Genomic DNA, 69,706 nt, shown 5'->3' with positions numbered 1-69,706 from the left:
GTTTGGCTCCAGCAGATGAAGGGAAACCTTGTGGAACTGGCACATACCCTCAGATGATGCATGAGCTGCCTCTGGTTTTTGCAAAACTGAGCCAAAAATTTTTGTTCAGCCCTCAAATTTCACCTGATTGAGCTGTCTGTAGATGCACAGCAGCACAAGATACATCCCAAAGAGTCTTCAAGCATGAGCTGGTTTTATTGCCTATTGACAGGTATAATTGCAGATCTTGGGTGATACAGGGGGTTGAGATTTGTTTTTGCAAAGCAGGAGAGTGGTGGCTCACAATGAAGAAAATACCTTGTGTCAAATTGAGTGTATTTTTAGTGTTTTACATAAGTTTACATTTTCTGGTAGTATGGAAATGTTCTTAGTATTGACTTCATAGGGGGTTTTGTCCTGAAGATGCTTCTTAGAAAAGTCTTAGTGGATCAGAAGACAAAAGAGTCTCTGGGAAGGGGTAAACTCTGAGTATTGCTCAAGGCTACTTTAAAGCAAAGAACATGAAATTCCAAACTCAGCAGAAATGTTTGCATGCCCTAAATTTATCTCTCCTTCATAGTTTAGCCACAGCTACTCAGAAGTGAAGAATAGAACAGTATCTCCATAACAGGCTGTCCACATTTAGAGATTAATACAGGAACTGGACAATCAGGAAGTGGACTCCTGGCACCAGTTGTCTGCTTCAGTTTATGTTTATTTACTTAATTTACTTAATTTACTTTATTTATTTACTTAAAATTTAGGATTATTGAATTGCAACTTAATGTCTTAGTTTGGAAAGACAGATGTCTGCCAGGGAAAAGCTGGAGCCTCCCTTGGAATGGAGAATGTAAACCCTCCTGCCCCCTGAATTATTATAATTTTGAAATTGAGGGGCTTTCAGGCAAAGATAGGGGAATAGGAATAACAGTCCTTTACTAGGAATATTAAAAATAAAAATGTAGCAGAACAAAAAAGCAAACGAACAAAAACCAAAAACACTGACAGTCAGAATACGACCTGACACCCTGTTGGTCAGGGTGTTGGGAGCAGTCCAATTAAGTCCTCCTGGAGTGACCGATGTAGTTTTGTTGGAGTAGAGATGATCCTGTAGAAGGGTCTAGTGGTGGTGAGATGGGTCTAGTAGTGGCAAGACGGGTCCAGTGTTCCTCTGGGAATCTAGTGGAAAACAGGCTGCCTTTGTGTTCTGAAGTGCAGGTTTTACCCAGGTAGGAATGCTTGGCTCCTCCCACTGGACCGGAGCATCTCACAACAGGATGATGTAATTTTATCAGTCATGTGGTGATCCTTAATGGCCCATTAACAAAAGATATCCCCCGGAGGGAGGATGGGTTATGGAAGAGATAAGAACACTGCTCCACCTGATTTCAACAGCTGGCCCATTATCAGAAGGCATTCGCCTCCCCCTTCCCCCCCCCCCCCCCCGAGTTATTAGGAATGGGTCATAAAAGAGATAAAGAAAAACACCTTCCCAACCAGTTTCAACAGATGGAAATAGAATACATCTTGCGTTGCAACCCAAGGCACTTAATTATTTAAGATTATGTAAAGTAGTGTCAAACTTTTGTATTGAAGATGTTTCAGCATTGTAACTGTTGTTGTTATTACTTATACCATATTTGAAGCTGCTTTTGTCTTGTGTTTTTCAAGGCTTAGGTTTTGTGCATTGAAAGAAATTTATCCATAGACACTGAAGACCCAATACTTCTGTGAAGTTGTGCACATTTCAAGAAAAATGTTGTAGGAAATTTAAATACGTTAGGATAAGTCTAAGGCTGTTTTCTCTCTTTCTTGTTAATGCTAACTCTTCGCCTTAAGTGACATAAGGACTAGAAATTTGCATGAAAGAACAAGAAATCACTTTGTTTTGGAGGGTTAAATTGGCAGAAACTCAAACCTGCAACTTCAGCCACCATGGCAGTGATGGCTAAAAGTATTTTCTTGTAGCTATGGGTTTTTCCTCTAAAAATGCTACTTCCATTGTGGAAGATAGGAGCACTTACCAATCTAAGAGTTCCTCAGCTTTAATAATATTGGGGAAATTAATGTTTTACAAAAATGAAACATATCTAGGTTTTAGGCAAGATTATAACTTAAACATGTTAGTAACTATTTATATGCTACTATCAAGTATTTTTGAAAGAGAGAGAGGCAAAGAAGGTATTTACATGAAATATTTATTGAAAGATTCTTAACCTGGGTGCCAGAAATATAACAAAGATGACATGTCTATAATGATAAACTACTGTGATTACCAAACAGCAGAAACCTTTATTTTATGCAGCTTTTTCATTCATTTTAATGTAAATTGTGCTTACTTTATCCTGTGAACGCACAGATTATTTGGTCAAAACAGGGCCAAATCTTTGAGTGCCTCACTGCATTTGTCATTTCCAAATGCTGCCAAGTGAAAAGGGAAGCATTATGTTTTCAAGTCTGATTTTGGTGTTTTTGACAAGATTTTAGTGTTTTTGACAAGATTTTCATAGTATGGCTAGCAGACTTCATTTCCAGCATCAAATCACCCTGTTGTGTGTCACTGTGAACCAGAAGATGTTCCCCTTCCAGAACACAGGCATTGAATAACTAGGATCAGAGTGACTTTTTTCCTTAATTTGTGGGTTCAAAGGCACTGCATTCCTCAAAGTATCAAGGCAGGCAAGGTGCATCCCTTTCTATTGCATGGATGGGACATTTGTGTTTCCTACTTGAGACCAGGTTGGCCCTGGGTGCCTTGGGTTACTGCAGTTGTTTTCAGCTGCATCTTCAGTGGCAAAGGAAGAGAAACAGAACTGCATTCCCCTGGGTACGTCTGCCCTGTGTCCTGAGCACAACCATGCCCAAGTGACCAGGGGTTACGCAGTGGCTGTTGAACTCACTGGGGTCCTGCTGGACCACCCCAGCCTGCACCTGATAAACAATGTGGCTGCTCAGCTTAAAATGTTGTGGAGCTCTCCGTACTGGGACCCATGCTGACAGTTCTGTGCCCTGTATCTAAGCCACGTGCCTGGGTCTGACATGAGCTGCCATTTGGGACACAGTGTGCTGCCACAGCTGCCTCAGTGTGTGTGACCGTTCACAGCCCTGTCCCTGTGTCATGAGACCCAGCACAGCTGATGAATTCTTTCCCTCACCCCCCCCCCCTCCCTTTTCATAGCACTGACCTGTACTCACCTGCACCCTCTGGGTTCCAGGTTGTGCCTACATTGCAGCTGGAGGTCAGTGCTGCTGCAGAGGTCCAGCACTGCAGTTCATCGTCGGGACCTGACAGGGCTTTCATGGAAGGTTTTGCTCCACTTGCACTGAGCGTTTCTGAAGCCTTGTGAGTGTCTGTGACAGCCTGTGTGCTGCAAAACAGCACTGTGAATCTGCATCTCTCTTGTGTACCTGCAGTGGACGTTACTGTTCAGCAAATGCTGGGAGCCCACTGAGGCAGGGCTCGTGATGGTGTTACTGCCTGCCCTGTAGACCTGACCTCCTCACACAGACACACAAACATTGCCCATGGTGACACTCTGGCTGAGGCGGTTGACAAAGTGTGCAAGATTGCTGCTGTCATGTGCAGCTAGAGAAACAGGAAAAATGTGCTGGCGAACAGGAGGGGATTTGTTCTGGCCCATTTGAGTGTGCTGCTTCAGAAGGTGCTGGAAATTCAGTGCCATTCCTGGAGGATTCCACTCCATCAACACTTTGATGCGGCAGGTGCTGTAGACAGGTGAGCTCCACACGGGATTTTACTAATCCTTGATCCTGGCTGCTGTAAATCCTCAGGCTGGTATTTAGCAGTGATCTCAATCTAAATCTCTGCTCTTTTCTCTCCACCATCAAGCCCGTGCAGATAACTGACCCCAGCTCAAGACATTGCACATGATTCAGCAGGAAACCTGGCTTTGGTCTTTCTGGCATGCAGTTCTGCTTAATGATGGGATAGAGCTTAACCACATCACTTGTCTGAAAACCCAAAATAGTCTTTGAATATCTTATGTTGTAATTTGAAAGCATAAACTTTGAAAATCTAAAGCTTCTGCCAGTTTCAGCAATACTGTGAAAAATAAAATGGGAGGTAAATGAGTGTAAACAGAATGTTAGTTCATTTGCATAGACCATGAATCATAGCACTTAAAAAAAACTTTCATTGATTGTTTCTTTTCTCAGGTACACATCATTATTGCCCATTACTGCTCTCACCGGTTTTCCCCACTCTTGCTCCCACTCCATCCTCACCAATACCACCACAGAAGGATGAAGTGGGATTTGTTTCTCAAAACACAAAATGAAAAGATTTGCAACTCCTGAAAGCTTTCAAAGGAGACACAAGGAATGGCAGTGGCAGGCAGAGCTCTCTGGGGACCTTTGCTTTCATTGAATACATGAATAATGTGGGTTTAAGGGGATTAAACACCACCTTGTTCCATCCATCTGCCATGTGCAGGGACAGCTTCCATTGTCCCAAGTTGCTTCAATGCCTGTCCAACCTGGCCTTGGACACTTCCAGGGTGCCCAGAGGCAGCCACAGCTTCTCTGGGCACCCTGTGCCAGGACCTCACCACCCCCACAGGGAAGAATTTCTTCCCAGTATTCAATTTAACCCTGTCCTCTTCCAGCCTTGGAAGACATCACCCCTCGTCCAGACACTCCAGACTTCATCCAAAGTCTCTTTGCAGCTCTCTTGGAGTCCCTCTAGGCCCTGGAAGGGCCCAAAGCATCTCCCTGGAGCCTTCCCTTCTCCAGGCTGAGCCCCCACAGCTCTCACCGCCTGCCTCCATAGCAGAGGAGCTCCATCCTTGGGATCAGACTAATTAAACTAAATCCCAAGGCAGAAATCCAGGACTTGATAGTGATGAACCATCAGGCTTCCGGATAGAAAATCATGTTTAACATGTCTCAGCAATTGCAGAAGCTACAGAAAAATAATAAAAGCAAGTTAATTGAGGTACTAAAACAACTAAAACCAGACATAACAGAATGCTGAAGTCTTCACATCAAGGACACTTGGCCAAACATCCAAGACAAGGCCAGATTACGAGGAACAAAATAAGGCCAACTCAACAAACTGGGTAAAGTGTAATTGTGGCAGGGGAAATTGTGATCACCAACTTGTGGTCATCAACCCAAGAAACCCACCAACTCAACTGATGGGTGAAGGGCTGGAGCACAGGTTTGATGAGGAGTAGCTGAGGGAGCTGCGGGAGCTCAACCTGGAGAAAATGAGGCTCAGGGGGACCTTCTGGCTCTCCACAACTCTCTGACAGGAGGGTGCAGCCAGGTTGGGGGTCAGGCTCTGCTTCCAGGGAACAAGGGACAAAGATGAGAGGACACAGTCTTAAGCTGCACCAGCAGAGGTTTAGGCTGGACATTAAGAGGAATTTCTTCACAAGAAGGGTGATTAGATACTGGAAGGGGCTGCCCAGGGAGGTGCTGGAATCACTGTCCCTGGAGGTATTTAAGGAAGGTGGGACATCAGTGCCGGTTAACGAGGTGGTGTCTGGTCACAGGCTGGGCTTGATGATCTCAGAGCTCTCTCCCAATTAGTCTGAGGAGAGGCCTCATTGCTGTATTCAACTTTGTGAGGGAAGAGAAGGGACAGACACTGATCTCTGCTCTGTGATGCCCAGTGACAGGACCCAAGGGGATCTGAATTGTGTCAGGGCAGGTTTACGTTGGATATTAGGTAAAGCTTCTTGCCCCAGAGGGTGTTTGTGCACTGGAACAGGGTCCCCAGGGAAGTGGTCACGGCACCAACCTGACAGAGCTCAAGGTGCACATTTGGACAACGCTCTCAGGCACAGGGTGTGATTGTTGGAGTGTCCTGTGCAGGGGCAGGAGCTGGACTCAACGAATCTCGTGGGCCCCTTCCAACTCAGAACATTCTGCGATTTTGTGACTGATGCTGTCATGAACACAAGAACAAAAGTGAACACGTGAGCAAGCTGGCATATGAGGAGCGAGAGAGCCCTTTGACCGCAGCTCCCAGGTCATCAGCCCGGCTCCTTTAGCCGCCTCAGCCGCTTCTGCCGCCCTTTTGTCGGCCTAAGCCGCCCTTTGCCCCCGTTCAGACTCTCTCTGCCCCCCTCAAACGCCCCTTTCTCGGCCCCAGCTGCCCCTTCCTTGCCCGCCCCTTCTCGCCCCATCTTCCCCGTTCCTCTACTTCTCTTCCCGCCCGTGCCTCCCCTGACAGCGGCCACCATGGAGCAGGCGCTGAAGCGAGCTCCGGGCACCGCGGTGCTGCGGCCGGCCGGGCCCTCGGACGGCGGCTGCATCAGCCAGGGCCGGAGCTACGACACGGACCGCGGCCGGGTGTTCGTGAAGAGCAGCTGCGAAGGAGACGTGTGGCGGGGTGGGGATCGGGGGTGCCGTGGCCGGGCGGGCGCCGCGGTGGGGAGCAGCGTCCCTGGACCGTGCCAGTCCTGGTGAGACTGCAGGACCAGGGCAGTGACTGTCCCCTGTGCTGGGCACTGCTGTGGCCACACCTCGAATCCTGGGGGCAGTTTTGGGCATCTCATGACAAGAAAGGCATTGAAGGGCTGGAGATCGACAAGAGAAGGGAACGGAGCTGGGGAAGGGGCTGGAGCACCAGGAACGGCTGAAGGAGCTGGGAAAGGAGTTCAGCCTGAAGGAAAGGAGGTTCAGGAGGGACCTTGTGGCTTTGCACAGCTCCCTGATAGGAGGGGGCAGGGTCAGGCTCTGCTCCCAGGGAGCAAGTGAGAAGAAGCAACCTCAAGTGGTGTCAGGGGAGGTTTAGATTGAATGGTGGAGAAAATTTCTTCACACCCAGGGTGGTCAAGCATTGGCACAGAGTGCCCAAGGCAGTGCTGAGTTAGTGGTTGGACTCAGGGATCTTAGAGAGCTTTTTCAACCTTAAAAATTGTATGGTTCTGTGATTCTGTGGCTGCAAATAGAGCTGTTTTTGAAGCTTGACTCTATTACTTGGTCTGGAAAGTCATGATGTCTGAATGTCAGTGCCATTCTTCTAGCCTCCCAACTGATGGTGTATATTGTCCATGGCTTTCTAGACATTTACTGTATTATTGGAATGTTGCATGCATTTTGTGTGTTTGCAGTTTACAGTCTTTCAACTGTAAACAGAGTTGGAACACTTCCATGATGAGAAACGTACATAAGCAGTACTGTTCAACATCGTTGATTTACTGTTTGCATCTGGTTAAGTGACTGCAGTTTTGGCTCTTTGGGTACTTCCTCAAGGTTGCTGAGAGATGCCTAAGCCTTCTAATGATGGTGGTGGTTGTTGTTACTAGATCTGGTCAATATTACAGCACCAAATGCAGTTTTAAATTCTTTACTGTCTTCCTAAAAGAGGTTTGGATGACTATTCTGCTGCTGGCTTTTAATGAAAAACAGGAACCTCTGGATTTGCTCAGCATCTCTGTTAACTTGGTCCTGTGCTGTTTGAAGTTACAGGTTTATTTAGCTGACTTTTAAAAAGTTTAAGATGTGCAGATGAGCCTCTACATTTCAAGGTGGATGACTGTAGTAATTTACATGTCTTGCTTTCCCCCCCTGCAGCTGAAGATACCTAGTTTTTTCTGTGGTGTAGAAATAGTTCCTTCTCTCCTGCACAGGGATATCTGGGGAGGAAATATAGCTGAGGATGATTCTGGTCCAATTATCTTTGATCCAGCTTCTTCCTACGGCCATTCAGAGTATGATCTTGCAATAGCTGGGATGTTTGGCGGCTTCAGCAGGTTTTTTTATTCTGCTTATCACAGTAAAATCCCCAGAGCCGCAGGGTTTGAGAAACGCCTGAAGCTTTATCAGCTGTTCCACTACATGAACCACTGGAACCATTGTGGTTCAGGGTCTACTGTAAACATTATGAGAAACCTTGTAAAGTAAGTTGCTGCTTAAGCCAGATACTTCCTATGCTGTTTGGAAAACCTCAGACTTGCTGGTGCAGCTGAAGGTGTAGTGCTGTTAAAAAACCCCTGTGAGATCCTTGACCTTCTTGCTCAGCTGAAAACCTTAGAATCAGTGAGTGCCACTGAGCACCAAGTGTAGCTTATTCATCCCTTTTTAGGGTAGCTGGGAATAGCTTTATCATGGAAATATCTGCAGAAGGAGCTTATTCATTTGCACAGTGAATAAACATCTCAGCATCCAGAAAGCACTAGAGATTATGCAAAGTAGTACAAATAAACATTGAGGAGATGCCTAAAAAAGTTGCCCTTTGTGTTTTGCTGTGTCTTCCCCCCTCTTTCTCATCTGGTTGTGAGCATGAGAGCAATGTTAACAGCATGGTTTGAAAGCCAACAGGAAAATAATGTAACAGGAAATGTGAGAAGGGATTTGGACTTGCTATTTATTATCACAGAATCACAGAATGGGTGAGGTTGGAAGGGATCTCTGGATGTCATCAAGTCCAACCTCCCTGCTTTAAGCAGAATCCCATAGAGCACATTACTCAGGGTTGTGTCCAGAGGTTTTTAATGACCTCCAGTGTGTTGTTAATGTGATTCTTTTGGATGGAGGCTGTTCTCTTATAAAATGATGTGAAATTTTGGTGCCTCCTGGCATGCTTTTAGGCTGTTCTGTGCTTTTTGGTCAGAAGAGAACTAGTTCTCTTCTTTTTTGGGATTATGTTTTTGTCCAGTAGTGTGCATTCTTAGAGAACTCTCCAGGTAAGACACTTTGCACGTACGCATCTTGTGGAGGTGTATTCTCTCACCGCTGCAAACAGAAGGTGCTTTTTGACTGTTGTCACTGCCCACACAACAATGTCATCTGGTCATGGCACAGTCTCCACATACTTTTACTGTAGCTTTAAACTACAGGTGCCATAAGCTAACATTTTATTTCAGTCCATGTGGAGAAATATTAAAAGACAAGTCTGAGCAAAGAGAAGTGTCCATGGCAGCAGTAGGTCACCAGAAGCAAACTGCAGCCCCAGGAGCTGAGGGATCTTGGTGTGCTGCCCCTGAGAGAGGCAGGAAACAAAGGATGGAGTGGTATGGAGGTGTTGTGGCTGTGCTCTGTTTAAAGCAATGCAGCCAGTGGGAGCTAAGCCAAGGAAGGCCCCAGCCACCAGTCCCCAAAGGCTGAATTTTGTTTCATTGGCTTGAAAATACATAAAACTTTTTAGACCCGCACGTGCTAATAAAGTAAAACCTGTACATACTTCACATGTGTGAACTAAAGTCACTCAATCTCCATGTAATCATGCAATGACATCAGCTGGAACTTTGTCTTTTCCTCACCCCCAAAGAAAACTGTAAATACAACATAGGAGGGGAGGGGAGGGACGTCAGAGGAGACTTGTCCTGTGTATCCTGGGATGGCTGATGGGTTGTATCCCACTGCTTCTCCACAGGGGTGCCTGTCAGGTAACTTTTGTTCCAAGGGAATTCTACTGCTTGTGCTTTTTCATAGCAGTGTATTTATCAACGATAGTTTATGACACTTATTCTATCACAGTGATCAGTAAACCACACTGTTTATGCCTCTGAAATTGGGCATGTGCCAGAAATACCACTCTTAATGCTGCACCTTTTGTGCATCTGTGCTCGTGAGAGTTCTAATGCAGTCTTAAGAGTGCTGCACTGTTCACTCTAAAATATTATCTGTGAAGGTTTCCTAGGCACTCAAACAAACTAAGGAGGGGAAGATGTAGACACCTCTGGGCCCAGTACACCTGTGGAGAGCAAGGGGGTCCTCCTTTCCTAAATTTTTACATCACAGTCCCCACTAAGTGCATGTGCTGCAGCCCTTGTGGTAAGAGACATGAAACTGAAGGAGATAAATATGTAATTCAGAGGACAGCACCTTACCAATGTCAGAAGTCCTTGATGATAGTTTCACAGACTATGGGGTTTGCCTCCAAGGTTAATACTGAAATTGTTCTCTTTTTGATGTAGGCTTGTACTGGTGCTTCTGTGCAAGCGTACCAGGTAGGTGAGAGGGGTGCATGATATCTAACGTGCACTTTGAGTATTGGGGAATTACTTTTATTAACTAAAATAGCTTTGCACTGGACATTGGCATATTACTGAGGGGGTTTCTGGGTGCTGGTTTTGCAGTTACTTACACCGAGTGGAACAAGTTTGAAGAAGGCTGTTACTTCCTACAATTTTTGCTCCTTAATTCTGCTGTTTTTCTCACTGACTGTTTGACTCTTCCTGCACAAAGTCTGCTTGGTAAAATAGGTTTCACTTTTAGCTTCTTGCTTAAATTAATTTCCAGTTGATTATGGTTGTCTCTGTTTCCTAAATTGAAGCCTTACGTCTTGTGTTTATTCTTAGGGAGGTGCTTGCTCTGACCTGCTAAAAGTCATTACTACGTGAGACAGTTATGATCATCACAGGTGTTTATGGGAATATGCATGGTTATGGATTGGTCTGGAGCAGTGTGTCACTGAAGAAAACGTGTGTGTTGTTCATTACAGTGCAATTTGAGGACCCACTCTGCCTTCAAATTTTTATCTCTTACCAGTGTGTGGATGCTGATGATAAAATGTTGTGTCTGTGCCTTTTTCCTCATTCCATTCACCTAAACTTAGTCCAGTTGATTGAGGAAATGCTGTGGAGCTTTAGCCAGCAGTCAGGCTGGTTAGATCCCTTAACTGATCCATCTTCCTCCATAATAAACTTAGAAGTTATTTAACAAGGTTATTCTCTTTACCAATCTGTCACAAGGATGTTCATTTTTCTAAAATACTGAATACTTTTTATTATTAGCAGGGCAAAATGAATATGAAAGTGGATTTTCTGTCAGTTTTAGATGTGAGAGAAACTCACTGATAAACAGTAAGTGTTCAGAGAACAGTTTCCTAATAGAACTGAATACAAGAATTTTTGTTGTTGAAGAAAAACTGTGTAATTTCCAAGTGACACAAATATAAACAATTGTACTGTCATTAAAATTGGAAGGGGTATAAAGAGGCAGACAAATAGGATGTAACAGCAAGCTCCCCTTTTCTGTGGATCCCTTGTCTTTGAGCCCTTCTAGACAGCAGTTGAATCTGGAGATGGAGAAGGGAATGTGTGATGGTTTAAGTTCAAACCGGGCGGAAACACCAGAAATCACGTCGTGGTTTCACATTTGCCAATTTCGTTTCCCGGCCAACACACCTTTTGTAGTTGTTTGAGTGTCTACCAGAACCATTTACTCTTTTTCCTACTGTGAGATATGATTAGGAGAAAAGCAAAGCAGGCTCAAACTTATAAGGTATAAAGATAGATTTGTTAACAAACGCTAAAAGAAGAAAAAAACGAGAACCAAAATGAAACCTTCAAAACACTTCCCTCTCTCCCAACATCTTCTTTTCTTTCTCACAGACAAGCTATAAAGACAGATCTTGGAACTCTAGGTCAGTATCACTTATAAAATAGTGTATTATCAGTCCATTTAGAGAGAGAAGTCTCTTTTGGTCTGTCATGGAATTTCACCACTGACAACATAGAACAATTCTCTTGTGAGTTTTAATTCTCACAAAAACCAGCCACCCGGGAACCTGCTTTTGTGAACTTCCCATGTTATGCAGCCCTTTCTGTGGCTACATAGGGGCCATGGACTCATGAATACTTGTGGGGTATCATTTTTAAAGATGAACAGCTCCAAAGGCAAAGGGTTTTCTTTATCTCATGGAACAGAGACCTCTTTTCTTCCCTGGGGCAGCAGGCTCATATCTCATCTCTCTCTCTGTTCAAACTTCTCATAGGATCACAGCTTCTCATAAGATCAGTATTCACTTAGTCCATTGCAAATGCCTTTGCTTATCCCTACAATTTAAACATTCTCATCATCTCCCCAAAATGCATATTTTTCCCATGGTTTAAAGGAATTTTCTAGCATATTATGGTCTGTTACCATGGCTCACAAAAGACTTACAGCCCAAATACCAAGGCATCTTCTGCACCTCCCCATCACTTAGGCTATAACTTCTCTTTCACCAATCCTGGTATCTTCACACTGTCTCTTTCATGTCTCCCCCTCTGACTTTTCTCTCACTCAGAGAAGGGTTAGGGCTTTGTAAATTTGGTCTGTCAAGGAAAGAGTTATCATCTCACCTATGCCTGCAGATGGGATCTCTGCTGGGCTGTAGCTGCTCTGGCTGCATGGCTGTTGGATTTTAAAGCCGTGCCAGGGATGGGGATGGGGGCTCATGAACAGCGGCCAGGATCTCTTGCGTAGTTGGACCTTTTTCCCCCCTCACCCCTCAGTCCATGGGGTGGGCCCAGCCTAGCCTGGGCTCAGAGCTAGCAGCTAGCTCCTGGGGGCCTGGGGGACATCTCCCTCGGCCTGCTGGTGGCAGGGGGTAGGCCTTAGGGTCAGCTGGATGTTAATAGCCTTGGCTTCCTCTTGCCCACCGGCAGCCTTGGGCTCAGGGGCCTGGCTCAGCCCTGCCAGGATTGCAGCAGCACCAGAGCCTGGCCAGGCTGTGCCAGGACTGGGGGGACCCACGGCAGAGGGGGACCGGCCCTTCCGAGGCAGGAAGGAAAAGGAAAATTTCCCGGGATTCCTCAAGTTATATGTGAATTCACAAAGGCACATCCAACTTCCTCAGAGGCTGTATAATACATCAGTATCTAAAAATCAGCCTCTGATAGGCCCCTGTTCTTCCCAAAGGAAATTCCAAGGTCCTTACAGGGAACTATTTCCTCTTTAACTAAAAACCAAGCTGTGTTAACCCATGACAGAATGAAATCTCTCCTGAAGGCAGGGTGCTGGTGGTTCCTCAAAAAGATATTGCAATTCTACAAGTTAATTGGTTTCTTAAAATACATTTTGTGGAGTTCTGCAGTGTTCTTAGAATTCTTTCTCCTGAGATCATTTTATTGCATTAAATGTTTTAGGCATGCCTTTGTTAGTATTCATCTCTTTCTCTCACAGTTTGAAGATTGTGTCCTGCTTCTCATCCATTTCTCTGTCTTGGCTTCCTTTCTAAGTTCTTAGTCTGATGAGTATATTTCCTTGTGTCCGTGCTCTCATTCTGTATGTCCTGGTTCTCTATCATAGTTTTAATGACTTTCCACTTCTGTTGGGACAAGGAAAAAGGGTAAAAACCCAAACAAACAAACCACTAGGTTTTTCTGGAATACACAGTGTATTTGCATTTTATGTTTTAAGCAGTTATAATGTCCTCTAATAATAGTTCCAAGACTTTTCTCAAGATGTATCACACCACATGCATAATTTAAACTAAATTGTGAAATTTATTCCATTAGGAATTATATGGTGGACTGGGATATGATTTTGCATAATTTGAGTAACATTGGTTTCTGCCTTGGAGAAGAGTTTAGGGAAACCTGGAAACTGGAACTCAATGGAAAGAATCTTAGGAAAATTCAGTTTGGGACAGACCTCAGAAGGTCACTTTTTTCCATCTTCTCATTAGAGCAGGCTATTAGACAGGCCAGCTCACTTAGTTCTTTGTCTGGTCTTGGAACCCTCCAAGAATGAGTCTGCACAACCTCTCTGGGCTTTACTGTCATTTTTGTGAAGATACCTCTCTGCAAGAACCTGCCTTCCTGTTGAATTTCTTACAGTTCCTGCATGCCCAGCATTTCAGTGGGATTTCTCTTTTCATTGCCGACGATTGCCACCGCCTGCAAAAACTGCCTGCAGATTCAAATGTTGCACTCTAGTACTGGTTTTCCATGTGCTTTTCATCTTCAGTGCAGTTCCGAAATAGACGTAGTGATTAAAACTGCTGTGAGGCTGTTTTAGCAGAAGTAAAGGCAGGTGGGAACTGATATAGAATTAGTTTGTCCTTAGGCATTGAATATGACAAAAGAACAACTATTTCTTGAATTCCTAGTCGTCCTCACTTGTCAAATATTTTTTTGTAGTGACCCTGCCTAGCCCTGCCCGAGCTCCATCACAAACCTTTTATTTTGTTCTGCACAGTTTCCCTCTGTTGCAGTCATGCCTTCTAGCATTGTTGCAGCTTCTGTCTATGTACAACTCACAGATCTACCACCCTTTTCTCCTTCAGTTGGAATTGAACTCTCCACCCGACATTTCTCAACCAGTTTGGCACAAAAACATTAAGATTTTATGTTTCCTTGCAGATTAGTAGTGAGTACATCAGTTCCAGTTTGCCTGTTCAGCATAACTCCCTCCTCGACTTTTTATTTTAACTGGCTGTTGCAGAGATTTTTAACCCAATGCTGTATTGCTTTTTTCCTAAAATTTTCATACCAAGCTATAGCAAAATCCTGCACTTGTTACTAAAAATAAAAGATTGAAGCAAAAATCATGATCCATACATTCAGAAGCTTTTCCTTTTCTCTGTGGGAGGCCTTAGTTAATCCAGCTGAAATTAACAGAAGTTCTTCCATGAGATACCAATCAAGCTAGATTTGTTACAAATGTCCGTGTTAGGTTTCTTTCACTTCTTTTATAAACAACTTCCACCCCTTTCCCTCCCAATACATTCTATACATCTTCCTATATTTGTCTTTCTTTAAAAAAAATTCTGGAAGTGTGAAGTGTGAGAAGAGACAGAATGAAAGACAGCACTGAGTTGTATTTTTAAAGTACTAACAGAATATTAACAGAAAGTACGAAAAATATTGCTTGTTATCGTGTTGTATTTTAGAAATAGGCATGTATCACAAGTCACTATGGCTTTGAGTCAGTTACTTTCAGTTTTTATCCTTATAGGTTTGATTTAGGCAATGAGCAGAATAACATTAGGTAGAGGACTGGCAATGCAGCCAGAAGGGTATTGCAAAAGCATAACACTATCAAGCAATAAAACTACACCTTTGGAGTGCAACACCATTAATTAAAAAAAAAAAAAAAAAAGTATATATATATATATATATATATATTACTGACAATTACAGCAGAGGAAAACTACTCTTTGAAAAGTTGCTATTTCAGAAAATGAAACAGAAGAAAGTTATTTCTGTTTAACTAGTGTGAAGATCTGTAGTTTTAAAAACATTTGTATTGCTTTATATTGCAAGATAATAACATTACAAAAGTTTTCATTAACTAAGATATTTTAATATAAATTAAGTGAAATGATTCTCTAGGCAGAAAGAACAACAAAATCCACTGATTGTTAATGCCGCACTCACACTGTATTTTTTAAAGGAGATAAAAAGATAGCTTTTCTCTGCTTATGATGCATTATACACTTCAACTCTAACGGAGAGGAAACATCTTTTCACACGCATGCCTTAGTTTGCATGTCGTATGTGCTCACAGCAGTCAAATAACAAAAGGAATTCTTCACTTTGTGAATCCAAGATTAAATTCTAAATTGCACCATCTACGGACTAATTTTATGATCATGATCTCCAGCTTTCAATCAGCCAGGATGAAAAAAACCCAACAGTTTTTCAAGACAGAAAACATGCTACAGTTTCTGATATGAAGATACAATTTCAGTACTAGAAAGTATGTGTCTCTTCCATTGTTACCTTTTGTTGTTTCCACATGTCTTTGGTTTACCGGGAAACCTGCCTTGAACTTTCAATTTACCGTGGACATTGCATCCTACAAATATTTAGAAGTCAGGAAACTTTATGGGCTTCAGATTGCTAAGTGTAAGTTAGGTACATGGTACCTCTGGTAGTATGATATCTAAAAAGCCATATTAAAATATGATCCATCAGTTTAACTAAAACAAGGTCAAAAATTAACCAGGATTATTCTTTTATATTCTTCCTGTCATTTATGTTACAAGGCACGAAAGGTGAAACAAATCCAGTCTGTCTATGCCTAGCAAAATAAATGAGGCTTTATATTTCAGATGCAACGAGGAGGCACTTGAAGCAGATGAAAAGCAAAATTGTAGCTCACACAAAAAGGTCACTTACTGTCACTCCTATGAAGAAAACTTCAGATTCAGAGTAGCGCAGAGTCAGAGTTTGGGGGATGATACACTCTGGAAAGACACACTTGCACTGAAGGTACAGTGAGGATTACAGGAGCAGGTTCCTCTGTATCTCACCCCAATATGACAGGATTTCTCGGGAGGGAGAGCAGCGCAGGGAGGAAAATGCAGGCTACGGGGCTGCATATTGTGACAGCAGGGAGATGGGATGCTTTTAGAAAGGAATTGCTCCTCTAGAGCCAGAGATTTTTGGCCATAGAAAAAGACACCTGAAAGATTCCTTCATAAGATACTAGTGGATAATTTAAGGGTGTGATTAAATAACGAAAAAATCTTCCCTATAAAGAGCCATCTAAAAAAGGTCTGCAACTGGCTTTTGAAACCAGTGTTGTGAAGGAGGTATTTCCTTTAAAACATCATGGTTTTATCTTCAGTAGACCATGAAAAGTCATAAGTGTACTAGGAATGTATTTAATATTGATCAAATCATACTTAATCTAAATATCTATTACAACTAAATCATACAGTAATAAATAAAGCTATTTTAGAGTTCTGCTACCATTTTGCTTTCCATTGTATGGAAAGATAAATATCTGTCATCTACGCCTATCTATATTGTGTACAAACTTCTCACCCTCCTTCTTTTCATTTAGAACCTCCAGAAAACAAAGATCGCTAGAACACCGCCTCTTTGAGTGGGACTATGGAGCAAACAAGCCTGAGGATGCAGCTTCTGAGAAACGAAGACAATAGAGGATTCGCTGCCAACGTTCCGTCTTGTCAAACATTCCTCCTTAGCCATACAAAGGAGCGGGAGAAGCAGAGAGGTACCGGGGGCATGCACGAAGACCCTCGGTGCAGGAGGGGGCGGGCAGCCACGGGGAAGGGGCTCTAGGTGGGGAGATGCCCGGGGGACCGAAGAGGAGGCAGGGAAGGAGTTTCAGGCTGCGAGCGCAGCTTGTCCCTACCCGCGGAGCGCGTCCTGCTGTCCTCGCCTGCGGAGTCGGTCGGCAGCGCTGCCGGCCCCATGCTCCCGGTAGGCGGCGGCGGCGAAGGTGCCCCCCACTCCTCCCAGAGCGCGGAGCGCCGGCGGCTGCAGCTGCTGTGGCCCCGCCAGGCGACTCCAGGCAGCCCAGAGCCACCGACACCTCCCCATCCTGCGGCCATACCGGTGGGAAGGGGCAGCGGGCGGGCAGCCGGGGAGTCTTGACTCCTCGGTGGGGAAAGGCTCCAGCCGCGGAACCTCCTTTGTCTGCCCTCCCCAGTCCGCCCGGCTGCCACGGGGGACACGGCGATGCCAGCGGCGGCCCGACCTTACTCTGCCCGGCACCGTGGGCTGTGAGCTTTGATGGCCATGAGGCTGTGTCCGCGTCTCTCATGCAGACAGCTGCTGCTGCACCCTGGTCGTGGGTAGAGTGAAGGGAACTGGGAGCCACAGGTGAGAATATCCAGTGCCAGTGAGTGCCAGTGAAAATGAGAAGTTTAATTTTTCACATTTAACACCCCAAACTGCCAGGTTACATCACATCCTGTTCCTTCTTGTAAAACAGCAGCAGTGTCTGCTTATGCTGACTAGGAAGATAAATGCTGTGGTGTTTGTGAAGGGCTTTTGGTATAAGAATGAGCACTGTGTTTGTAGGTTTGTATTCTAAGGTTTTTTTAACGTTTCGGGGTTTCCTGCCTATGGAGTACTATCCAGGTCACGTGAAGACACTGAATATTTAAAAAAAAACCCCAACAAACCATCAATCAAACACCTCCAAAACTAATCAGAATGGATACACAAAAGAGACTAAACTCCTGGTGGTCACCTCTGCCAGTACTGACGATTAAAACAGAAATATTAATGGAATCATGTTGAGGTAGCACTTTGTGCAAATGACAGTGACGTATGAAGGATGAACACTCACAAGCACAATACCGAAAGATTTCTAAATGACTGTTGAATACTGATACTTTTACAGATCTTTGTCAGTTGTATTTTACCATTATTTTATGATTAACTTTTTACATCTACTGTAAGCTACTTATACCTTCAGAATAAAATGACAATAAGGTTTTTTGTGCCTCAGTATTGTTTTGTAGAACAGCTCCTCAAAAGTGTACTTGTGCCAATAAATATTTTAATGATTTCTCCTGAGCTCCGGCAGGTAAGTCACATCCTGCACTAAATTATTATTTCACCCAGTGAAACTAAGTTGTTACACCTGACTAAGTCCCCGAGCTTTCAAAGAAAAGTTAAAAGACAATAATGTCACATCTGACTAACTTAGCAAAAACTATTTCCATTTCACATTTATGCAAATAACTGTGCATCTACAACTGTGCATCTACAACTGCATCTATAACTGTGCATCTATATCTAGGGTGGCCTCTAGACCCTGGGTGCTCTGCAGCATCAAATGCCACCAAGGGTGACACTCCCAAATGCAGCTCCTTGGCCTCTTGGTTGAAGCTGGAGTGCTCAGAGCTGAGGAGCTGGGAGTTAAACACTAGGAGCTACCAGTGTTTGCCTTCTGCTTTGGAGCCCCTTCGCCTTCATTATTTCCTCTGCACGTGTCATCATTAGCAATGCCAGTTTTAAAAGTATCCCACTAACTCGGTACACTTAAGTAGCTCAAAGTTTGAAGGCTTTAAGGGGAAAAACAAAAACGAGTGTAAGGTTCAGGGTGAGAGCAGAACAGCAGATAACAGGCCAGGCTCTAACTCTCACAGCCTCCCCAACGATTAAATACACAGACAAAAGCTGAGGAAAAGAAAAAGCCTTTTTGTGCCTCTGCACCAGAAACACACCACAATTCAGTTATGACAAAACACTGCTGGAAATTCCTGTCATAATCTTAATTAATACTACTTGTATAATGTAAATTACAGTCAACAGTTTTGACTAGGAACACGAAACACAACCTCCCAGTCAAAGTCACAGGAATGAGAATGAGGTTTATTAACTCCCAGAAAAATATCTGATTTGCATAGCAGAGATTGCTCCTTTACATACAAGGATTATTGGTAAATTAGCATGATCTTTTCAGCTGTATACATTCCTCATATTCCACGGGAGCTTTAATAAATTATCCCCAGAAATTGGCTGCATCCAAGCTTGACTTAATGTTGTGCATATTTTCTCGACGTTGTTTGGTGTAAATATTTGCCTCCCCTTTTTGCAGCCGTTGCTTCAGAGCAGACTTTTGCTGCTTGGTCAGTTGACGCTTTATCTTCTGTTTCACAAGCTCCTACAAACAAACATTTAATTTGTCATCAAAACTTCTTTAAATCATTTAGCAGTAGAGCATGATATGACAACAGAAATTTTTCAGGACCCACATGAGCATTCATGATTCATGATGTTCACCATGACTGTAGAAATGAACAGGGTTGTTTCCTTGTACGAAAATCATAGAACAGTTCAGCTGACTGAAAAAGGAGATTCTCTGCTATGGACAAGGTCTGCATGGAGTGTTTTGTGTGTGTGCTACACCCTCAGGACTCAGCATCTAAAGGGTTTTGGGGTTCTCTCTGCTTTTGTCTTCTGATAGTCTTTGTTAAAATAAATAGCATTTTAAATATTTTTTAATTTTAAAATTTAGCTTCAAGTGTGTTCCTTACTAAGATGCTAAAGGACCCACATCTCTCAGTGCAGAACATAGGCCTTACACAAAAATGTAAATACTGGTAATATTGCAGAACATTCCATGTCCAGCAGTATTATTTGTTTTGGGGTGGTTTTTTTAGCACCCTGGTTATTCTGAAGTTTAGATTACAAAAAAAATGACTGATTCTAATGGAAAACAACAACTCTGTAATACAAGTGTGGCTAAGGGAGATGGGGAATTAGTGATTTACAATTCCTCCTCTAGTTTTCCCATTCCATCAAACTGGAGTAGTTCTATGAAATTTCATCAATGTTATTTGCACCTGTGGCTCATTCTGAGCTCTGCTCTCCATTGTGATAGCAATGTCTGCCCACAACCAAAACGAAGTAATGATTTTGTAGATTGTGGCCTGGTCCCAGCTCAAGTTGCCACACTGATGCCAAGTGCACACCTGCATATTTTTTTTCTTGGAAGAAAAAGAGAAATCAAATTATTTTAATTTATTTCATCATGGTGGAATCATATCTTGCTGGAAACCTGCTAGAATAAATTCTGCAAGGCAGATACCACTATGACGTGTTATCTAATGTAAATTCACCAAATTCTATTGCTGAACTGCAGCACTTGGTGGAAAGACTTATTAGTCTTTCCATCATCACAACCTACATGTGTTCTGAAACTCCTGATGTCAAGTAGACATATCACCTACTGCCTACTCTGGGGTTGAAGAAAGGACATTAAATTCTGCTGAAAATGTCCTGATTTATGTAATTCAGAAGGTCAAATTCAAATTGCCCAAGAGATCACTGTTGAAGGTGAGTTCACAGAAATCTTTTGGAAAAGAATGTGAAGAAATCTCTAAGAAGAGAGGTGAGAAAGGCAATATTAAATCTAGACTCAAGTATCCACATTCAAAATAAAAAAAAATATCAATTGTGGCTACCAACAGAAACGGAGGAACTCATGCTGTTAGTGCATTAACATATATTAATATAAATTAGTTATTGGGTCAATGAGAGTTGTTAGTGTTGATATGGAGCTTCAGTCAGAGACCAAAAAGCAAAATATGAAGGAAGAGTGCTGGAAATCACTCCCTCTAAACAACTACAGCAGTATCAGTCCTATTTTTCTGTGGGACTGGAGAAACACACTGGAGAGATAGATGGTGCCTGTTTTTAAAGATGATTAATGCCAGAGAACAATTTCAAAAACAGGTGCTAACAGCCATGAGCAGTTTAAGGTGGTCTGAGAGTAAACTCGATGACAGCATAACAAGATAATATTTACCGGAGGAATGGTTGAACAGCTCCCAACACTTCTGACCGATGTGATGCTCTTTGTCCTTGTTCTGTGCCCAGCAAGGGGAACAATACACTCTTCATTACTGAAACACACAAATGAATGTATTATTCCACTAGCAAAATAAACACACCTTTGCCTTTATGAGCACCCTGTTTGAGTCTTCACTTTCTGGGCTACAACTTGAAAACTTGTGACAGAACATGAAAGTTTTAAACATTAACACTGGTTGTTCAAGACAGGCACTTTGTGAAAGGAAGAATTTGTTGCACAACAGCCATGTAAACATCAAGCAGAAGAAGAGAAACCTCAGGGCAGTAAAACACTTCAGATCCTGCACAACATTTTGACAATATTTAACTGAAAAGCAAAAGCAAATGAGAAAGAGTATGATCTCTGTATCCACATACATGGTGGGCTGGCACACTCAAGAAACAGAATTTACACACAAGGGGTTAGTCTGAAGGCAAGCAGGAATTTCTAAGTATGTCAGGAAAGGAATTAGAAGCCAGAACAACATACAGTACAACACATTTGAATAAAACACTCCAAGGAGCTTGTTCTTGATAACTTCAGCTGAGTGAGCAGCAAACATTTGGCTTTGGCACACAGTATCTGAATTATAAACTTACTCATGAATGTTATTTAGAAGTAGTATTTTAACATACCAGGAACTACTTCATTACCAATATTAGCTGAAATGAAGAAAAAGAGGAAAAAATCCACCACTGAAAATAGGCTGGTCTTTGAAGTGCAAGACCTGTTTTCTCATTAGATACTACAACAGAGCTGGACAACCACAGCACCTACAGGAAGGGTATTTACTGCTATATTTTCAAAATAAATTGGATTTTTAGTCTTCAGTTTAAACAAGGGCAGCTGAAGAGCAGTTCTTCTTGAGCTACTTGTCATATTTACATTTTCAGGGGCAAAGGAAGGATCACACTCCTAGACAGAAAATGTGAATCTTTACCTGTAATGACTGAATTCCTCATTTAAAGCTGATGAGTTGACCAGCTCAAGGCACTCGTCTTCGTTCTCCTTACCCTCACAGCACCCTCCTTGACCTGTCTGACCTTCCAGCTCAGCGGCATTTTCAGGTAATCTTTTGCCCTTAAAAGAAGTAACTGCAGAACTCTCTGCATCTTCATTGGACTTCCAAGGCACAGCTGGCCCTTCAGCTTTTTCCAAGGCTGAACTCAACTCTGCCATTCTCAGTCTTTGTGTATTTTCAGCTGCATCAGCCTCTTCCTCACTGCTGCTCACGGCACTGTCAGAGGCTCTGCTTTCAGAGAAATCACCCACTTCACACGTGAAGTCTTTGCTGTTTTCATTTTTGTTGAAGAAGCTGAGCTCTTTCTCAGCATCCTCTACAAGTTCTAACACCTCTGTATCATTATCCTCATCAGAACCTGCGGGGTAAAGGAGTTCATCATCTTCCTGCACCTCCTTTGCATAGCCACTGGCAGCGATCTCTTTATCAAGAGAACACTCTCTCCTGTGAAAGAGGAATGTTTTCTTTTAATATGCTAAATTTAATAAGCCAAGTTACTAATATATTACATTTTGGGTTTAAAATGCTAACCAAACTAGACTAAAATTACCCACACTATTAACAAAAAAGATACACTCTGTTGAAACACACAAAAGACATGATGGTGCTGAGCTTCAGGTGAAATACTAACTTAGAATGTAATCCAAAAAAACAAAACTCCTCCAGAAGATGATTCCATCTCCATAACCTGCATTTATGGTGTTTTTTAAAAAGGAAATTGTTTTACTTTAGCAGGAGCAACATTTGGGTTTAAGTTGAAATCATGCTTAAGCAAACAGAATAATAAAGGGTGTGACATACAAATGCTGATTGAAGAGTGGAACTCCTCAGGAAAAGCGCTTAGGATGAAATAGAACTGTTTTCATTGCAATAGTTTCAGTCTTAAAATGAGTGAAAAATTACTTTACTTTTTAGAGGTAGTAAAACACTTTAGGAAGAAAAGTTTAAATGTAATAATGCCTGAGGAGGCATTCACCCTATTTAGAAGCATTTTAAAAATAGCTTTAAAATGGAAACCCAAATTAATCCTCAATATATTAGAACTGTCAAACAGGCTGATTCTGCATCACTGTTGAAATTTCCTGGACATTCACCATTTGGACCAAGCTTTCAGGCTGACCTCTCTTCCTTTGGTGCAAGAAGACAAAGAAGGCAGCAGAGGATTCTAAAGCACACTTGAAAACTACTTATAGTAACTTCAAAGAAAACACAATAGAAATGAGAAAAATATAACTTAAAATAGCATAGTTGGGCCTATTTTTTTATTTCTCCCACAGGTGTCTCTCACAGGAATCCACTTTTTCTCAGAAAACCAACGCTAGTGCCATAAATAGAACTCAAATTCATCTGATCATTTCTACCTGACGTCTTTGAAGGTTGGAAAGAGCTCACTCTCATAGCTGAAGCGTTTCTTGAAGAACTCCTTAATACAGTTAACATCTCTGTTGAAATACCTGTAAAAAATACAGAATTGTATAAACAAAAAAATCAGTGAAGTCTACTGCAAGAAAAAGCATTTAGAAGTCTAACGCACGAGAAGCATTTACCCTACATGTAAATTTATTTGAAAATTATTTCTATTAGTAATCTCAAGCCAAAAGGTGTGATGAAGAGAAACTGGATAAAGTAAATTTCTGAGTGTTTCTTAACCAAACAGTATTATTATCTCTGAGAAGCAATTAATCACAGATTTATTCTGCAGAGATATTTGCACTCATTCTTCATTTGGAACATTACTTGTGCTGCACCACAACAATGGCAGAAAAAGATTCAGGAAAAGACTTACGGAAACAAGTCATGGTTGACTGTTTGCTGTCATCAGCATTTGTCAGATTCACCTGGAAAATACCTTTAGATCTAAACCTACCATTCAGCATTTGCATGTGATGTTGAAATCATCTGAGGGAAATCAATCAAAGTGGCATGGTCGTTATTATCCAAGATGAGATTAAACTCATTGAAATCCCCATGGATCAGACCGTGATTGGCAAGTTTTACAATCAGGTCCATTAATTCACTGTAGACAGCAGCAGGATCTTCCATTTGGCGTACCTGGCACCTGAAAAGTTAAGCAAAATACAATATTCTGAACCTTGAAAGCCTTAATTTAAAAATACAGATAAAGTATGCGAAATACATCTGACAGAATGCCAGAGTAATTCAAATTAAAAGGGTCCTCAGGTCTCTAGTCCAGCATCCGGCTGAAAGCTGAGTCAAATCTGAGACCAGACCGGAGTGCTCAGGCCTCTGTCTAGTTGGGACAGAAAACCTCCAGGAATGGAGAGAGACAGTGAAATCCTCCCAAGCACCCTGTGCCACTGCCTCTCAGTCCTCAAGAGGAGAAAATACCTCCCTATGACCAGGCTAAACCATATCTAAATTCACACTCATTGTCTCCCATTGAGCACTGCTGTCATAATGCATTACGTAAATAATGGACCAGCAAACTTCTATGTTGCTTCTGTTTTAGGTATTCTTATCATGTCAGTAAGAGCTAAATCTCCTCACATTGAAATTCAAATGGCCCCTGGCATTTTCTTTTACAAAATCAGATTTTCTAGATTATGTTAGGAAAAGAAGAAAAAGTAAACTTCCCCTGCAGGCTGCCACAAGGAACTTGAAGTGTTCTGTTTACATGCTGGATGTGGAATTATTTAACAAATGAGGGTGGGAAGACAGACTACAATGTATTCTTCAACTGTTTTATTTTGGAATTAATTCCCTTTTGATTAAACTTAAGATCTTGAATCCTATACAAGACAATGTACTGGTTTGTTCTGTAACTAGACACTTAAGGTCCCTGGGTTAGACCTGGTTATTGTACGAAAGAGACAGGTCTTTTGCATTCAAAACCAAACCAACCCTTCACCTACAAACCTCAATAATATTTAATTTTCTAGAGGTTGGAAAACTCAAGCAAAATTATCTTTCTCAAAGGTGCAAAACTGCACTGTATGTGGCAGTCTATATAAACAATGCAGTAACAAACTCGCCTGAATTAACAGAGCACAGATCACAAACTGGAGCTCAGAATATGAGGGCTATTAATACGCTATATATGAAGTCACATACAGAATATGCAATTTCTGTGTAGAAGACAAGGAAAAACCCTAACCCCATTATTTTTCCTAAGGTTGTCAAGGTCTCTGTAACACAAAGAATTCCAGTTTCACTGCTTACAAAGGATATCCATCAACAAGCTCCATAACAACCGCATGCCTGTTGTAGTCTATGGGCTTTGGAACAGGAAATTCTCTGTCATGCAAAACCTGGAAAGAGACAACACATTGAAAAATTAAAATCAAATAGTTAAGGAAACATTACATATATGGACAAACACACACCTAAGATAAGCAGTACACATCACTGTGACAGCAGCATATACTGCCCAAATCACATGCTTAAGAAGGAAAACAGCCTCACAGCCACTGGAACTTTCACTGCAAAGACAATAAAATGCTGATGTTTAGACACTGAGTACACTGCCTTCAGTTTAATTATCATGCATCTGGAAGAAAATCACAACAGACTGGAGAAATGACACAACCTTATCCGGTACATTAGCCCATGGAATCAGTAGCAGGTAACTGGAAATGGGGTGTTTGGCATTAGAAAAGAATTCCACACTAGGCTGCTGCCAATACACTCCTGCATGATTAGTCAATCTATGCTCAGTTGCTGTAAACACAAGAAGTTCATTCTTAAACAGTAATAATCAGCATTATACCACACTTAAGATTAACCAAAGGTAGGTCATAATATTTTGAAGCTGTCCTGTTTGCCTTTTCTAGCACAGATTCACTGGATCCACTCAACTTTTCTATGGGTTCATTATCTTTTTACTCATTCTGTTGTTACAAGTCTTTCCTAAGAGTCATAAGCTAAAGCAACATAAATACAGTTTTTGTTACTTAAGTGTTACCACTTTTCAGCACTCAGTTCAGCTAATACTGCTTTTCAGCACTCAATTAAACCTCCCCCAACCTTCTGCTCAGGAAAACTGACCCCCACAATTACATTCCTACAAATTCTGGCCACATAAGACTTTACCAGTTGAACCACCTGGACCAATAGAGAGGTTCTAAATTATGGTGCTAGTTCTTTCTCACTCTGTGGAGGCCACTGAGACAATCCATCATGGTTCTTTTTTCCAAGAACAAGAAAACCGTGTTTCATGTATATATTACTACTGAATAACACAAAAAGAGAAAGGAAAACTAGGTTTTTATTAATAATTAGTATTCAGCTATCGTCTTTGATCACTATCTGTGGTTTTTTAAAGCAGGTAAAAAAACCACAGAATTCAAGGATGGCAGGATGTGCTTGAGAATGAAATCTTTTCTCACAGTGCAGAACTAAGTGTGCCGTTCTAGATCAAAACACCAGCTTTTATCTGAAAGATTTCTCTCAATAGCACAGCAACAAGTGAAAGCTTGGTAGAATAAAAAATAGATTAATTTTAAGAAATGACAGCTGCTTCCTAGTTTATGCAATAACTTTTGAAGGAAAAACTGCGGAACTGGTGATATATAGACTATTGGTCCATAAATAACATCCTTAATTTGAAATTTTCCCATGATACCTGAATCTGTTCCATGTGATTTCAGTGGCAAAGCTTAATTTTGGCACTGGGAAGTGTACAAAGCATGTTGCGTTGAAACATTCTGAAATGTATACTTTAAGTCCACTAGGACAGAGAAAAAATCAAGCACAAATCCTACCAGTACTGCAAATACAACCTGATCAAAAGACAGCCTGAGAGGCATCTTCCAGCCTGTCCCACCTTTGCTGGCACTGTGTAAGTGGCCACCTACCTTCATGTAGGCAAACTCCTTCATTGCTGCTATCCGGGACAAGTACAGCCAGGACATTTTGTGCCTGTGCTTGTGGTAGTCACGTTTGTTTTTCAGGTTTCGGAAGGAGGTTCTCCCCAGCCGGTGCAATTTCAGCGCAAACTGTTGCTCCTCTTCGTTGGCAACAACGTAAATATCTAGAAAATAGTAACAGCACAAATCTAAGAAATGAATGATGTCTAACAAGCCAGCTGAAAAAGTGCAGTGAAAGTTTGTCAGCTCGCTCCTCACCCTTTCTGACCCCCAAGTTTTAGCAGAAGCAGCTAATTACAGAGGTTTGAACATCAAGAAATTACTGTTAAAGAGTTCATGGCACTCCAACAGAAGAAATGATGATAGGATCTGATGCATCTTTCAGTGCTCTGGTGTTCTTAACCACACCCTGGAAGAGCTTCTCCTTCCTGATGAATGGACAGACAACTCAAGGGATCAGACTCTTAAAGTGTTAACAAATGCCCTGAACTTAATTTCTAGCACTTGTCCCAAATAATCCCCTTCTCCAGTTACAAAAGCCACATTCTGTGTCAAACGACATGAACAAAAAAGGAACCAAGGTAGTGTTCTGATAGTTTTGAGCCTATTTTACTTTACTACCTTATTTTTAAGTGGGATGAAAAACCTGAAATTATCTTTTTGTTAAATGGTTTGAAACTCCTCACAAAGCACAACACAAGTAGCACCTGTCTGCAATGTACCTTTTTAAAAACAAAGAAACAGACAAAATGGGCAAAATGCAATTACACTGTTGTGAAAACATACTCAAAGGAAGCCAGAAGCCTCACAGAGAATTTGAACATGCTATGTTTAAATACATCTTGGTGTTTGACAGATTAACTGATCTGCCTATCCAGAGGAGAGCTACCTTAGTTTCTAGCAAAATATTTGCAATATTACAGATGTGTTTGATTTTAAAAATTATTAAAAATGTTATTTTAGTTTACCTGATTCTTTGCCAACACCCATCTGGTTTCCCACAGAACTGACGACTTGTCGGGAAGAGAGAGTTTTCAGAGCCAGATAATCATATCCTGCATTAGTTAACCGATAACCCTGGACAGCTGGGTAAAAATAAAATACATTTCACTCCTTATTATGAATACATCACATTTAAAATAAATCTCAATTTAGCCTTGTTTCTTGTTTCTTAAGGTACATAACACCCAAGTAATATTTCACCCCCTGGCTCTTACCAGCCCAATTTGACTGAATGGTGAAGATGTTTGGATTGGAACAATCCTCAGTCCTCTGAAGAACTGGGACAAAAGGGAGAGGTTTTTCCCACAGACATCTCCACTCTTTTTGTAGGGCCAGATCCAACTAAAAGGCTGAAGGGAAGGGCGAAAGGCCTGCACAACTTTGTCATACAGCAGATAATAAACACTGCTTTAGCAGCTGTTCCTGAGGCAGTGAAACGTCCAAGGATTGTGCACTCTGTTTTGGAACTGTGGGGATATCACTCATTTGGGTTGATTCCTACTTGCTTCAAGTGAACATTGCTTCAAGTGATGGTTCTTTTTTACCTCACTCTGAGAAAAAAAGAAATTTATCTGTTTATTTTTTTTCAGCCTGTCACTTCTAAAAGTACAAGCAGACACAGCCTCTGGTGCTGCACAAACCCACATTTCTAGGCGGAATCCAAGAAAAAGCAAAGCAAACACTCTGGGCACTCCTACATCCCAATCTGTAGGGCAGGTACCACTGTGAGGCACGGGGGACAGGATAAGAAAGGGAGATACTAACAAGACAAAATTCAAACTCACTTTTAGTTCGTTCATAAGCCAGAAGTTTGTGCTTCGCCAACTCTCTCAAAATTTTATTACAGCCACCGTGTTTAAGGCTGGCAATGGAAGCAATTAAGCTAGCAGGAACTATTTCATGGTTTTTCATGCCCATTTCCACCTAAAAGAGTAATTAAAAACAGATTTGTCAGCGCTGTGTTCAACAACGAAATATCAGATCCTGCTCAAGAGTAAAACCCCCTTTCAAACAGGCAATTTTTAAAGATTACAGACTTTAAGACTTCACCTTCTACCTTTTAAGACTTAACGAGCCTTTCCATTTGCTTCACTGCTCCTTGGCAGCTCATGTACAACCCACCCCGGGAACCTTCCGTGCCAGGCACGACGAGAGCGGCTAATTAGATTGCAGTCCCAGTCAAGGGAAGCAGAGAGCGCAGAGACGCGGGGGGATGCTGCCTCACCCCGATGGGCCTGCGACCACCCGGGCATCCCCAGGGACTCTCCTTGGCATCCCCAGAGAACCCCCGACATCCCCAAGAACTCCTTGCCCCTCCCGATTCCCCCCAGCCGGGCGGCCGAAGGAAATACGGGCCCGACCCAGTCCCTCCCCAGAAGAGGCCAGCACGGAGCCCCAGGCGGGTCCCTCCCGCCGCCGGCTGCGACACCGCCCGGCCCGGCCCGGCCCCGCTCCGCTGCCCATGGCCGGCTCACCGCGGTTAGCACCCTGAAGTGCTCCCGGGACAGGTACCGCAGCATCACCACGTTCAGCTTCCCCATGGCCGCGGTGGCAGAGGAGCGGGAACGGGAGAAAGAGGAAAAGGAGGAAGAAGTTCAGAAAAAGGATGAGGAGAAGAACGCGGAGGATGAGAACAGGCTGCACATGCGCAGCAGCGCCCCGGCTAGGTCCTGGCAGCTGCGTGCGCTGCTGCGCTCCGCCGGGTCCCGCTGCGCTCTGCCCGTCACCGAGCCGGAAACCGGACCCGAAACGCAGCAAAACTCTGGTCGGAGCTCGGCGGGACCCCCTTCCACCCCTCCCTGCCGCGGGGGAGTCGTTTGGGGCGCCCGTGCAGCTGCCTGGACCCGTTCCCCTGAGGAGTCCTTGCCGCTCGTCACGTGACGCGGTGGGACAGAGAGGAATGCGAGGGAACACCGGGGCCCGGCTGGGGAAGAGCTCCCTTCTCCGAAGGATGACCCGGTGTTGCCAACCCATTTAAACTCAGATCCAGACGTTTTGGCAAGCTCATTGTTACAAATGACCCTAGACTATTGGCTTCCGCTTTTATGTATTAGCTTTTGCATGTTGTTATTGATCGTAAGTATTCAAATATGACCCAATTTATAACTTATTTTAGCTGCTTGTTAATATAATATAATCTATTGTACTTAAAAGTATACATAGAAATAGCCCGCATGGCCCATGGAAATAGCAGTGTGATGAATATATCTATGTACACACTGTATAGCTTACAGAAATAGCGTTCTGATTATATTGCAGGCCTTAGCAAAACATGAAATGTTAAAATGCTTCTATGTAACTAAGAGAACGGTGTAAAGCAATCATGCTGTTTTCCCACATCTGCTGACTGACCTCTCCAAGTGATAACAGTGACACAAACCAGAGCACCCGAGGAGAATTAGAGAAGAACTTGTTAACTCCTCTTACCAGGGAAGTGTGAAACAACAGGATGAAACCACAAGAAGGAATAAAATATATTAATCTGATCGGTAGGATGCCGTGCAGATAAGTCAGAGTGTAAAACCAAAACAAGAAAGAGTTCCTGCAACATCAAAAGCTCCCAAGAATGTTTGAATAATGCATGAAACTTGTGAATATATATGTACCTCAGTAAAGCAGCAGTATATAGATAACATAATTTACTGGTGTGTTCTTTGGCTGATAGCCAGGAACACCCCAGCACTGGACATTGTTCCTTCCCCTTATTAAACTTTTAAAAATATTCTAAACCAAGAACTTTTGTTTTCTCACAAATGTAGAGAAAAACTCTTTGGTCTTCATTTACACTTCATAACAAATATTCCACTAGGAGAAAGTGAAGAACATTCATGTTCCACCACTTAGACCCCTGTAAAAGCAAGTTCCGAATGCCAACATGTCAACACTTGTTGCAGTTTCCTTCACATTAACATACTAGAACCTCATCTGGCCTACTTTCTCTCCCATTTTTTTTCTTGTTTTCCCCCATGGTCTACTGTAGGTATGAAAATAAGAAGATAATTTTCATTTCTCTCAGCCAGCCATCTGGATTCAGCTGTCTGGTCAGCTAGCTTGAAAAAAAAAAGGAAAAAAAAAAACCAAAACAATCTAAGGAGCAGAAGACAGCCACATCTGGTGCACATATTGTGAACAAAGATCCATATTTGTTTTCTGTGATCTCTGAGTCTTACATCCCATGTAGACTATATACTTGGTTACTAAATTTCCATTCTTTATGGTTTGTAGATCTTAGAGACTCTATAACTGTTACAGATTACAGGCAAAGTTAATTTTATCTGTCTTTGTTTTTATCTGCCTGCTAATGGCATGGTCAGTACCCTCAGATGAGTCCATTTCATGGACACACAACAGGAAATAGGCCGAACTGCATCCTCCAGAGTACTTTAATTTTGGCCCAATTCCTCATTGAGCTGACACAAAAGAAGCATTCACCTTTCCCAGGCACATCTAGTGGCAAATGAAGACCATTTTTTCCTACCCTTTAATCTTTGTTTGACTTTTTTAAGAACCTGTGGCTTTCCTGCCTTGCTCTGATTCTAGACCCGTGAACTGAAAAGATCCCATCACTGATTCTGGAACAGATTTTGCCACCTGGTCAACAGGGGAAGAAAGATGAGAAACTCACAGTTTCAGGAGACAAGGAAATGAAGATGTGAGGCTTGGTGTCTTTGTCCAGCTTTCCATTATGGATTTATTACCTTTACTTTCCTTTATAATCTGACCACCTGAGGAACCAGTTAGTAAATTCTGTGTTCCTGATATTTCACTATTCCATTTGCCAACAGAAGCAGGAGTCGTCCCAAAGAATCCACAGTTGCATAGATATAAATTATTCTGTAGGGATCTATCTTTTTCTACGGGTGTGAAATCTCCAGGAAGATCAAATCATTAGTCAGACTTACTGACAGTATTCTAGAAATAGAAAATGCTATGTGGAATACCTAACTTCTTCAGAATTTCAGGAACACCTGTTTTGCTTTGTGTGACTGTACCAACCAAAAAACCAAAACAAAACCAACCAGCGAAACAAAAAACAAAACAAAACAAACCAACAGAAAACACCACCACCAGCAAAAAAACCCCCCACTTCATACCAAAGACAGCACTTTAATATAAAATTTCTGACTTGGCCTGTAACAGGCCAACATTTTGTGAATGCTGAATGGTAAAAGCAGACAGCTGATCTCCAATAAAAATAATTAAATGGTTACTTTTTCCTTTAAACAGAAACTGTCTGGATGCTTAAGGAGAATGTATCCCATATGATCCACAACTCAGGGATGTAAAGTTGTAAAGTCAGGTGGCATGTTCCACAAATTCATGGATTACTTAGGCCACACTGTACTGCAATAATGCAGTGTTCTCATGCTTTTAAGTGTAAGTAAATATAAGCAGAAGTAAAACTCAATTGTGTATTATAAAACCCACCAAGCTTCATACTCTGGAAAGAAAACATAAATTTTGACTATGTTGAGTGTTTCATTCCATGAGAGCTCTTGTTGACATACGGTAAGATACGAAACAGGACAACTGAACAAATTTTCGTATTTTGTTTTTTCCTTTTGAGAAAGGGAAATGGAGAGATCACAGCATCCTGAAGGCTAGCGTAGGTAACCCAGACTAATCCTCACACCAGTCCTGTTGGCAACTCCTTCAGTAGTTTTGACAGCCAGATCTGGGCCAACCAGGAGCAGTACGAAGAAATCCAGCCAGGCAGACAGCTGCAGTGCCATTCATCAGTCCTGGAAAAAGCATTCCAGGGCTTGACACCTGTGTTCCAATGCTTGCCAAGCACTTCCCAGGAGTGGCCACATGGGCATTGGCTTTCACAGCAGCGAAACAGAAGGAAAGCAGATCTGTGTGAACCAGTGTGAGCAGTGGGGAACACACTGCCATGGTCCTGAGAATCAGAAGGGTAAAAGCTGGAAAAATATGTCCATTGCTATATGGACAGTTTAATAGGGGATGCAAAGGTTGCACACACAAGCAAAGCAAAATAAGGAATTAATACCCTGCTTCCCACGGCTGGGCTGGTGTTCAACACCTCCAGCAGAGCAGGGTCCCATCGCACATCACAGTGACTTGGGAGGACAAATGCCATCACTCCAAATGTCCCCTCTTCCTTCTTCCCCCATTTTACACACTGATGCCATATGGTCTGGAATATCCCCTGGGTCAGCTTGGGTCACCTGTCCTGGCTGTGTCCCCTCCCATTGTACATCCAGTCCCCTCACCAGTGTGGCAGTAAGAGAAGCAGGAAAGGCCTTGGCTCTGTGCAAACCCTGCTCAGCAATTGCAAAACCATCTCTGTATTATCAGCCCTGAGTTCAGCACAGGTCAAAAACACAGCCCCATAAAAGCCCCAGGGAACAAAATTAACTCTACCCCAGCCAAAACCACCACAGAGGTGCAGAGCAGAACCATGGAGATGGCCCCCTTGTTGATCCCCACTGGATCGTGTCAGTGCCTGGCAGCAGGGAAAGGGCAGGGGGCAGCTGGCAGTACCCACGCTGCACCAGTGCCTCGCAAGAACTGGTCTTCAGGAATAAAAGAGCAGAACGGGCACAGCCAAACCCAAGCACAGCTCAATAAACCTTTATTAGTGAAATTCACAGATCTCACCCCAGCGAGAGGGCTCTGCTGCTGCCCTGCAGCACAAACCAGGCAGGGGGATGCTCCGTGAGGGGACTCACTGCTGCCAGATGATTTTCAGGTTCGGGGGCAGCTCTGTGGCCACCAGTTCATCAATCTTGGCCCCGTCCTTCACGGGGGTGCAGTAGAAACCCAGCAGGTCCCTGGCGCAGCGCATCCGGTGCAGTTGGGAGTTGGGGACAGCGTGTCCCAGCTCTGCTGCCAGCCGGGCCAGCAGGCGATGCTTCAGCCTCTTCTCCTGCAGAGGAGTCTGCTGCCAGTCCTCGGGAAGGGAGGGCCCAAAGACCTCCCTGATATGGGACTCGAGGCAGCTCTGCAGGTCCTCGGGAGGGAGGTAACTCCGGCTTTGTGGCAGGGGGCAGATCAGGCTGGGCTCACTCCTCTCCTCCTTCTCAGGAACTGCTCGGTCTGCTTCCACTTCTCTTTCCTCCTTCCTGCTGGCACCGGAACAGAAACAGTTTCAGCCTCTGGACTACTCAAGACAGGATCAGAGCATTTTTGTAATCGTGGTGTTTGAAACCAGACTCAGTCCGGACAGTGCACACATCCCACGGACTCACCAGGTGAGCTATCCAGAAGTGCACAGGCTTTCCCGAAGTGCTGCTCCCCACACAGGCTGCCTCTGCAGAGCAATCACCCACCCACCTTATTTCATTGGTCTGAGTGAAAACAGCGTTTTAACGAGATTAATTACTGTTACAGCTCCATTTTCTAATTTACTGTGAATAAAAAGCATAACAGAAAATAACCACTACTACAGAAGAAAATCAGTACCCACACGTAGAAAAAACCTCATCACTAGTTTTAAGTAAAAAAAAAATTACCTTCTTTTATGCCACAATGTAGTCAACAACCCATGTGTGATCTCATGAAAAATGTTACAGAGGAACTATTTTTCATTCCCGTGAAATCCCTCTTTTGTCACTCCTAACAAAAGCAGTAACACTTCCAAAGGGCCCCAACCCTGCACCACTGCATCCGCCCGCCAGCAGTGCACCTCGGTGGGCGCCGGTTGCCCGGAGAACCTGGGGACTCTCCTCCCCTAAGGACATTCAAACTCCGCCTGGACAAATCCTGAGGGACTTGCTCAGGGGGTCTCGAGCCCACCTCCAGAGGGCTACAGCCCGGTGAAGGTCCAGCATGCGGAGAAGACCAGAAGCCACCCCCCATCCTGTGCCTTGCGGGTACCTGCGGCCGCCCCAGAACGCCCTGAGCCCCGCGGGGCCGAGCCCCGGCCTCCGCCGCGCCGCCGCCCGCACCGCCGCCATGCTGGGGGCGCCTTCCCGCCGCCGCCGTGCGTGACGCATTTCTGCCGCGCCCCGCAAAACCTCATGGGAAATGTAGTCCGTCCCCTCAAGCCAGCTCCCTCGCTGGGAAATGAAACGTGTGAAAATTTCCTCCGGAAAGCGTCGGTTGATGTTGGGTCTTTGTGTGCTTTCAAGCCTTCCCGACAAGAAGGGAGATTTAATTAAGCAGGCCGCAAGCTGTAAGTGGTGTCCAGGTGTCGGAATATCCACAAAACTGCTAAAAACGGCCCAGGAGACCAGCTCCTTTTTTTAACATCCTTTATTGAAAACAGCCTGGGCGGGGGCTCGAGAGATGCTCGCACACCTCCACTGCTCTCTGGGAGGACGCAGAGAAGGAGGAGATCAGCTCTATCGCACGGCGGACGTGGACCTTCCTCCTTCACAGGAAACCCCAAGGACACATTCGCCACGGCTAGGTCCAGAGGTGCCATGCTGGTGGAGTGCTGTTAGGACACGGCGACGAGATGTAAAGTCTTTGGCCAGTAGTCTGTCGTTTTCTTTGCCTGGAGGTGCCACTCTTTGTTTTGATGTGGTGCTGGCTCGGTGTTTAGGGGTTTTACTTCTGAGTGGTGCCCCACGAGCACCTGAGGTCTCCTCATTTGCAGGTACGCCTGCACGGCCCCGGGGAGCGGAGTTCTGACTGACTTGCTCCCGGACCCCGTCCCAACGGGCGGGCAGTCTGTCCCGCCCCGCGGGCGGCGGGCAGCACCCCCTGTGTGTTTCTGCGTCACCGATAGGACGCTGCTGGGGCGGTGCCAGCCCCTCCCCTCCCTGCGCTGGCTCCGCTGGATGCGGCAAGTGGCGCTGCTTGCGGCGCAGGGCCGGGGCTGGGCTCGAATGGCCCTGCGCTGCTTCCAACCTTGCCCGCGGTTTCTTCGCCTCCGGCGCCGGCCGCACCGCGGGTGCCGCCTGTCCCGCCGCTGGCGGAGCCTCGGGCGGTGGCGCGGGGCAGTACCACAGCTCCGCAAGCCGCGCTCCTCCCTGCGCCCCATTCCCCCCCTGTGCTGGGGTGGGGCGCCCTGGGCCAGCCCCGCTCCGTTCCGCATCACGTTTGCATACCCTGTCCGGACCCGCGGCTGCTCCGGCCTTGCTGTCGTCGCCTCCTGCGGGCACCGGGGCTGCGGCAAGTGCCGGCCCTGCGGGGTTCACTTTTGGCACAGGTGGGGACACGGCTGCCAGGAGGCTGATGCCTCCCCGGGGCAAAAGGTCCCGGGGTGGATCCTCTTCAGCGGGTTTGTGGACTTTACCCCTGTGTCAGGTGACTGTACCTCTGAGAGACCATACGAGGTTTTGGGGGGATGTGAAAGCCGAAGTCAGAGGTGAGCGACTGAGACTTGGCACAGCGCCCCCTGGAGGGCGGAAATGGATTTTCTAGCCCTGCTCGTGCAGCAGGGACCACGATATTAGGTGGGGTCGAGGTGCCTCCCAGTCAGCCATCTGCTCTTGTCCCTGTGGAGTCCACGGGACGGGACGAAGCAGATGCGGATGCCTTCCCAGGTGTTCCCTCTGATTTGGGGCGCAATTGGTAACACCCATCAAGCTTTATCATGGAAAGCCCTGATGGATCTCCGTGATAAGGTTGGTAAATATGGTCTGGGGTCTACTGAAGTCATGCAGGTGCTTCGAGTTTTTGATGCTGATATACTGCCACCCTATGATATCAGGTGTTTGGCTTGTGTTCTTTTTCAACCTGTCGAATACGACATCTTTGCGTCCAAATGGACTCAGTTGGCACGCAGAGTCGTGGTGCAGAATACCGCCTTGGGTCAGCGGGATCCCAGGCATGTGATTGGGATGGATGAACTGCTGGGTATGGGCAGTTTTGCTGATGTTAGCAGGCAGGTTGCCTTTGATCCCCTGGTGCTTGATCAGTGCAAAAAAAATGGACATGGCACTGTTGGTTGAGACCATAGAAATGGCTTCCCCACAGGACTCTTTTGTGACTGTTGTCCAGGGGGCTGAGGAACCCTTTCTGCGATTTGCAGGGAGGCTGACTGCCTCTGTGGAGAGGCAGGTGGACAATCTGGCTTCAAGGACGCTTCTGCTCAAATACTTTGCAAGAAGCAACTGTAATGCAGATTGTAGGAAAATCTTTGAGGCCTTGCCAGGCAATCCTTCCGTACTGCAAATGGCAGAGGCCTGTGCCAAGGTAACCATCACAGGTGGTAAAGTGGCTGCTGTGGCTACCACTCTGCAGCCGGCCTGGAACTGGCCACAGGGCAGGCAGTGAAAGCAGGGAACTGCTCAGGCCAGCAAGAAACAGGGAAAGAAAGTACGGAGGGTGACAACTCCCTTGTTTTTGTGTGGTCGGTGTGGAAGGCTGAATCATACCACAAATGTCTGTAAGGCGACAGTTCACGTTAATGGTCAGCCTTTGTCAAGTTCAGAAAACGGAAAGCGGAGTGTGACGAGGAGACATGCTCAGACACAAGCTTCTCTCCAACCCCTGGAGCCGATGGAGGTCTGCTTGGCTGGCTTACAGCCAGCACCAGCAGCTCAGCAGGTTTTGATGTCTGCACAGCAGCAACAGTCGTCTTAGACTCTTGCAGAGTGCACAAGATTCCCTTGGATACCTTTGGTCCCTTGGGTGATAGCATGAGTGCTTTCCTCATGGGGAGATCTAGTGCCATTTCTCAGGGTATCATTGTGCATGGGGGACTCACTGATGTGGATGATATGGGACAAATTTATGCCATGGTTTCCACCCCCCCTCCCCCATCACTATCTCCAAAGGGACCAGACTCCTTCAGCTTGTGCCTTTTAAGTCTGCTATTCCCAGAGTGGAGAACTGGTTGCAGGGAGACAGCGGCTTCGGATCTATGGGGCTGCCTCAGGTTCACTGAACTGCTGTCCTGACCAAAGACCATGCTGAGATCTGTACCCTGTCCATCCCCGGTGCGACACCATCTGAGATCCATCTCTGCAGGCTCCTTGACACAGGTGGGGACATTATGATTCTCTCCCTTGCTGCTTGGCCCCCAGAGTGGCCCTTGGATCAGGTGCAGATGTCTGTTGCAGGGTTGGCAGAAATGGCGCAGTGTTACATGAGCCAGAGGCCCGTGATGATCACAAACCCAGAGGGACAGATGGCCATGGTTTAGCCTCATGTCACGAATGAAGCTCGTACCAATCTCTGGGGGAGGGATGTTCTGGCTGGGTGTGGGGTGCGCATCCAAACGGATTTTTGATGGGAGCCACTGCGATGAAGGGCACAGAGTGTCCTATGCCTCCTATGCGGTGGCTGGGACAAACCCATCTGGGACAACCAGTGGCCCCTCCCTCAAGACAAGCTAGTTGCCCTTCATGACTTGGTGCAGGAGCAGTTGGACCAGAGTCATCTGGAACTTTCTGCCAGTCCCTGGAACACTCCTGCTTTCTGCATCAAAAAGAAGTCTGGGAAACAGAGGTTGTTACAAGACCTCCAACAAGTTAATGCCATGATGGAAAGCATGGGGACGTTGCAGGCTGGTGTGCCGTCACCCACCATGCTTCCCACAGATTGGCTGGTCCTCATTGTGGATCTGAACGATTGTTTTTTTACAATTCCTTTGCATCCCGATGACAGACTGAAATTTGCCTTCTTGGTGCCAGCAATCTACAATGCTGAGCCCGCATAGATATATCAATGGAGGGTTTTGCCCCACGGTTGTTGCAATTCCCCAGCCATATGCCAATGATACGTGGCCAGAGCCTTGTCTGGAGTGCACAAGCAGTTTCCTGATGCTCATGTTTATCATTACGTGGATGACATATTGGTGGCTGCGTCCAGCCAGGATGAGTTGCTGAGGATGCAGCCTCAGCTGCTCACTGGTTTGCACTCTCATGGGTTGCAAGTGGCCCCTGAAAAGGTTCAGCAAGAACCTCCTTGGAAATATTTGGGGGTCAAAATTTTGGAATGTACGGTTCAGCACCAAGAAGTGCATTTTGTGCATTTGGTGAAGACGTTGAATGATGCCCAGAAATTGGTGGGTGTCATCACTTGGTTGCATCCATATCTGGGACTAACCATGGCACTACTGTCTCCTTTGTTTGATTTGTTAAAGGGAGACTCTGATTTGAAGTTGCGTCACACATTGACCCCTGAGGCACGTCAGGTGCTAGAGGAGGTTCAGCGAGCTGTTTCTGCTCGCCAAGTTTATTGCATTGATCCCTCTGTTGATGTCACTGTGTTCATCACCACTACAGATTTGCATCCCACAGGTATCATTGGCCAATGGAATGACGAATGGTCTGATCCCTTGCATGTCTTGGAATGCATCTTCCTGCCCCATCAGCTGCAGAAGATGGCAACCACATTGTTTCAGCTCATTGCTCGATTGATAATTAAATGCAGGCAACAGTGCTTGCAATTGATGGGTGCGGATCCCGCGAAGATCATACTCCCAGTACCGCGGGAGGATTTTGACTGGAGCTTTGCGAACAGTATTTCTCTGCAAAGTGCTCTGGAAAACTTTTCACGGTGGATCACTTATCATCTGCCCAGTCATAAGCTATTGGAAGCGGCAAAATTCCCTGAAATTTCTTTGCGGCCCCAAAAAAGGAGCCAGTGCAAGGACCCACCATCTTTACTGATGGTTCGGGAAGGACAGGAAAGGCCATTGTTACTTGGAAGGATGGATCTGAGTGGCAGGTTCTGAAAGGTCATGAGGATGGGTCAGCCCAATTGGTTGAATTGAGGGCTGCCGTCAAGGCGTTTCAAAAGTTTTTCCCAAGAACCTTTCAATTTTGTCACGGATTCCGCCTTTGTGGCCGACAGCACAGTGGTTGGGTCATTCAGTTTTGAAGGAAGTCAGCAATGCTGCTTTGTTTCATTTGCTGAAGACCCTGTGGTGTGCCATTCAGGCCCGGGTTCATCCATACTACATTCTGCACGTCAGAAGTCATACCAATTTGCCAGGGTTTGTAGCGGAAGGTAACGCGAGGGCTGACAAGTTGGCTAACCCAGCGTGGGTGGCCGCTCAGACTGATACACTTGCGGAGGCCAAGGGATCGCATGGGTTTTTCCATCAGAACGCACATACCTTGCAGAAGCAGTTTCAGCTGATGCAAACAGAGGCCCGTGACATTGTCGAATCATGTGATGACTGTCACATGCTGGCTGTGCCTTTACCAGCAGGGGTAAATCCCAGAAGCCTTAGGGCCTTGGAGCTTTGGCAGACTGATGTCACCCAAGTTGCCAAGTTTGGCTGGTTCAAGTAGGTCACGATTAACACTTTCTCCTCTGTGATGTGGGCTTCTGCTCACATGGGAGAAAAGACCCGCGATGTCATTGCCCACTGGTGGCAGGCTTTTGCCGTTCTAGGCATACCTTCTGCTGTGAAGACCAACAATGGTCCTGCTTACGCCTCGCAGAAGGTGTGGCAGTTCCTGCAGTTGGGGGGTGTGTCATACAAGTTTGGTATCCCTCATTCTCTGACTGGTCAAGCTATTGTAGAACGCGCTCATGGTACTCTAAAGTGTCTTCTTCAAAAACAAAAATGGGAAATGCAGGGTGAAACCCCGCACAGTCAGTTGGTAAAAGCTTACGGTACCGCAGAATTCTAATAACCCTGTCATGTTGAACCATCGCCTTTCGTTAGAGGCTTCAGACAAGACACATCGGCCTCGAGCAAAGGTTCAGGTGTGAAATTTAGTCACCAAGCAGTGGGAAGGTCCCTATGACCTTATCACTTTGGGGCGCAGGTATGCTTGTCTATCCACAGATACTGGGGTATGCTGGGTACCTGCAAAGTGTGTTTGTCCTGTCCTGAGACTGCAAAGGCAGTATCCGGCTGATGGGCAAGCTGGAAACCGTGACCAAAATGAAAGTCATCAAGTGGATGAACCATCAAGTGATGACTCAGATGCAGACAACGTGAGTGTTCACTCCCATGGTCCCTCCGCAAGCAGACGCTGAACATTGCTCATTTTTCTTTTATCCTTTTCTTTTTTCCAACGGAAAAAGGGTGAGATGTTGCCCTGATTTTTCAGCCTTCTGGTATTTTTACATTTCTATACTGGAGTTCTTACTCTTGTAACATAAACAAAGACTGATGTTTTGTAAATAACACATTCCTTTCCAGGGGGAAGGACAAATTGATGGACTTCCAGGTTGACCAGTGCGATCAGAGAGGTGTTAACCTCATTCCCCAATCGCTGGTCTAAGTCCAAACCCTTTTTAAACCCTAAACCCAAATAAACTGCCTTCTTTCCTCGACTCACAACCTGACAGGCGAGTGTGGTTTTTTCGTATCCGTCTAGTGACAGAGACTTGTTTTTGTGATTGTAAAAATCAGTGATAAGCTATCTTCTAGAACACATTTACTTTTTTTCACCTCAGTGTGTAATTTTGTGTTTTAATATCATATGGTTTGTTCCCTTTCACCCTCCCAGGGTTGGTGGTTTAGCCTGGGTTGTGTCCACCCATCAGGCTGTCCGTTTTCCCTGATACCTACCCCTATTCCCAAAAGCTCCCTGTCAATTCTCTCTGGTACCAGCTCCTGTATGGACTGCCCCTTGGGGAATTCCCTATAGTTTGAGGCTCCATTGGTCTGTTTATATAAATCTCCTTACATTACCCTCCCCATTGGTTTGTGTTCTGTAAACTTCACCTTGAATCCCTCCCCCGTCTTCTCCCTATTGGCCCCTTGACCCCAGACTCCACCCTGATTCTGTCCCTTAAAACCCAGGGTTCAGCCTTTGTTCCCTGTCTTCACCTCTGTATTTGAGTTATGTGATGTCCTGGGTTGTAGCATAGGATGTGCACAAAGTATTCTATCACCATCTTCATGAACTGTTGAATCCAGGTGGGGCAGTGTTTTCCCAGACCCCCTCCCTCTGGGCCATTATCTTCTGTTAATGGCCCATCAAATGCCTTGCCCATGACTCATAGATAACTCCCTCCGGGAGTTCTCTCTGTTTAATGGGCCATCAGGGACCCCCTGCATGACTCATCATCCCATTGTGAGATGCTCCACCCAGAGGGAGGAACCAAGCATTCTCACCTGGATATAATCTGGGGTTTAGGACAGTGCAGGGGGCCCATACCTACTGGATTCCGAGATGACCAGAGCTACCAGACCTTTCTATGGGATCACTGGTTCAAGAAGACTACCTCATCTGGACTGCTTCCATCACTCTGCTCCAGTAGTATTCTGACTCTGTCAGTGGTCTTTTGTATTATTGCATTTATTTTATTTTACTTTTTTTCCTTTCTTCCTATTAAATTGTATCTCTGACTTGGAGCCTCTCATTTGTTTTGCTTTCAAACCACTACATTTTTCCGCCCAAGGTGGGGCAGGAGGCATTGAGAAAAGTCAGAATTACAATTTTGTATTGAAGAAGACACCTGTTTGCTATGATGCTCAACATGCTTACATGTGTCTTATACCTATCTCTCTATATTTTTCCGCACCTGGGGCACTATCTGCTGGTCTTAATGCTCCTGCGTAGACCAGGGTATGGTACTGAAATTGTTTTATTGGTCTATTATGTCCATTGCTTGATAAACTCCGAGGCAATGAACATCATTCAGAATATATGCCCAGTTTTGTTTTCTTGTTCTGGTCTAGGATGCTACATTTGGGGCCTCAACAATCTCACCCAGCCCCTGTGGGGAGGGGTGAGGAATGTTTTTTTCCAGCTTTTCAGGCATGACACAGCAGTTTTTGAAAATATGGAGTACCCTCTGGATGCCAAGGACAGCATGATGTTGTTGTTAGTCCTGCTTAGCATGGCCCACACCATGCTTAGAATCAAAACACTACATGGTGTGATACAGCATGTTCTCAAGGAAGAGGAAGAGGGAAAAAGAAGCAAAGCAACAGCAACAGTGTTCTCATCTACACAGACTGTCACAGAGGAGAAAGGGACCAAAGGTGCCATCAGCATCTCCACACAAACCATCACTGAACCGGAACAGCCTAAACCAGTAGCAGTTTCCCCCGTTCAGAAGAAGAAATCAAGGACCAAATCAGTCCGCACAGTGACTGATGAGGGTGCAGCAGGATCTTCACACCCAGCAGAAGAGACAGAGCCAGAAATCATCACTCACTGTCTATCTCTGGGTGAGCTGCGTGACCTGCGAAGGGAATTCACCTGCCAGACCAACGAGTCCATCCTGACCTAGCTGCTCCGCATCTGGGACGCTACAGCCAATGACACCATTCTGGATGGAAGTGAGGCCAGGCAACTGGGATCGCTGTCCCGGGATGTGGTCATTGACCAGGGGATCGGGAAAACCCAAGAACCTCTCAGCCTCTGACAGCGACTGCTAACAAGTGTGAAGGATAGATACCTTTGTAAAGAAGACCTCCAAGTGCACCAAGGAAAATGGAGCACAATAGAACAAGGTATCCGATGCCTGAGGGAATTGGCTGTGTTGGAGATCATTTTTTCAGAAGATGAGAGATTTCCTAAAAACCCAGATGGTGTCCAGTGCACATCACGGATGTGGCTGAGATTTGCACAGCTTGGACCAGAGGTGTACTCACGTTACCTGGCAACACAGCAATGGAGGGAGGGTGAAGACAGGGTAGGTGTCTTGGCTAATAAACTAAGAATTTACAAGGACACTGTCACTGCCCCAGTTCGTACCCATGTCTCGTCTGTGGAAACAAGACTGGCTGAACAAGTCCGGAGCTTGATTGAAGAAGGCCATCAGAAACTGAAAAATAAACTTAAGGAAGAAATTTACCATATCTCACCAGAGCCGACGAGAGTCTCTGCCATTAGGAGTAGGCATCCCCCAGCCAGGGAGAGAGGATACACGCCGTGAGGTAACCTCTGGTCTTTTCTTCGGGTGCATGGAGAAGACATGAGGAAGTGGGATGGAAAACCTACCTCCTCCTTAGCAGCCCGGGTATGTGAACTGAAAAGAGAAACACCTACCACAAAGAGCCCATCTAGAATCAATGTTGCTCCGGTCTCTCGTGCATAGAACTCCAGACGGTACAGGAATGATGATATGACTGATCCTCTTGAAGGAACCTCAGAAACATGTTTACAGGAAGAAAGCAATGTATGCCATGACCAGGAATAGGGGGCCCTGCCTCTAGCCAGGTAGAGGAAAGGGACAATCGGATCTACTGGACTGTGTGGATCCGATGGCCTGGAACATCTGACCCACAAAAATATACGGCATTGGTTGACACTGGGGCCCAATGTACCATGATGCCATCAAAGTATGTAGGAACAGAATCCATTTGTATTTCTGGGGTGACAGGAGGCTCCCAGCAACTGACTGTATTAGAGGCTGAAGTGAGTTTAACTGGGAATGGGTGGCAAAAACATCCCATCGTGACTGGTCCAGAGGCCCCATGCATCCTTGGCATAGACTATCTCAGGAATGGGTATTTCAAAGACCCAAAAGGGTATCGTTGGGCTTTTGGGATAGCTGCAGTGGAGAAAGAAGACATCAGAAAGTTGAATACTTTGCCTGGTCTCTCAAATGACCCCTCTGCTGTAGGACTGCTGAGAGTCGAAGAACACCAGGTACCAACTGCCACAGCAACAGTTCACCGTCGGCAATACCAGACTGACAGAGACTCTGTGACTCCCATACATGAGATGATTCGTAAACTGGAGAGACAAGGAGTAGTCAGTAAGGTTCATTCACCTTGCAACAGCCCTATATGGCCCGTGCATAAATCCAGTGGAGAATGGAGATTGACGGTGGATTACTGTAATCTGCATGAAGTCACGCCACCACTGAGCGCTGCTGTGCCAGACATGTTAGAGCTTCAGTACGAGCTGGAGTCCAAGGCAGCAAAGTGGTATGTGACCATCGATATTGCCAATGCATTCTTCTCCATTCCTTTGGCAGCAGCGTGCAGGCCTCAGTTTGCTTTCACTTGGAGGGGCGTACAGTACACCTGGAACCGACTGCCCCAGGGGTGGAAACACAGCCCCACCATCTGCCATGGACTGATCCAGGCTGCACTGGAGAAATGTGAGGCTCCGCAACATCTGCAGTACATTGATGACATCATCGTATGGGGGAACACCCCAGGGGATGTCTTCGAGAAAAGAGAGAAGATTATCCAAATTCTGCTGAAATCAGGTTTTGTCATTAAACGAAGTGAGGTTAAGGGAGTGGTTCAAGAAATCCAGTTCCTGGGAGTCAAGTGGCAAGATGGACGTTGCCAAATCCCCACAGAGATAATCAACAAGATTACTGCCATGTCCCCACCTACCAACAAGAAGGAAATACAGGCTTTCCTAGGTGCCATAGGCTTTTGGAGGATGCACATTCCTGAGTACAGTCAGATCGTGAGCCCTCTCTACCTGATTACCCGCAAGAAGAACGATTTCCACTGGGGCCCTGAACAGCAACAAGCCTTTGTTCAGATCAAGCAAGAAATCGCTCACGCAGTAGCCCTTGGCCCAGTCAGGACGGGACCAGATGTGAAGAATGTGCTTTACTCCGCAGCCAGGAACAATGGTCTGTCCTGGAGCCTTTGGCAAAAAGTGCCTGGGGAGACCTGAGGCCGACCACTGGGATGCAGGAGCAGAAGTTACAGAGGATCTGAAGGCAACTACACTCCCACAGAGAAGGAGATCTTGGCCGCCTATGAAGGAGTTCAAGGCGCCTCAGAAGTGATTGGCACTGAAACATAGCTGCTTTTGGCACCCCGACTACCAGTGCTGGGGTGGATGTTTAAGGGAAAGGTTCCTTCCACGCATCACGCCACTGACACCACATGGAGCAAATGGATTGCCCTCATTACACAGCGCGCCCATATTGGAAATCCAAATTGCCCTGGGATTCTGGAAATTATAACTGGCCGGAAGGTGTGACTTTTGCATTATCATCTGAAGAAGAAGAAGAGCAAGTAACACGTGCCAAGGAAGCCCCACCATATAATGAGCTACCGGAGACTGAAAGACGAATTGTAGGCCCTAACAAGAAATGGAAAGCTGCAGTATGGAGCCCCACACAACAAGTTGCACAAGCTACCAAGGGACAAGGTGGATCGAGTCAGGTTGCAGAGCTTAAAACTGTCCAGCTGGCTTTGGATATTGCTGAACGAGAGAAGTGGCTGAGGCTCTATCTCTACACTAACTCATGGATGGTAGCTAATGCTCTCTGGGGATGGCTGAGTCGATGGAAAAAGGCCAGCTGGCAGCACAGAGGAAAACCCATCTGGGCCGCTAAGATTTGGCAGGACATCGCTGCCCAAGTAGACAGGCTGACCGTGAAGGTTCGACATGTGGATGTGCATGTACCTAAGAGCCGGGCTAATGAAGAGCATCACCACAGCGAGCAAGTGGACAAAGCTGCCAAGGTGAAAGTATCACAGGTGGATCTAGACTGGTAGCACAAGGGAGAACTGTTCCTAGCTCGTTGGGCCCATGATGCCTCTGGTCATCAGGGAAGAGATGCAACATACCGATGGGCCCATGACTGAGGGGTGGACCTTACTATGGACAGCATTTCACAGGTCATCCACAACTGTGAGACCTGCGCTGCAATCAAACAGGCCAAGCGAGTGAAGCCTCTGTGGTATGGTGGACAAGGGCTAAAGTACAGATATGGGGAAGCCTGGCAAATGGACTACATCACCCTTCACCAAACCCACCAAGGAAAGTGCTACGTGCTGACCATGGTGGAAGCCACCACTGGATGGTTAGAGACCTACCCTGTGCCTCATGCCACTGCCCGGAACACTGTCTTGGGCCTTGAAAAACAAGTCTTGTGGAGACACGGCACCCCTGAGAGAATTGAGTTGGACAATGGGACCCATTTCAAGAATGGCCTTATAAACACCTGGGCTAGAGAACATGATATTGAATGGATGTATCACATTCCTTATCACGCATGAGCTGCCGGGAAAGTTGAATAGTGCAATGGACTACTAAAGACTGCCCTGAAGGCACGTGGCGGGGGGACCTTAAAGAATTGGGAAATAAACTGAGCCAAAGCGACCTGGATGGTCAACACCCAAGGGTCTATCAATTGAGGTGGTCCTGCCCAGTCTGAACCCGTACACACAGTGGATGGAGACAAAGTCCCTGTGGTATGCATGAAGGGCATTTTAGGAAAGACTGTTTGGATTAATCCCACCTCAGGCAAAGGCAGACCCATCCGTGGGATTGTCTTTGGTCAAGGACCTGGTTACACTTGGTAGGTAATGCAGAAAGATGGGGAAACCCATTGTGTACCACAGGGACAGCTAATTTTAAGTGAGAACAGTGTGTAAGGTTTCATTCTGTATCTATATATGTATATCTATGTATGTATATGTATATCTCTGTAAGAATGTATTTGGGTATGAGGTAGATGGTAATAGAATAAGGGGTGGATTATGTCCTGGGTTGTAGTATAGGATGTGCACAAAGTATTCTATCACCATCTTCATGAACTGTTGAATTCAATTGTTGGAGCAGTGCCCTTCCCAGGCCCCCTCCCTCAGGGCTATCTCCTGCTAATGGCCCATCAAATGCCTTGCTGCATGACTCATAGATAACCCCCTCCAGGAGTTATCTCTGTTTAATGGGCCATCAAGGACCCCCTGCATGACTCATCATCCCATTGTGAGATGCTCCGCCCAGGGGCAGGAACCAAGCATTCCCACCTGGATATAATCTGGGGTTTGGGACAGTACAAGGAGCCCTTACCCACTGGATTCCCAGAGGACCAGAGCTACCAGACCTTTCTATGAGATCACTGCTTCAGGAAGATCACGTCATCTGGACTGCTTCCATCACCCTGCTCAGGTTGTATTCTGACTCTGTCAGTGGTCTTTTGTATTATTGCATCTATTTTATTTTGCTTTTTTTTCCTTTCTTCCTGTTAAATTGTATCTCTGACTTGGAGCCTCCCATTTGTTTTGCTTTCAAACCACTCCCCACCCTTGCCAGCAATATCAACATTTCTGGTCCACTGTGCCACATGCAGTGAAATTTTCTGTGGAGCACTGCACTCTTCTGCTTCCTTTGACCAAATGAATGCTCTTCCTTTGTAATATATAGTGCTCCATGAAAAGGGGGCATGGAAGCGTGGATCTGGGAAGACAGAGGAGAAGGGGGTAAGGAAGATTCCTGGCTAAGAACTTAAATGTTTGTTTTCTTGATCATCTCTCTTGCTGTTCCATGCCAGATCCGCTCTCGCAGTGGCAGTGCTCTCCTTCAGTCCCTGGCCAGCGCTGAAGACACGAAGGAGGAACCTGCAGAGATCAAGCACGAACCTGGTGATGCTTCTGCCCAAGTGTCTGTTCCCAAGGCTGCTTTTGAAGATGTTCATGAAATGAAGGCCAGGTGAGATTGAGAGGAATGGGAACAGGAGAGACGAGAAAGGGAGAGGGAACGATAGAAGAAGGAGAAAGAGGGAGAACGAGAGAAAGAGAAAGAGCAGAAAAAGGAATTCGAGTGGAAAAAGCAGAAACAGAAGGAATCAGAGGAGAGAGAGTTGAAAGAGAAGGAGAAAGGGGAGCATGAAGATGGAAGAAAGAAGGAGGCTGAAGTGATCAAGCAGCTGAAGGCTGAGCTCAAGTAAGAGTTGTTGTCTCTCCTTTTCCTGTGGGAGCAGTGCCCAAGCCTGCGGTATTCATAATGTTCTTGCTTTTATGGGATCTGCATCATAGAAGTTTGGAGCCAAGAGAGTTTCTTGACACCCTCTGTATCTGATTGTGATGTGGTCAATGTAGAAGTGTTTTTCCTACAACAGCCTAAAGCATGAATGCACATCCTTGTGTTTAGTGTAATTTCTGGCTGGTTCTTGTAGCTTGAAGAACTGAGGCAGAGGGTGAAAGAACTGAAAGACAAGGAAAAAAAGGAGAGTAAAAAGATGGCTGATGAGGATGCTCTCTGCAAAATCGGATCAGTGGAGGAACAGATTGAATATTTACAGAAGGAACTTGCCATTGCTAAGCAGGTGAGAAGTTTCTGATGAGTTCTCTTTTGGCTGGAGCACTTGTGAAGGAACTGCCTTCAGGTTATGTCCAGAAAGAGAGAAGGAATTTGTATCTGTACGGGCCAGAGATAAGAGCTTGATCCTTGTTTCCCAAAGGGCAAGAAAACGAGCAAAAGAACCGCCAACAAAATAACCCTCCCCACCCTCAGCTCCAGGGTTATCACAGGCAGGCCATGGTGGGAAATGTTTAATAACAATTTAACATTAAGCAAACAATTAAACATGTGGCCTTGGTGAAGCACACAGAGGAGAATTGGCTTTATCAGCCATTTGGGGAAGAGATTAAAAATTTCTTTTTAAGAGTTATTATCTTCTCAGTTCACCTAGTGAATATGTTTACATGGAACTCGTACATACCTTCTGCCAAATAAAGGCTTAATCCAATGAGAGCAGGACCACCTCAGCAGGGTGGCCAATAATCGACATGTACTTTTTTAGAATACTTGTTATTGTAGAACAGAACTGCTCTACCTTGTCAATGCTGAAACAGCCAAAGTGTGTTTAAGGGGCTTGGCAGCCTCTTAGTTGGAAGCTGTCAAGCTGTCCACATGTAGGATTTTTGGCCTGGTCTATCTGGCCGCTGTTCAGTCTCTGGGAATTGGGAGCTGGTTTCTGCCCAGCTCTGGCAACAACTGTGTCAAAGCTGATTCTGCCAGACAAGAGATAGGTGACCATCTTTTCTCTGCACATTCAAATTCAGAGTATCTCTGCTGTGGTGCAGGCTTGTAGGGAGTACGTTTTCCTGGTTGTTGGGATGATACTGTTCCCTGACACCAAGAATCTTCCTTCATCTTCACTAGGTTTGGTGTCTCTGAATAAAATGTTTGGGTCACTGTAGGGGGTGCAGAGCAGAGTTTGACCAGAGCCTGTGATTCTTTTGCAGGAAGAAGAGGCCTTGCTGTCAGAAATGGATGTCACAGGCCAAGTCTTTGAAGACATGCAAGAGCAGAACATCCGCCTGATGCAGCAGCTGCGGGAGAAGGATGATGCCAACTTCAAGCTGGTGTCAGAACATACCAAGTCCAACCAGATCCATAAGCTGCTGAAAGAAGAAAAGGAAGAGCTTGGCAGAGTAAGTTTTGATACTGAAAACACAGGAAATATGGAAAAAGGAGAGAGGACAGAAGAGCTGATGGGGAAGGTGGAGGTGTTGTTGGTTATCTGTTTCAGGCAGCTGCACAGAGCCGTTTGCTTGCTCCCCCAATGAGGGGAAGGGGAAAAAATCAGAAGGGACAAAGTGAGAATATGGGTGAGATGAAATAAAGGCAGTTTAACACTTAAAGCAAAGATGTCCATACAAGTGAAACTAAAAATTAATGAATTGATTACTTCCTGTAGCAGGCAGGAGTTCAGTCATCTCCAGGAAGGCAGAGCTTCATCGTGCCTTATTGTTATTTAATAACAGCTCTGAACCTCCTCCCACTTCCTCCCTTCCACCAGCTGTTATTGCTGAGCACAGCACTGTAGAGTACAGAACACCCCGTGGGCCAGCTGGATCAGCTGTCCTGGCTGTGCGGCATCCCAGCTTCTTGACACCCTGAGCCCACCTGCTGGTGGGCAGCATGAGACACAGAAGGTCTTGATGCTGCGTATAGGCACTGCTCAGCAACAGCTAAAAACAGTGCTGTGTTACTGACAGTGTTTTGCTCCAAAGTGTAAAACAGACCAGCATGTGAGCTACTCTGAAGAGAATTAACTATCCTCACCAAAAGCAGTCCAGGACAGAATGTTCCTCTCACCAGCCTAGGAATGCATCAGGCTTCAAAGAGGCCTGTCTTTGTAAGAAACTGGGATTGCTGTATGAGCATTAAAATGTCCTATGGGCTCACTGCTATGGAGAGCAGATGGGTGAGGAAAGGTGGGAAGTCCTTTTCCTGTTGTAATGCCACTTCTACTTATTATATCTACCTTCTATATTCTGCCTATACCTGTATATATTGTTAACAAGCAGAAGGAGTTGGAAGCCATGGTTCAGTCTGAACTACCTCAGACAGGCTGGGAGAAGTCACTGAGAACACTGGAAAAGGGAAGGACTGGCAGATTGTCGTAGATCAGAGGCTGGACATGACCCAGCAGTGCACGCTGGGAGCCCAGAAAGCCAACTGCATCCTGGGCTGCATCCAAAGCAGTGTGGGCAGGAGGCTGAGGGAGGGGATTCTGCCTCTCTACTCTGCTGTCATGAGACCCCAGCTGCAGTTCTGCATCCAGCTCTGGGGTCCTCAGCACAGGAAAGACACATGGACCTGTTAGAGGGAGTCTGGAGGAGCCTGTAAAGATGATAAGAAGAAATGAGCATCTCTCTTACAAGAACAGGCTGAGAGAGCTGGGCTTATTCAGCATGGAGAAGACAAGACTCAGGGGAGACTTCATTGGAGCTTTCCAGTACCTGAAGGGGGCTTAGTAAAAGGAGGGAGAGGAATTTTTAATATGAGCCTATAATGACAGGACAAGAGGCAGTGGTTTTAAACTGAAAGAGGGCAGGCTTAGAATAGATGTTAGGAAGAAATTCTTTATTCAGAGGGTGGTGAGGCACTACTAGAGGTTGCCCAAAAGAAGTTTTGGATGCCCCATCCCTGGAGGTGTTCAAGGCCAGGCTTGGATAGGGCTTTGAGAAACGTGCCCCAGTGGAAATTACCCCAGGGAGGCTGGGATAGATAATCTCTAAAGTTACTTCCAATCCTGGCCATTCTATGGCTCTGTATCCTGTCATCCTTGGAACCACTGTGGAACTGTTTGCTGCCTTGCAGCAAGTCTTAAAGCCACTGTCCAAAAATTAAGACATCTTTGTTGCTAATATTTGCCTGCTAAGTTTTAAAGTGTTGACCAGAGAGATCTGGGTACAGCTCTCTGGATACAGGCACAGCTGTTCAGGGAGAAAAAGGCAAGCTGAAGATGTGCTCCTTGGTGATGGGGAAGCAGGGGTAGTTTTAGCTTGCAGCTTGAGTGACAGCTCTGAAGATCCACAAAGCATGCATTCATTTCTTCTGTACCTTCTGTCTCTCTTTCCAAGGTGGATGCCCAGCTGCAGGTTGTACGTAAGCTGGAGGAGAAGGAACACTTACTGCAGAGCAGTATTGGAACAGGAGAGAAGGAGTTGGGTCTGCGAACACAGGCCCTGGAAATGAACAAACGCAAGGTGAGGGGCCCCTTCATTTCCTCTTGGGTTGTGAGGTGGAGCTGCTGCCTGCTTGTAGGGGGCATGGAAGGCTCTGAGCTCTCACTGGTATTACAGAATCTGGTATTTCCTGGTTTTGGATGAGTGTATCAGAAGGCTGAGGAGTCCTGGAGAGAATTATGATTAAAGTACTTGAGGCTGATGTTTTCCTTTGATAAGGACAAGCAGATCATACATGTTTCTGTGAAACCTCTGGCGAAAAAAAGAGACAACAGCCAGATGAAGTTAACTGCAGTCAAAGCTTTTGTAGGAAAGGTGGGATAAGCAAAAGGAAAATAGAGCTGGGGAACGTGAACACTTTTAACAAATGCCTAAGATCAAAAAAGTAGGTGTGTTACCAGTAAAATAAGACTAAGTCTTATGGCTGATGCTGCCTTTGTTGTTAAGTTTTAGTAGAAACGCAGAAATTACATTAAAACAGGCAGAAAGGAAAGCAGGGATATCACTATGAAGAGGTGCTGGGGAGAATTCATCAGTGTCACCTGTGCTTAATATGACAATTCATGGTATGAAGGGCATTTGGTAATAAAGTTAGAAGGGAACTGGTGAAGAGAGAAAATTGTTAGAAAAACACTAATGATCATCTAGTTCTCTCTTCAACATATTTTCAGCCTTCCAGCCTTCACATTTTCTCAATTAAATTGTTTAGAGGCAGTTCTACAGCTAAACTAGATAGAACTGCAGGATGGCTATTTCTAAGTGACATGCTTTGCAGTGTGCCAAGGCTTGGCTCTGCCCAAAGGAATCTTGAAGCTAAATGATCAGAACTTGTTAATAATAAGGTAATAACAGGGGACTAGAAATCACAAGAGCTCTTCTTCTGTTTGGTCCTTCTATACTGGTTTTCTTTCTCAGGCCATTGATGCAGCACAGCTTGCAGATGATCTGAAGGCCCAGCTAGAGCTGGCTCAGAAGAAGTTACATGATTTTCAGGAGGAGATTGTGGAAAACAGAGTAACTAGAGAAAAAGAGATGTTCAACTTCAGAAGGGCTGAGGTACATATCCTGTGCACAGTCCTTCAAGATCTGTCTGCTTTAGTGTCCTTCTTGTACATTGAGCTTGCAGAGGGTTTCAGCTAAACGCTCTTGGTGTCCAGTTTCACTTTGATTTTGTCTTCATCAGGTCTTGGCTCTTTCAGATTTTGTCCGCTGAAAACTGACAATACTTTGTGGCATCAGATCATTGGGGGTTAGATTTGTTTCTTTTTCACTGCAAGAATTTTTCCCCATAAATTGCTAGGAGACTAACTACTGGGTACTGTTGGGTGCTTGACCAAAAGAAAGACCTGGCCAAAAGTTGGGAGGGGGAATGGGGCTGGAGGCAGCTACACCCTCTTGCTCTTGGCATCGGAGAGAAGATGGCTAGGCTGCTGCTTGCTGTGGGAGGAGTTCACTGTCACCACCAAGTCCAGCCCTGGGAAATCTACCATTATCTGCTGGTGTGGCCCAGAATTCTGAGCCCGCCTCCTCCTGCCCTGCTGTGCCAGCCCTGTCCCACCACCAAGGCTTCTTCAGTGCTGCTGTGAGGCTTTTTGCTACTCTGTGGCCCTGCACTGCCCTGCCCTGCCGGGTCATCCCTGCCGTTCCAGTTACTATCACAGAGCTTCTGATATATCTCATCCACCAGCCCGGGATTTTCCACCATTCCAGCTTGGTGCTCTTAGAGTCCCCCAGGGGCACCAAGATCAGACTGCCCCGGGCTTTGAGAAACAAAGCCCCTCCAGGTTCCTGCTTCTGTTTATTATTAATGCTGTACTTGTTTGTTTGCCTTGCTATACATACTAGTAAGGAACTGTTATTACTATACCCATATCTCTGCCTGAAAGCCCCTCTAATTTTCTAAATTATAATAATTTGGAGGGAGGGGGTTTGAATTCTCCATTCCAAGGGAGGCTCTGCCCCTCCCTAGCAGACACCTGTCTTTCAAACTAAGACAATGATTGTGTTGTCTCTTGGGTTACAGGGGATGAAACTGTGGGTGCCATGACATAGCCAGCCAGGTGCACATTCTCTTTGGTCTCTGAAGAAGCTGTGACAGAGAATGTACTGCTCTTTCACTTGGTCTTCTGTTTTTATGCAGGAAGATATTTCTAGGTTGCGCAGGAAGCTGGAGACCACAAAGAAGCCTGACATGGTTCCCAACTGTGATGAGATCCTGATGGAGGAAATCAAAGATTATAAGGTGAGTATCTGTGTCTATCAACTTCCCTTTTTACTTTAGTCAGAAGGTGTATAGGCACGCTTTCAAAGATGAGATCTGACATCTCTCGTCTGTACTCTGGCACTGAAGAAACCACATTGTCCTTCTGAGGAATGGAAGGACCTTCACCTTGAGATATCTCTGAGCACAGCAGCTGGGCTGCTGGGCCTCTCACAGCTGTCTGTGTGTGTCTTGCAGGCCCGCCTGACGTGCCCGTGCTGCAACATGCGCAAGAAGGACGCGGTGCTCACCAAGTGCTTCCACGTCTTCTGCTTTGAGTGCGTGAAGACGCGCTACGACACCCGGCAGCACAAGTGCCCCAAGTGCAACGCAGCCTTCGGGGCCAACGACTTCCACAGGATCTACATCGGCTGAGGCCCTCACAGAGCCTCTGCTTGTGCTGGGCCGGCCTCCCTCCCTCTCTGTCAGCTTCTGCTGCCTGAGCTGCAGTGTCTTCTCAGAGGTGCATTCAGGGTCTCCAAAGAAACGTACTTTGGATCTTGCTTCCTCTCTTGGCCCTGTCCCTTTGGTCTTGCCTTCAGTTTTTGTGTGCTCTTTGTGCCTGAGAGGAAATTTCCCATCCCTCGCTTTCACACTGCCAAGGTGGGAACATGCAGCTGAAGTGCTGCCGTGGTGGGATGGAAGCTGAGCTGCGGCAGCAATTAGTAAGAGCTTTATTTGAGGGCTCTGCTTTGGATGCTAATTAAATCCCATCAAGGGATGGCACTGCTCCTGGGAGGGAAGTGTTTCCCAGTTAGCAGGCCCAATAGAGGCCAAGGAACTAAATCTGTAGTCTAGTGGAGTGGAGCAACTCCTTAGGTACCTGTGTAACTTCCTGAGTCAGGGCAAGAACCCCTGAGGGCTGGTGCGCTAGGAAACATCCTCCCGAGCCCCAAACAAACACTAAACATCTTACTATCCAGAAGGGGAGAAAGGAAAGATCTTGGAGACCCTTGAAAAGAAAACAGCATGCCACTGATGAGCCTTGGTTGTCGTGCTCGCCTTCCCGTAGGAAGCTAAGGCATTGCTGTCATTGTCCTTCTCAAAAAAGGACTTCTAGCGGTTCCTTTGCTGCAACTTCACCACAAAGATTAAACTTGCTATATACAAATTCTTGTTAAAGCTGTTGTTTGGTTTATTTTTCTGGGTCTCTTGCTCCTGGTACTATCTTTGTCAAGTTCTTGGAAATAGATTTTGGGGTACAAGTGCTTGTTCATTACAACCAGGACCTGGCTCATGAACAAACTGTCTGCATCTTCAAACAGCTTTGCTACAGCAGCAAGAGCTCCTTTTACAGCTGTGAACAGCAATCCGAACCAGCAGAGCTGCAAAGCCCCTCTGTCCTTCCCTGGTCACTCTTGTGTCACCTTTCTACTGAAATTGAGCTTTGTGTGCACGCTGCCCAGGTTGGCTTCCCTCAGCTCATGGCAGGAAATGGATACTTCAAACAATCTGCATGAGTTTCACAGAGTTTTGGATACTCCTCCCTTATAAAGAAAGAAAACTTAGTTTTGCTTTAAAATAGCTTCTTTTCAAGCTCATTTTGGAAGTGACTGAGTTTCTCTCAGTGCATAGAATTCAAACACTGAGAAACAGTGAAAATTTTAGATGGTCTGTTTGCCAGAATGTATGGAAATAATTCAAATTTATCAGGACTCGAAGTATTTGAGTAAAAGAAGTAACGGGGTGATAACCTAAAAGGTTCTCTAAATTCAGTGTCTGATGTGCTGAGGGTTGAGCAGCAGAGCTGAGCCAGAGCTGACTTACAAGATCAGTCCTGGGGCACTGTCATTAACCCCATCAGTATTTAGTGAAAAACAGACAACAAAGATGCTTACGCTAGCTCTGTATAACCTTGTGCAGTTATCTGCAAGAAATGTATCACTTTAGGAAGCTTTCCCAATTGACATGAATAGAGGCTTGTTTAAAGGGCATTTTAGGGGAAAAGCCTCCCAGACCAGGCCTGGGCTCTGGCCAAGGCCTGGCCCTGGCTGGTCAGGAAGTGTGCCATCAGATCCAGGAGTTGCTGTGCCAAAAATATAATCAAGTTATTTGTTCTTCTTGCGTTTGTTGCAGCACAGGCGCGTCAGGCGGGCCTGTAACACACACACAGAGCTGTGAGGGGCCCTGCAGCCCAGCCGCTGTGCTTTAGTGTGGCAATCATCCAGTCCCTAAACACAAGGGCAGTGGACTTCAACTGCAAAACCTCCCCTTGCAATGGGATTGCTTTAGCCCTGCGGCCTCCATGGGCAAGGGCTTTGTGGGAGCAGGGGCCATCACAGCCTCTGTGTGTGTGTTACAGGCCCGCCCGCTATCTATTCCTGGAAATAGACCCAGGAAAATGAGCAGATCCTGTTGGCTTTTGCTACTGCTGATCCTACCACCAACTCCTCTGGGAAGTTCCTTCAGGGAACTTCACCCAAAAGGCTTCCATCATTATAGTGGTTGCGAGAACCTGTTGCTTCTCAGTTCTTCTGGATTTTGGAGCATTTCAGCACTTGTGTCCGTGGCCCTTCCTTCATCCCCAGCCTGCAGCCGTTTACAGTCACTGTTACCTACCCCTTGCTCCAGCTCATTTGCCAAAGTGCAGTCAAAGGCAGTGGAGCTGGCTCAGGATCCCTGTTGGCTTCTGGTCTCCAGGATGACCTTCAGAGGGACACTTGGAGCGCTTCCTAAAGAGCTGCCCATGGGATGGGGGGTGGATTTGTCTTCCCTGGGGGGCTCCTGGGTGGAGTTCTATGCTCAGTGGAGTCCCAGAGTTTTTTCAGCAGGCCTTTGCAGCGAGCTCATAGCAAACATGTGGCTCTGCTGCCATCCCAAATCCGTGCATTCCTTGCCCAAACTGAGTGCAGGTAGGGCATGGCTGGAGATTTTCATGGCCAGAATCCTCCAGCATCAGCTCTACATCTGCTCATTGCTTTGGGTAGCACAAATGACAAAACACTCATCTCAGCTGACAACTGTAATTTCTTGCAGATTGCTGCAGCCGCACTGCTGATCGACAAATACAAATGAATCAATTTCAGTTGAAAAATGTCATTTATTACAAATTTCTACACCCACGCTGACAATATAGAACTATACAAATCTCAATTAAGGTTAATAAAAGGAATTTATTAGATTATTACAACAACGCTATGTAAAAGTTTACTAATACTTCAGTTAACAAAACTAAATTTATTGTGAACCTCTCCAACAACTCAATATACACAAAGGTCAATTAGGTGCTTAACAACTTAATTTATTACATATTACTACAAGAGTACAGCCCGTGTAGAAATACAAAAATACATATTCCCTCTCTAAATGACTGTGTACCAAGAACTCAATGGATGGAATTATACTATACCACTCCATACATGTTTAATTAATTAATAAATATCTATATATACACAAATATAGAAATACATATATAACTATTACAATCTACAGATGTAAATACTGATTAAATATTACATATTACATACAGTATATATGTACAAAAATATATATGGATATATAAAACAAACCTATGTATGACTATAAAAATATCACTATGCCAAGGCCAAGCTAAATGTCCATACAAGTGCATCAATACAAATATAAAGCTATGTACCTGGATACATCTATAAATATAATTACATATAGAAATAGGTCAATATATGTATAAAAATATTAAAATAGACATATATACCTATAGAAATACCAATATGGCTATTTAAAGAGCCACGCACCTGTTACTACATCAATAGAAACAGATACCTACACAACTCTATACATAGGAAACAGAACTAAAACCATCTAACAATAAACATGTAGACTTAGATACATATATACACATATATGTAATTACAAAAGTGTGTGTATACCTACACATACATATATACACAGTATTCATCCATAAATACAACAACAGATATACAGAAATATTCCTATACAAATAGCAACACACAAAGATAAATATCCATATAGTTATCCCTGTCTATGAGCAAGTCCATACATCTTTAAAATTAACTATAAGCAGAGGGACTCCAGCCACCCCATCCTCAAAGCCTTTCCCTCTGTCGCTTCCTCCGGTGCAGAGCAGCTCTCCTGGACAGGGACAGCAGATGGGACACCTGGGAAGCAAAGGGAACACTGAGTCAGTATCAGGACGTTTTCCTTGGCAGCACCTGCACTTCCATCAGGGAAGAGAAAATCTCTGAGCCTTCCTAGGAGCAGAAAACAGAAGTTGGGAAGGAAAAGCAGGCAGAGCGGGCCAGGGTGTGGTGAGCGCAGCTGCGGCGGGACTGTCCTGCAGCCGCCGGCAGCCCAGCACAGCCGGCACAGCTCCCAGGCCCTGCCGGCACAGCTGCCTTGCCCAAGGACAGCCCCTGTGCCGGCCGGGGCAGCTGCGCTGAGCAGCCCCGGCACGGGCAGGGCCCGCTCCTGCCCAGCCGGGCAATGCCCACGGCCAAAGCCCACGGCACCCTCACCCCCACCCCCACCCCGCCTCACCGGCCCTGTGGCCTCACCTGGGGTCTCGGGTGGCAGCAGCAGGTCCCTGTTCACTCCTCTTGCTGGTGGCATTCAGCTTCTCCCTGGTGGCTCCTGTCAGCCTCTGGGTGTCCTCAAGGTCTTCAGGGCAGCTGTGGCAAAAGAGGAGGCTTTGGAATTGGTTCCAAGGCCTGGCAGAGCTGCAGTCCTGGACTCCTCTGTGCTTCCTGCTGGCCCCCTCCATCCCCTCAGCCACACCGTCCTCTTGGCAAACCCCCAGCCCCCTTCAGTTTCTTCAGCCCCTCACAGTCCTCTCACCCCCCTCAGTCCCTTCTGACCCATGCCATCGCCTTAGACCTCCCCTATACCCCTCAGCCTGTGCCACTTCCCTGTCACCTCAGTGCCACCACCACCCTCTGCTTCCCCAAATCCCTCAGTCCCCCCAGCACCTCAAGGTCACCATTCCTTCAGTGTCACCGCCTCTTCACCCCACTCAGTCTCACCGTCGTTCAGCAGCTCCTCAGGGGACACTGCCTGGGGCCACCGGCAGCTCCCACCGCTCCAGGTGGGACTGGAACTGCTGCTCCGCCTAGGCACCAGCTCGGACCCAGCACAGGAAGAGGGGATAGAGGGGGGACAGCGGGAAAAGCAAGAAAAGCAAAAGGTGAAAAAGGCAGCCGAAGGGGGAAAGAAGTAAAAATGCAGCCTAGGCCTACACAAATATCAGTCTATCCATCTAAACATCCATATAACTCTTGAATACATAACTATGCAGATTTATAAATATAACTTCATATATGTATAAATATTACTCAAAACATATAAATGTACTGTGCAAATCTATAAATGTAATTACATATATTTAAATATAATTCTATCATATCTATAACTATATATACACTAAACTATACAGACCTATAAATATAAATACATAGATGTATAAACACAACTCTATAAATCTATAAATGTAAATATATGTAAATATAAATATAATTACAGATCTATAAATCTGTGTATAAACAGAGGTCTTTCACCTGCCTGATGATCACAGGCTCTCCCTCGGTCTCCTTCCCATGCAGGGCAGCCCTCCTGGCAAGGTAAATCAGATGGATATCTGGGAAGCAAAGGGAGTGCTGAGTCAATATTGGCCTTTGTGCATCCTTCCCTTTGGAAGTAACTCTCCTTCTACCAGAGACTGTAAAAGATGGCCTGAAAGGCAGACTCTCACTTAGGAATTTGCAGCCTGCTCTTTAAAGGACAGGGGTCCTTCCGAGTTTCCAAAACTATGTAAAGCATTGAAGCACCTCGATAAAGTGTCAGCACTCGCAGTGCACATGGCACCCACGAGAGCTTGAAACACAGACAGTCGCAGCTCCCACAAAGAAGCGCAGCCTTGTTCTTTTCTATGCTGACAGAGCTCACTGAAATGTGACTGTGCTGCGTCCTCGCTGAAATGGCTGAAGCTGAAGGGTGCTGTGAGCTCAGTTATGAACCAAATTGGGATGCACGGGTTGGTGACACAACTCCCACAAGGTCAGGTTTATTCCCTGCTCTCTTGCCACAGCAAAGGACTCAGTGTCAGAGCCTCTGAAGAAGCGTGGAGGGCAGGGTTTGGAGAGGTTGTGCCAGTGCAGGATTTGAACTAAAGGCACCGGGAAGCACCAACCCTGCAGACAAGAACTCAGCTCTTCTAATCTCCCTGCCTGTCAGGGGCAGGTTCAGAGCAGCCATCTCACACCTCTCTAAACCAATGTGGGCTCTCTCCTTACCAAGCTCCTCGGGCTCCTGGGAACTGTTCCCACAGCTCTCGGAACCAGGCAAAGCACCCTCTGCTGCAGCCTCGTTCACAGGCTCCCCTCCTGAAGACTCAGGGGCAACATTAATATTCCCCTTGAAAGAGAAACAGAAAGAAATAAACCCTTCTCACCAGTTACACAAAACACCTGGTTCAACAACTCCATGGCTCACACACTTAATCCCCTGTTCCTAACAAGAAGTCTGGGCCCCAAAGCCCTTCAACAGTCAAAAACATTTGACTTCTCCAACACCGCCCAAAAGCTGTCAGAGCTGACAATGCTGAACGTGAGGGTGACACTGAACACATGGAGTGGGCGCTAAGGAAGGAGTCCTGCCAGCTCCTGGCACAGTGGCACAGGAATGTGCTCCTCCCTCCACAGCCCTGAGCAGAACAGTCTCATCAAGGCTACAGCTTTGCGAGGACTGCATGGGAACACACATCTCTTCCCACAGAGATGCCCTAGAGCAAGAGGACTGACTTCTGGAACATGAAGAGCAAGACTGGCCAGTGTGCCCAGCTGAAGGATTTCCCAGATGGAAACTGGACTGCAGTTTACTGAGGAGGTTACTGAGAGGACAAGGAAGCTGCAGCCCCAGCCCATCCCCCCCACATGTCTCTGGGAGCGCCTACATGCAGAGCAGGGCTCACACAGCAGCAGCAGCTGCAGCCCAGCCCTTGCTTTGCCTTGGCTTTTCAACCCAAAAGAGGCAGAGCCCACATCTGCTGCTGGAACAGAGGCACCTCTCACATGCCCCTCCCAGCACGGGATGCTGCCTTCAGTGGCAGTTTTCCAAACACTCTTCTCTTATTTCCCATCAAACAAAGCTTGTTAGGACCTGTAAGGTTTCCACTTCCTCACCACAAATGCCCCCGCCACCTGCCGGAGGGATTCTTCCCAGGAAAATGAGCACCCGAACTTGACCAACACAGGCTCACACACCTTTTCATCCTTACTCAGGGGAGAGACTTTTTCATTCCCTCTTCTTTCAGAAATCTTGCTTTACCAAGCAAATCCTTCCCTGTCCATTCACAGCTGAGTTGAAGAAGTGCTTTGCTTCTCAGCAATGCAACAACATTCAAAAAAGCTCTCAGTCCAGCCCCTTTTTATCCCTGTCCAATGGAGTTACCTGAGCAGAGGGAGACCTTTCAGGCAGGGATGGCGAAAGCATCTCCTCCAGTGTCTCAAGCACAAGGTCCAGATCCAGCGGCGGCAATTCCTCTTCACCAGGAGTATTCCATACACAGCTGGGGGCTGTCCATGCTGCATAAGCAGCACTGCCAGCTGGAGCACTGGGGGCTGAAATGCCTGGTGTGGCTGCAAGAATCCAAACACATGCTCAGGCTCCAGAATGTGGCTTTGGGATGCAGAGCTCTACTGCTGCCTTGGACCAAACATCACAGGAAGCACACAGCAACCTCAATTCCAGAAATGTATTCAAACTTCCCAGGGAATTGAAAGAGTGAGTCCTTCCTCTTAAAAAATATTTATCCTTATTGATGTGTACACAGACTAAAGTATGGACTGGAAAACTGATATAGACACACACACACACAACCACTTTATAATCACAGCCTTTTGCATCTTCCCAGCAGCTTTGGGATTTGGCTGCTTGGGTTTTCTCAGCACGAAAGACCACAGAAAGTGGATTCACCAGGAAGAGCCCAGATCTTCAGACACACATGCTGAAATTAAACTGGGAGTTCATTCTAAAAACGACTTAGTGGGTGCGTCCATATTCTACAACTGCAGCTGTTCTGGGGCACACAGAGCTCCATTTAATGGCACTGCTTGATTTGCAGGATAGACAGTCTCAAACATCTGCAATATCCTATCCCTGTCCTAGTTTGGCTTCATTCAAAGAAAGAGGGGAGTTCACCTGAGCCTGACCTCTTGTCAGGCAATATTTTTCACCTTGCTCTTGCACCTCAGCAGAAAGGCTGTCTGGAAATTGCCCATAATACCCTCCAAGTCTGCAGGAAGGACAGAAAAAACAGAGTATCTTTCTGTTTTTAAGGTCCCTTTTCCTAGATGACTTTACAGTTTCTACCTGATTCTCACCTAACATTTACTCATGACACAGGACTGTGGGAAAACACTTCAAAGGGTCACTAAGCAGGTCCCTTTTGAAAAGGAAGGGTAGAAAATCTTTCCCTACCTGATGGGTCGTTGGCTGCTGAATGCTGCTGTGAAGATGTGCCGCGGCTGCTCTCTGGAGAGGCCATGGAAGTGCTGTGATGGTCTACACGAACCAGTGGAATAATGAGCTCAGGGTGGCATTTAAGGTCCATGCGAACCACTGGAATGAGGAGCTCACGTTTGTGCTGAAATCTGCATGTGCCTGGTTTCTCTGATGAAACCCCAGGAAGTCCTGATGTGGCAAACACTTTCTTGGGAGGTGCTAGGAAAACATCAGACCCCTGAGGACCTGGACTCTGCCTGAAAGGGCCTGGAGGCAGCTCTGAATCCTCAGGTGAGGCAGCACTGACGTCCTGGTACGAGAGTGCTGTGTAGCAGAGAGAGAAGAAGAAAGGAAGCCCAGGGAAGACTAGGTGATTATTGGCCTTTGGCCTTGTTTCCCTCGGCAGCAACTGTCTTTCTGTCACGGAAGACAAAAGCTCCCATCCTCCCAAGCCGGGTGAGAAAGAAGAAGAAAACCCCCCATGTTCTGGAGCTATTCAACAAGCAGTTCCTTGTCTCCTTAGCCCTCCCCTATTTGTTCAACTGTCTGCGAAAACTGTCCTGCTGCCATTCCTTGGCAGGAGGCAACTGCCAGAAACCCAACTGCCAGGTCTTTTCACCTCTGCCCCAGAGGACGGGAGGCTCCCTCCCACTGGGCCTGACCACGACCAAGCCCTCAGCTCACAAGCACTCACAGAGAGTTCCCCAAGCATCCCAGGGCCGGGCAAGGAGCAGCGCCGGCCACAGCGCAGAGCTGGGCCAGCTGCAGGCAGAGCGGGCCAGGGTGTGGTGAGCGCAGCCGCGGCGGGACTGTCCCGCAGCCGCCGGCAGCCCGGCACAGCCGGCACAGCTCCCGCGCCCTGCGGGCACAGCTGCCTTGCCCAAGGACAGCCCCCGTGCCGGCCGGGGCAGCTGCGCTGAGCAGCCCCGGCACGGGCAGGGCCCGCTCCTGCCCACGGCCATAGCCCACGGCACCCTCCGCGCCCGCAGCTCCCACCCCGTCTCACCGGCTCTGGGCGGCCGCCCGGCGGGGAAGGCGGGCAGCGGCCGGTCCGTGCGGAGCCGCTGGAAGCGGCTGGGCGGACGGCTGCGCACCTCCAGCCCCGCCGCCAGCCGCTGCCTGTTTGCCCTGGTCAGGCGCTTGATGCGGAGGAGGAGGTCGGGGCAGTCGCGGCGAAAGTTGGGATTCCTGAAGTAGAGCCAGCCCCCGGCATCGCCCGGCACAGCCGCGCCGAGCCCGTCCAGCACTTTTTGGAAGCCGTGGAGGTTGAGCTGGCGGACGAAACTGCCGAAGCGCGTGGCTCGGAAAGACACCGGGGCCGCCCCCGCCCCCTCGCCGCCTCCCATGTGGGCGTCGGTCTGGCTGAGCAGCTCCCTTTCGAAGAGGGAGCGGTCGATGAGCACTCCGCGGCCGTGGCTGTCCCATCGCACGGAATGGACGCGGGGGCTGTTGGCGAGGCGCCACAGCTTGGCAGGGAAGGTGCTGGCGTTGAGCCCGGCGGGCAGCGGCAGCTCTGCCATGGCGCCGATCGCCGACTGTCGCCACACCGGCCGCAGCTGAGCGGGCGGCGCGCGGCCTGAGGGGAGCGCTGTGCTCGGCCCCTCACGCGACCACCGCGGCCCTGGCGCGGGCCGGACCTGGCGCGGACGAGCGCCGCGGGGCCGGGGCCGCGGGCACAGCGCGGGCACGGCGGCTCCGGGGGCTGGCCGGGCGAGGTGCAAACCCCTTCTTTGGCTGCAGTCATCCTTCTGCCTTTGCTTTGCAGCACGGCTCCAAACCACTCAGGCGAGTGCAGGAACTTTCAGAAAGGGGTCCGAGTTGAGGAATCCCGTGGGAAATTCTTCCTATTTGTCCAGTTAAAGCAAAATCGCTTTGTGTTCTGCATAGCTGAAGGGAGGAGAAAGATGTTAGACTGAGTAGCTTCACCATTTTGGTTGGGCTTGCAAACAGAGTTCCCCGCTTGAAAGCAGACAGGTCAGATGGGAGAAGGGGAGAATTGAAGACATTCTTTTTGCCCCTTTTCCAGCCGGCTGGCAGTTGCTTTTTCACTGTGTTCAGCAGATTGGCACACTTCTCATTCTTTGGAAGTAGAAGCAGCAAGCAACAGGAAGGGGCAGCAATTTTGTCAGCATTTTCATCAAAGCTAAAATCTTGCCCCCTCGAAGGAAGTTGCTTTACATGAGGGATTAATCACCTACAGTTATAGTGAGCTCATGCTGGTGTCTTCATCAAGAGGTTTTGCATTTTTCTTTCCTCAGTAATAATTTCTTTCTCCTCTTTTTTTCCCCCCTATCAGGGGAGAGTTACAACGCAAAATCCCTCCCGCAGCCAGGTCTTTTCAATGTAAATCAGCAAAGACGATCTTGCAATCATCTGTGCTTAGTCACTTGTTCTTTTTATTTTAGATTCTCTCTTGAACCGGAAACAGTTTTCGTAGCGTGATAAAATAGACCTATTTCTTCCATCTCTTTTAGTCAATGCCCTTTTTTATGTCTTTATATCATTTAACCATGAGGGCTCATGTGAGAATGGTAGAATGGCAAAAGCTCATCCTCCACACACAGTGGATGTTCTGCTTACATCCAGCTTGTCTTGAGTTCCAGGTGACACTGCCTTCTCTTGCCCTCCTTCCAGGTGCCTTTGTGAGGAGCCTAGCTCTGTCACTTCAGTTGCTGTCCTGTGTGTGACATGCTGATACAAGGATTGTTGGTCTCATCACATTCTGGAGTACTTTTGGGCCAAGTGTTATAAAGATGTCCTGTCATCACTTCCTCTGTATGCTGGCTTTCTGAGCAAAATTGAAACCCACTACCTAGAAAATCTCCTCCAAATTCATCTTAAATTGCTTAATACGGAACCTGAATTACAAATGATCCACCTTGGTGGGATGGGCTTTGTCTTTCTTTAAACACAGTGTAACAACGCTCACAAAAATTATCCCAGCAACTGAATTACAACGAAATTTCTAATGAATAGACAAAAGGAAGAAGACGGGAGTTCAGAAAAGAAGGGACATCTTTCTTCATGTTTCAAGGCCCTTATTTTCCCGCATGTCCGTCTATGTGCTGCTTCATCCAGAAAAGCCTCTTTTTGAAGACCTCCTTTGTAATCTCTGTGTCATGAGAAACACATGAATACTGGCCCTGTGCCCTACTAGAGATGAGGGAGCAGGTGGTTGAAAGGTGGATTGTCCATTGGAATGTTGAGGCACACCTGTAGTATAGTTATGGTTACATTGACTTTTCCACAGTACTCGGTGCCTAAGAATGAGAAGTTACCATTAGTTGTGTTTTAAGGATACTGAAACTTAAAAAGAAATGTGCTAATCTTGGGTCTGGCAGCATGACTCTTCCCCAATTTTCTATGGTACTGGTAGAATTTAATGTCAGTTACAAACATCACAGGGTAAATAATGGCTATTACATTTCAATGTTTGGGCCAAAAATTGATTTAAAAATTAACAACAGAAAAAGTTGTTAATTTTTGGGAAAGAAAAATCCTTAAAACTGTGGTGTATGGTTTTGGATTAAGATTTCTTTTTTCTTCCCTAAAAACTACTTCTTTCCCCTGTAAAAATAACTTGCAAAGAACATTACTCAATGTACAGGTTTGATCACTTTAAGTATTACTTTTTCATATCTTTCCTTTTACTCTACACAGCACTGTAACTTTTGAATCACGATTTTTACCGCTTTGAAAATGCAATTTTAGTGTTTTTCTTATTGCTGAATACTTACCAGTTCCAAGTTAAAGAACAGACAGTTCTGAAAGTGAAATATGCTTTATGTAAATATATTTTTTCACTAGTCTCCTGGTATTACATGCAACAAGGGCAACATTAAAACAGTCTATACTGACTTATTTTTGAGAAGCTATTAGAAATTATTTATTAATATTTTCAGTATATTTGTGACACATTAGCGTGTGTTTCAGCCAAAGCTCTCCTGTGTGCTCTACTGCTAGCATGTAAGATCTCCTTGCAATGTAGGAAGACACAATTTTCACTTTCTGATTTGCACACAGCTATGTCACTGCCTTTACCTTTTCATCTCAGATGCTTAGACAATTTTCCCTCCAACACGTGTGACAGCAGCATCCCTTAAGGTGGTATAGGTGTTGTGGGCATGCAGCACCCAGACTGTTCCCGATCTTCTGGAAACTAACCGCTGGTCCAGAATCCATTTTTTTCCTGTTTATTTCTACACAATACTAGTAGCAAACAGTGTTCCTGCCAATGGTTTAGGTTACTTGGTGTAAGAGACGGTCCGAAGATCCCTCATCTGCCTCACGACCATCGTCAAGGACAGAGACTGAAACCCCTAAAAGGGACTTTAAAATCTCAACACAGGAGTTCTGGCCTGGCTGAGGTGGGATGTTGGCCAAGTGCTGCCTGCAGTGTGTTCGATGGAAAAACCCAGCACCCGTATCGGAACATCAGAACCTGAGCAGAAACAATGGGCAAGTCACGGTGAAGTGACTGCGCCTGCTGACTTGTACTGGTTGACACTGTACCTGCTGACGACCGACTTGTTCTGAGTTCTCTAAATGAACACACTGCAACGATTTCCCCCACCTGTTTGGCCAACTGCCTGTCACTTCAGAGAGGACTGTAAGAACTCCTGAGTTAACCACAGACTTTGTGATCATCCCACTGGAGAAGATCGTGTCTACAGGCATCTTCACGCCTTGAGGACTCGTCCCTCCACGTTGGTAGCTATAATCCCCTTCCCCTCTTTTTCTGTCTTTCTTACTGTTCTCTTTCTTCTCCCCACTAACGCATTTGTTGGCACTAAATAAAGGTGCATTTGTGATTGTATAAACTGAGTTTTTCCCCCGCTGTGTCTTTTGCGCTCTGAGATCCCTAAAACGAACCATCACAAACCCCGCTTGTGTGAGCGGATCGTGACACTTGGTCTAACCACAGCACTGTCAGTAGTAAAAACTGAAGAAATGAATGTATTTTTTTCTGACCAATTTTCCTGGAGTCTGTATTTGGACTTACATGACTGATAAAAGTGAGAAATTCCTGGCAAACCGATTCCTGGAGGAGAACAAGTAATAAGTCATTGAATTTAGCATATATTTCTTAGATTTCTTGGCTACAGAATGGGAAAGAGAACCTTCATCATTTTCTTCCTTCTTACAGGTGTGGTCTTAACCTAGTATGGGAAGACTTAGACTCCAGTTTTGACTTTTACATACCTAAAAATATTTACATAGGAGGTAGAATCTCATCAGACAAAGGCAATCTTTCTGCAACACCAGGTACAGAGTAGCCTTACTTTTCGGTCCAGTGAATTTTGGTCCAGTGAAACCAACATTTAGGGGGCCACCTTAGTCGCTGGACTTTAAAGTGTAAGAAGAGAGAACGTAAGGTCTTTTATACAAAAAACAAAACTGCAAAGCAAGAAGTCGTGGTAACTGCCCTGAAAACGCACCTCAGTTTTGGAATGACCTTGATGTGAAATGGTTCTTTCTTGAACTTCACAAGCAACTTCTGCCTCTTTCTCTGCTTTCTCACTTGGGTTGTTTTGTCTGCAAACACCACTTCAGGTTGTTCTAGTGCTGCTCCCCCTGACTAAAATCTCTCTGTACATTCCCTAGCCTCAGCTGAATATCTCCACGAGCTGTTTTGTGTGATGACCGCACAAGTCTTGTTAAACCTGAAGTTGTGATGCCCTGGTTTGAGTTGCCCTGTCTCCTGGACGTGCTGCTCAGGTCTGCCAGGATCGTTTTCCTCCCTCAAGTGCGCCGAGCTAGTGGAAGTGTGCCAGGGACATTTAAAGCCCAGGTACCTCAGCTGGAAGGAATTTTCATCATCTGTGCCCATCCAGGCTGTCTGTGACTGCCAAGGCGAAGTGGCATTTGTTGCCTGAGTAGCTCCAGGAGGACTGAAGGTCATGGTGAAATATTCTGGTGAGGGCTGTGGCAAAGGGACAAAACTGGGATTACGGGGAATTTTCAGTAATAATTACATCTCTTTCTGGCTGCTGTCACAGGTAGTTTAGTCACTGTCTAAGGTAGCTCAGAAGTGATTTTGGAATACTGCTCTTGGACTTTAAATGGTTTGGGCTATTCTTCATCCAGATGTGTGGCTGTGAGCCTATGTGTTTATCAGTGACACACAAACATAGAGAGGCAGACAAATTCTGCAGGAGAGCTCCTGGGGTTCAGGTGCCCTCCTGCATCTTCCTTCTGCTTGCTGGAAAAACTTCTTGCCAAGTAATGGATGATGTATCTCCCTCTTCTTGTCCAGGAATATCAGCTTGGCCGTCCGCATCTTGCAGCTCATGTCAAGGGAAGTACTGGGGACCTGGACATTTCATAGACTCATAACCTCATCTCATATATTTGCTGTGTCCTTCAGTAAAGAATGTCTTCTTATCAGAGGAACTTGAAGACATTCTAGACCTAAGCCAAAGTAAAAGAGAACAAAAAATTAAAGCATGTGTTGTCATTACATAGGGTAAAGAAAATGCAAATATTTGCAAAAGGCTCAAGTGAAGAAATGAAGAAACAAAGCAGGGTTTACTCTATTAAAGCTAGGAAGGAAAGTCTGCCACCTTATGCATACAACTGCTTTCCAGGTGTGCACCTGCCAGGGATTTTACCTTACTGTATTCTGTAGGTCTCAGGCTAAAACTATAAGCAGAAAAACCGAACCAAACCAAACCAAACCAAACCAAACCAAACCAAACCAAACCAATCAACCAAACAAAAAAATTCCACAAAAATCCCCAACCCCAAACTAAACTAAACTAAACAAACACCCTGCCCCCCCCCAAGCACCAACCCCCCAACAAATCAAAAGTAAATGGAGAATCTTGTTTCCATGATGTCTCTCCTTTGACACAAAACATTTTAGACCTCTATTCGAACATAAAGAAAAATATACATTCTAGCTAGCAAGATTCAATTCTCACTTGAATAAATAAGAAAGGAAGACATTTTAGTGTGGTGAGAATTTGACCCTTACTCTTTAGCAAAATAATTGGTAGCTTACTTTCCTGGAAACATCACTTCTAGATACGGTATTATAGTCAGTACTGAATCAACCAAATAGTAGTTCCTTGTCTGCTGATTAATACAATCATAGTTCGTGTTTTGATGTGTGGAGGTAAACAGGTGAAAAGGAGCACAAGCCATTCCCTCTGAACTCCTGCTGTTTATGGGAACAGATATGGGCTTTGGGGATGTTTGTAAAAACACTGCAGTCCAGCAAACTCCACACATTCAGAGATCTGAGGCACACTCAGCACTCCCTGGCACCAGCTGAGGATCGTGTGCTTCTCTAAAGCCAACATGGAAAATTACCACTGTTAAGGTCACAGCAATGACATTGTTTTAGAATTAGGCAAATTTATTGGACAAACTTCTTTTGATGACAGAATGTAATTTTTTTTTCTGGAAAGCACAGCAAATGATGGAAATTGCAATCCACTGTGTCTTTTTTAGGTAAACCAGAATGCAAG

The 69,706-nt window shown here is 45.8% G+C and overlaps 4 protein-coding genes across 9 annotated transcripts; 1 reads left to right on the top strand and 3 right to left on the bottom strand.

Annotated features, from left to right (window-relative positions):
* Positions 1-18,722: 18,722 nt before the first annotated feature.
* RIOK2 (RIO kinase 2) lies at positions 18,723-29,214 on the bottom strand. The gene is made up of 10 exons (XM_066181922.1): positions 29,052-29,214; positions 28,362-28,500; positions 27,543-27,659; positions 26,563-26,738; positions 24,929-25,017; positions 23,616-23,807; positions 23,110-23,202; positions 21,668-22,192; positions 20,683-20,779; positions 18,723-19,035 (listed from the first exon to the last, which is right to left on the bottom strand). The coding sequence occupies exons 1-10, from the start codon at positions 29,115-29,117 to the stop codon at positions 18,874-18,876; spliced, it is 1,656 nt and encodes a 551-aa protein (XP_066038019.1). The 5' UTR covers positions 29,118-29,214; the 3' UTR covers positions 18,723-18,873.
* A 3,941-nt stretch (positions 29,215-33,155) lies between these two features.
* LOC136288569 (large ribosomal subunit protein mL50-like) lies at positions 33,156-35,255 on the bottom strand. 3 transcript variants are annotated; one of them, XM_066181920.1, is made up of 2 exons: positions 34,417-35,255; positions 33,156-33,662 (listed from the first exon to the last, which is right to left on the bottom strand). In XM_066181920.1, the coding sequence occupies exons 1-2, from the start codon at positions 34,533-34,535 to the stop codon at positions 33,266-33,268; spliced, it is 516 nt and encodes a 171-aa protein (XP_066038017.1). In that variant the 5' UTR covers positions 34,536-35,255; the 3' UTR covers positions 33,156-33,265. The 3 variants fall into 3 exon arrangements, with proteins under 3 accessions (XP_066038017.1, XP_066038016.1, XP_066038018.1); XM_066181919.1 differs by having other exon boundaries at positions 33,156-33,665; positions 34,417-35,251; XM_066181921.1 differs by lacking the exon at positions 34,417-35,255 and adding an exon at positions 34,336-34,403.
* A 2,196-nt stretch (positions 35,256-37,451) lies between these two features.
* On the top strand, positions 37,452-54,896 carry LOC136288568 (E3 ubiquitin-protein ligase BRE1A-like). 4 transcript variants are annotated; one of them, XM_066181915.1, is made up of 8 exons: positions 37,452-37,475; positions 47,614-48,005; positions 48,238-48,387; positions 49,310-49,498; positions 51,437-51,562; positions 52,457-52,597; positions 53,682-53,783; positions 54,000-54,896. In XM_066181915.1, exons 3-8 carry the CDS (start codon positions 48,301-48,303, stop codon positions 54,174-54,176), a joined length of 822 nt encoding a protein of 273 aa, XP_066038012.1. In that variant the 5' UTR covers positions 37,452-37,475; positions 47,614-48,005; positions 48,238-48,300; the 3' UTR covers positions 54,177-54,896. The 4 variants fall into 4 exon arrangements, with proteins under 4 accessions (XP_066038012.1, XP_066038013.1, XP_066038014.1 ...); XM_066181916.1 differs by lacking the exon at positions 37,452-37,475 and adding an exon at positions 45,451-47,231; XM_066181917.1 differs by lacking the exon at positions 37,452-37,475 and having other exon boundaries at positions 47,244-47,771.
* A 1,931-nt stretch (positions 54,897-56,827) lies between these two features.
* Positions 56,828-63,754, bottom strand: LOC136289058 (uncharacterized). Its single transcript, XM_066182523.1, has 7 exons — positions 63,241-63,754; positions 62,211-62,558; positions 61,182-61,369; positions 60,026-60,146; positions 58,760-59,370; positions 58,295-58,408; positions 56,828-57,898 (listed from the first exon to the last, which is right to left on the bottom strand). Exons 1-5 carry the CDS (start codon positions 63,752-63,754, stop codon positions 59,258-59,260), a joined length of 1,284 nt encoding a protein of 427 aa, XP_066038620.1. The 3' UTR covers positions 56,828-57,898; positions 58,295-58,408; positions 58,760-59,257.
* Between the last annotated feature and the right edge of the window lie 5,952 nt (positions 63,755-69,706).

Source organism: Chamaea fasciata, unplaced genomic scaffold (assembly GCF_029207755.1).
Source record: "Chamaea fasciata isolate MVZ Bird 193981 ecotype frontalis unplaced genomic scaffold, bChaFas1.0.hap1 SCAF_4, whole genome shotgun sequence".
Lineage (NCBI taxonomy): Eukaryota > Metazoa > Chordata > Aves > Passeriformes > Sylviidae > Chamaea > Chamaea fasciata.
The sequence above is the reverse complement of the archived record's forward strand: the minus strand, read 5'-3'. Positions and strand labels throughout refer to the sequence as shown.

Bases quoted from the DNA above. Each gene is read 5' to 3' on its own strand.
- RIOK2 (XM_066181922.1), bottom strand. From the start codon at position 29,117: ATGGGGAAGCTGAACGTGGTGATGCTGCGGTACCTGTCCCGGGAGCAC. The intron at 25,018-26,562 runs GTAGGTGGCCAC...GTCTCTTTCCAG, and splicing joins AGGAGTTTGCCTACATGAAG to GTTTTGCATGACAGAGAATT. The intron at 23,808-24,928 runs GTAAGCAGTGAA...TTAACTTTTCAG, and splicing joins CTTGTTGATGGATATCCTTT to GTGCCAGGTACGCCAAATGG.
- LOC136288569 (XM_066181919.1), bottom strand. From the start codon at position 34,535: ATGCGTCACGCACGGCGGCGGCGGGAAGGCGCCCCCAGCATGGCGGCG. The intron at 33,666-34,416 runs GTACCCGCAAGG...TTCCGGTGCCAG, and splicing joins GCGTTCTGGGGCGGCCGCAG to CAGGAAGGAGGAAAGAGAAG.
- LOC136289058 (XM_066182523.1), bottom strand. From the start codon at position 63,754: ATGGCAGAGCTGCCGCTGCCCGCCGGGCTCAACGCCAGCACCTTCCCT. The intron at 62,559-63,240 runs GTGAGACGGGGT...TCTGCTACACAG, and splicing joins CGGGCGGCCGCCCAGAGCCG to CACTCTCGTACCAGGACGTC. The intron at 60,147-61,181 runs GTAACTCCATTG...TTCTCTTTCAAG, and splicing joins AAAGGTCTCCCTCTGCTCAG to GGGAATATTAATGTTGCCCC.
- LOC136288568 (XM_066181915.1), top strand. From the start codon at position 48,301: ATGGCTGATGAGGATGCTCTCTGCAAAATCGGATCAGTGGAGGAACAG. The intron at 51,563-52,456 runs GTGAGGGGCCCC...TTTCTTTCTCAG, and splicing joins TGGAAATGAACAAACGCAAG to GCCATTGATGCAGCACAGCT. The intron at 52,598-53,681 runs GTACATATCCTG...GTTTTTATGCAG, and splicing joins TCAACTTCAGAAGGGCTGAG to GAAGATATTTCTAGGTTGCG.